This window comes from Thrips palmi, unplaced genomic scaffold, assembly GCF_012932325.1.
Source record: "Thrips palmi isolate BJ-2018 unplaced genomic scaffold, TpBJ-2018v1 HiC_scaffold_5, whole genome shotgun sequence".
In the NCBI taxonomy this organism is placed as follows: domain Eukaryota; kingdom Metazoa; phylum Arthropoda; class Insecta; order Thysanoptera; family Thripidae; genus Thrips; species Thrips palmi.
In genome coordinates, this window is record NW_023144632.1 from 3512461 (window position 1) to 3578676 (window position 66216).

At 50.3% G+C, this 66216-nt stretch overlaps 8 protein-coding genes and 1 long non-coding RNA gene across 14 annotated transcripts in view; 4 read left to right on the plus strand and 5 right to left on the minus strand.

Moving 5' to 3' along the window:
* Positions 1-1398: 1398 nt before the first annotated feature.
* Positions 1399-5264, minus strand: LOC117651419. Of its 2 annotated transcripts, XM_034395461.1 has the most exons (7): positions 5094-5240; positions 4293-4374; positions 3279-3328; positions 3160-3195; positions 2679-2736; positions 1629-1696; positions 1399-1560 (listed from the first exon to the last, which is right to left on the minus strand). In XM_034395461.1, exons 1-7 carry the CDS (start codon positions 5136-5138, stop codon positions 1516-1518), a joined length of 384 nt encoding a protein of 127 aa, XP_034251352.1. In that variant the 5' UTR covers positions 5139-5240; the 3' UTR covers positions 1399-1515. The 2 variants fall into 2 exon arrangements, with proteins under 2 accessions (XP_034251352.1, XP_034251354.1); XM_034395463.1 differs by lacking the exons at positions 1399-1560; positions 1629-1696 and adding an exon at positions 2178-2337 and having other exon boundaries at positions 5094-5264.
* A 206-nt stretch (positions 5265-5470) lies between these two features.
* Positions 5471-14448, plus strand: LOC117651411. The gene is made up of 8 exons (XM_034395448.1): positions 5471-5606; positions 8767-8962; positions 10894-10975; positions 12424-12473; positions 12557-12592; positions 13362-13455; positions 14152-14210; positions 14286-14448. The coding sequence occupies exons 1-8, from the start codon at positions 5488-5490 to the stop codon at positions 14328-14330; spliced, it is 681 nt and encodes a 226-aa protein (XP_034251339.1). The 5' UTR covers positions 5471-5487; the 3' UTR covers positions 14331-14448.
* A 1683-nt stretch (positions 14449-16131) lies between these two features.
* Positions 16132-20718, plus strand: LOC117651394 (NEDD4-binding protein 1-like). Of its 4 annotated transcripts, none has more exons than XM_034395407.1 (10): positions 16132-16333; positions 16841-17091; positions 17169-17314; positions 17457-17609; positions 17688-18097; positions 18182-18451; positions 18525-19341; positions 19420-19641; positions 19922-20029; positions 20106-20263. In XM_034395407.1, the coding sequence occupies exons 1-10, from the start codon at positions 16303-16305 to the stop codon at positions 20158-20160; spliced, it is 2463 nt and encodes an 820-aa protein (XP_034251298.1). In that variant the 5' UTR covers positions 16132-16302; the 3' UTR covers positions 20161-20263. The 4 variants fall into 4 exon arrangements, with proteins under 4 accessions (XP_034251298.1, XP_034251295.1, XP_034251296.1 ...); XM_034395404.1 differs by lacking the exon at positions 20106-20263 and adding an exon at positions 20284-20718 and having other exon boundaries at positions 16133-16333; XM_034395405.1 differs by lacking the exon at positions 20106-20263 and adding an exon at positions 20284-20718 and having other exon boundaries at positions 16134-16333; positions 18528-19341.
* LOC117651404 (reticulon-4-interacting protein 1 homolog, mitochondrial) lies at positions 20693-22923 on the minus strand. Its single transcript, XM_034395437.1, has 8 exons — positions 22561-22923; positions 22228-22453; positions 21915-22141; positions 21632-21829; positions 21448-21560; positions 21236-21371; positions 21002-21151; positions 20693-20924 (listed from the first exon to the last, which is right to left on the minus strand). Exons 1-8 carry the CDS (start codon positions 22660-22662, stop codon positions 20820-20822), a joined length of 1257 nt encoding a protein of 418 aa, XP_034251328.1. The 5' UTR covers positions 22663-22923; the 3' UTR covers positions 20693-20819.
* Positions 22906-28044, minus strand: LOC117651410 (hypodermin-B-like). Its single transcript, XM_034395447.1, has 5 exons — positions 27619-28044; positions 27032-27120; positions 26264-26531; positions 25655-25804; positions 22906-25070 (listed from the first exon to the last, which is right to left on the minus strand). Exons 1-5 carry the CDS (start codon positions 27730-27732, stop codon positions 24894-24896), a joined length of 798 nt encoding a protein of 265 aa, XP_034251338.1. The 5' UTR covers positions 27733-28044; the 3' UTR covers positions 22906-24893.
* A 1976-nt stretch (positions 28045-30020) lies between these two features.
* LOC117651409 (anamorsin homolog) lies at positions 30021-31589 on the plus strand. Its single transcript, XM_034395446.1, has 5 exons — positions 30021-30335; positions 30465-30751; positions 30901-31060; positions 31162-31283; positions 31367-31589. The coding sequence occupies exons 1-5, from the start codon at positions 30185-30187 to the stop codon at positions 31460-31462; spliced, it is 816 nt and encodes a 271-aa protein (XP_034251337.1). The 5' UTR covers positions 30021-30184; the 3' UTR covers positions 31463-31589.
* Positions 31590-32247: 658 nt separating this feature from the next.
* LOC117651397 (arginine--tRNA ligase, cytoplasmic) lies at positions 32248-36640 on the minus strand. The gene is made up of 13 exons (XM_034395416.1): positions 36440-36640; positions 36059-36235; positions 34797-35025; positions 34458-34710; positions 34184-34366; positions 33936-34066; positions 33750-33854; positions 33479-33657; positions 33218-33386; positions 32975-33135; positions 32729-32890; positions 32512-32653; positions 32248-32430 (listed from the first exon to the last, which is right to left on the minus strand). The coding sequence occupies exons 1-13, from the start codon at positions 36482-36484 to the stop codon at positions 32321-32323; spliced, it is 2046 nt and encodes a 681-aa protein (XP_034251307.1). The 5' UTR covers positions 36485-36640; the 3' UTR covers positions 32248-32320.
* Positions 36641-38688: 2048 nt separating this feature from the next.
* Positions 38689-66216, plus strand: part of LOC117651405 (2-oxoglutarate-dependent dioxygenase htyE-like) — a 41696-nt gene continuing 14168 nt past the window's right edge. For both annotated transcript variants that reach the window (XM_034395438.1, XM_034395439.1), the window contains exons 1-2: positions 38689-39210; positions 52177-52236. In XM_034395438.1, coding sequence (XP_034251329.1) covers positions 52182-52236 — 55 coding nt within the window. In that variant the 5' untranslated portion in view covers positions 38689-39210; positions 52177-52181. The remainder of the gene's footprint in view (positions 39211-52176; positions 52237-66216) is intronic.
* LOC117651429 lies at positions 44942-63054 on the minus strand. Its single transcript, XR_004588105.1, has 3 exons — positions 62880-63054; positions 53144-53145; positions 44942-44957 (listed from the first exon to the last, which is right to left on the minus strand). It is a non-coding gene; the product is annotated as an uncharacterized LOC117651429 (long non-coding RNA).

The following is a 66216-nucleotide window of genomic DNA, read 5'->3' on the forward strand; positions in this document are numbered from 1 at the left end:
TGCACCGTCTCGATCAGACCTACCGATAGGGCGCATAAAAATTTTCAGTCGATCGGTCCCCTTTTTCGAAGATTGAGTAGGTTTGCTCGAAAACGGTGAGGAATTTTAAACTTTTGGGATTTTTTCTCATTTTCCCATAAAATTTGGAATTGAATGGAGAAAACCGCAAGCCTCTACGACCACTCCTTGACCCCAAACAATTCTATGAGTGAGTGAGTGAGTCAGTCAGTCAGTCGGATTGGGGCTATATAGGTTCTTGAATTGATGATTGATTGATTGATGAATTGAATTGATTGAATTGATGATTGAATTGATGATGATGAATTCACTGTACCTTACCGATATTTTGACGAATTTCGTTGGTACAGTGCTCCCTTCCTCCAAGCTGAGGATTCGGGGGACAGGTCCAGGTTGGAGAGAACAGAAGAAACAGTTGAACACGTGTTGCAAGGGACGGCGAGGGTCGAGCTCGCGCACCGAGAGGCCAATAAAAGCGATCGCGTTGAGGCCCGATGCCGACCACGACTCTTGCCGGGCTCGCCGTGCTACCCGCTTCCCATTGTGGAGGCACCTTTCGGTCCATACGATGGTCCGACGTTTTGGTGACCGTCCGGGTTTATGGCTGCACTCGTCAAACCCCTGTCAGACGGCGAGCTCGCCGAGGGTCGAGGGTACACAGCGAAAATAAAAAAATCAGGCTGGAGGAAAAATCAGCTTAGAAGGAGGGAGCACTGTATTATGGACAAAATCTCCACTGTAATAAATATGTTGGTGCAGCCTTTCACCGTAAGACATTTACAAAGTAACATTTCGACGAATATTCTTTTTCTCCCAATGTAGGTTTAGCTCAGCTGACACCCGTGATCCTGCATTATGTGAATTTCGTACCATCATACATGTTTTGAAAACATGCAGTTTGACCTATGGCTGCATGTCTGGTGCATGTCTCATGGAAAGTCAATAACACTCTCATTCCAGGAACGTGACATCACGTTGAAACGAACGTGACAAAATGTCACGTTCGTTTGAGCATTGTGTCACATTCGTTTGGGTGTGAATTGGCCAAAAATCAGCTTGTTCACATTCAAACGAACGTGACACAATGCTCAAACGAACGTGACACTTTGTCACGTTCGTTTCAACGTGATGTCACGTTCCTGGAATGAGAGTGAAGTTACATTCGTTGGTGTCTACGAGAAAGTGATATTTTAATTGTGTCGTTCTGAAAAACCTTCGGAAGTTCCTAGAAGGTGTTATGTTCGAATCCTCTTGAATGTCCAAAACATTGAGTTTTTTTGCGTTGTTGCGTTTTTGCGTTGTGTGTATTGTGCACACAAATAGTTAATCCTTTGCTTTTTCTTGGTCTGAAGGAATACAACTAAATAGCAAAAGGAGGGGTTTTGGGGGTTCAGACAATAGTTTATTATAATGCACGGCCGCGGAGGTGGAGGTGGCTGTAGGGCATGAGGACTTGATTGGCGCTTGTCTTCGAAGGCAATCTGCATTTTCAGGTTTCTAAATCATCTCCAAAATGGACATCAGTTCCCTCTTGAATGACTCCTAAAAAAAAAATTGTCATGCATGTTGACCTCCTTCAGTTTCCTGGTCTAGTCACAGGTTGTACTCACGTCTTTGTCTGTCTTGACCAAGCAGGCTTCGTAATGGAACGCCACCTCACACAGGTCGTCGTTCTTTTCTGTAACGGAACGCACAATTGGTTTCGCTTACACTCTGTAATACAATGAAATTTGAAATATGTTATGTGGTGAACTTATTACAGTGAATTCAGCGCAAGCATAATGCGAAGCAATGTAGCACGAATCTGTTTTGTATTTTCATCGTAAAATGTAAAGAAAACCCCAAGAAAAACTACGTTTGTACTCTACAAATCGAAGAGTGTACATGGTATGCTCTAACTGGAGCATGCCTGCAAGCACGCTCTAACTAGCGCATGCCTACCAAGCATGCACTTACTAGCGCATACATGCCATGTACACGCTTCCTGATGCAGACAACTCCCTATCCCTTATGCACTAGATGCATGCTTCAGTTAGCGTGTACATGGCATGTATGCACTAGTTAGTGCATGCCTGGCAGGCATGCGCTAGCTAGAGCGTGCTTGCAGGCATGCTCCAGTTAGAGCATACCATGTACACTCTTCGATTTGTAGAGTATTATGCTCACGACATTGCCTTCACATTATGAGAAATTTCTTCTGAAGGCATTAGAGTGAAGCTGAAGGTGAGTTGGGCTCCGGAGTGGCATGCGATCATTTTCGGACCAGCCTTTCAAAGTTCAAGTCCATACTGCGATTGGGATAGAAGGCGGGTCGAACGCCTGAGGAAGTCCAGGTGCCTTACTTTCCGCCAATAGATGGGCACTCTAAATGTCTTACGAAGAAATTTCCCATAATACGAAGAAAATGGCGCAAGCATAATACGAAGGTGGTTTTTCTTCGTATTACGAAGGTTTTTCTTTGTATCTTACAATGAAAAAGCTTAAAAGATTCGTATTACGAAGCAATATTGCTTTGTATTATGCTTGCGCCGAATTCACTGTAACATACGAATAACATAGGTCAAATTTCATTGTAAGACATTTAGAGTGGGTGGAAAAGTGCATGCCTTGTTTCGTGGCCTCTGGTTCCCACTGCTGGAGTCAACCAAATTCAAACCTACCGTCCTTGAGGCACTCCATGATTGCTGGCTCGGCATAGATGGTGCCATCTTCCCTGAGCTGCAAGCGAAGAGGGGCGTGGTTACAGTGGGTTACGGGTGGCAGGAGGAAAACCAGTGGAAAACAGGTGGAAAAGCGTATGACGCTTTCCTTCAAGCGTAACCTCCGGCTCCACTGTGCAATCACGTTGGCACCATATGGCAGAGATGGGGGCTCTGTGAGCTACTCAGCACTTAAGATGGACACTGCAAACTCAATACGCGCAAGTGTGGAGAATTACGTCGCCGTATGTGGAGTTCCCCACACGTGCACTCAACAAAGGCGTTTCTTGAACCAGGATAATATCCTTGTCATAAGTTAATTATCTTTTATGTTCCAAGGAATTTCGCTTTATGGCAAATATCTTCCTTCAAGAAACGCCTTGCGTGGTTTCACAGCGTCCTGATGGTTTGAAAAAGAGCAATGGATAAGGTTAGTTCTTACCAAGTTGAAGGTCGTCATCATGCATTTAAAGAAGCACTGCAACAGAAAGGGTTTGTTCCGTCAATATATTGCAAGCTCTTAGTACGAACCGAGATATGATGTAAACAAATCATTCTCACTTTGGCATTTTTGGAAATTTCCTTCTCTTCAAAAAAGGGCCTGATATCATCTGAAACGACAAAGCGTTCTTGAAAATTACGGAAACAAGTGCACTGTTGGAGTATCTAGACCAAGATCTATACACTCTACCAATAACAGGAAAAGTAGCGATATACATCGGCAACTTTGGCCCGTCCCGTACATTAACAAATGTGTGAATTTCGCCTTTGTTTAGCCCTGACGGGTTTGAACCTGAGTCTGGGGTCAAAATGGATGTTATTTCCGTCATCAGCGCCCTCAAAAACATAAGAAACAATGCAAAAACTCGAATAAAAAGAATGTTCAAAATATACCCCACTGGGATTTGAACCCGGGTCCAAACTTCTTCGATTCGCTTGAAACTGGCACCATTGGTTTTGTCTCGTCGCCCCGATTCCAAAAATACCCCTACATGCCCTGCTAGCTGTATCCGTTGCCGAAATCCTCCTCGACCCCATGTAGACCATGATGCACCTGCAGCAGCGCCCCCGGGGCTCGGATCGGATTTGCTGCCACCGGGCGGTTCTTAGGGTCACCCAAGGAGGCTGCATACCAAATTTGGTCAAGATCGGACCACGGGAAGTCCTCGGACGAACGAACGGACGAACGAACGGACGAACGAACGGACGAACGAACGGACGAACGAACGGACGCACAGCATGCATCATACTATATGCCCGTCCCTCCGTCATTTTTTTACAAAAAAATAAACGGGACGGGCCAAAAATGTCCTGTCAATGCCGTTAATTTATTACCAGTTTTCACTGTAGGGCAATTCACAGCATTTACTGTGATCTGCTCACGCGATTTTTTAGACTGCCTACTTGGAAGATCAGAGTTTGTGGTCTCCACAGTCAAAGAGTGGAGTTCTTCTGTACGTTTGCGTCCAAAGCAGTAAGTGTGGAATTCTGCACACTTGCTTTGACAGTGTAGGACTAAGCACCTCCGATTTTTATTCAATGGATACCACGGGACGGCAGAGGCCACAAACACACCTGCTTTAATATTTTGCTCTTCGGCGCACTTTTTTACCTTCTGGATAGCCTCCTCGGAGGCGGAAGAATGGCACCTCTCAACCTGTGGATAGAAAGTACACGCATAAGCATGAACCACATGTGTTTCTTAAAACTACAGAGCAAATGTCAGTACACGTCTTGTATTACAAAACTTTTTTTTGTATCAGAAGAAAACCCAGTACACTCGAGTACACTGGTAATACGAAATTATTGCCTGGTTACTGAAAAGTCTAATTTGTAACAAAACTTTTCCAGGCAACACCACATTATAAGAGACTGTACAGTACAAAGACATCAGCAGAAACTATCGGAATATGTCAAGACGCGCTTTCTTTCATGTGCAAAGAAAGGTTTCGTGTAAGCACAGAGTTAGAAAACTAAAGATTGGTTTTGTAAAACAACTTCCATGTGTTTTATTGCAATACTGATGAAACTTTCGTAACAGAAGGCGTTGATGGTGAACGATTGAATGTGTGCCGCCTTCGGAGAGCTTTACCACCTTGAGGGCACCGAATTGATGGTAATATTTTGTACAACCTTTTTCGTACACGGTAAAAATGGTACCTGGTTTTCCCAGGAAGCCTATGGTAAAGACATTCGATTCTTAGGGGGTTCCTGGGAAAACCATACCGTTTTTACCGTGTATGATTTGTAGAGAGTGCTCCATATTTTCCGCCAGAATGGCGGTGTACAGATTTCACCGCCTATGCTATTCCGCGCGCGCGCGCGCGCGTGTGTGTGTGTGTGTGTGTGTGTGCCGTCAACGGCATTGCAGTGTACCTGCAGGGCGAGCAGCGCGCACACCACCATGCTGAGGGCCCTCATTGCGACCGCGGAGCTCGTGGTCTCGGGGATCTGGGAGTGCACGGCGGCGGGGCCTGGGGGACGTCGCGTGGGCTGTCCAGCTGAAGACTGGAGTGATGCTCTCCGTCCATCAGTATTTATACCCCGGCCAGCGTAGTGACCACCGTCATCGGCCACCCTTCGGACACAGCAGCATTCGCTGTCTCTCTCGGACCCCACCGGGACGCCGCACGAAAAAGGTGGAACAAGGGAAACACTTATTTTCGGAATCGCTGCTGATGCCCTCGACCTTGTCCAGTGTGACGGTTGTCCGAGCGCCGGCAGCGCGCAGCATCGGCCGAGGAGAAGGGGGACACGGAGAAAACAAACGATGCAACATTCGCACGTATGTTGCGGGCATGGACTAGGCCGCGTTGGGGGCGGGGAGGAGGTTGTCCTCACCAGGAACACTGGTAGAAATCAAGCGTACTTTTACGCCTTTCTTCAAGCGTAAGTACTACGTAGAACTACGCTCGGCTTCAAGCGTAGTTCTCTATTTCGCCCCTCTCCCGCCTATCTAAATGCATGGGAGGATTTCTTCTCTACGCTTGACGTCAAGCGTAAAGTCTTCAGGCGTAGTTGTATGCTTGAATGAAGCATGCAACTACGCTCCAGTTTTACCAGTGAAACCCCGTCTCTCTCGTCTCCGCGTTGCGAAACGCGGGATTCCAGCGATTGCTCTTAGAGGATATTGGACCTCGGAAAGCTCTGCCAGCGCACCCAAAAAACCTTGCAAAGTATTCTCCGGCATTGTATTGTAAACTCTCCTAGAACTATTTTCTTTGCAACTTGCAAAGAAAATGCTTTGCAACGTTACAAACAAATGCCTCGCAACGTTGCATACTTTTTCCTCCGCAACTTACGAACTATGCGAAGAAAAAAGTTCACAAGGGAGTTCGTATTACAAAGTCGGAGAATACTTTGTGCTGCAAAGAGCTTTTCTTTGCAAGCTTTTTAGAGTGCTCTAAAAATCGAAAAGCGTACATTGTTGCCTGTACCTGGAGCATGCCTGAAAGCACGATCTAGCTAGCGCATGCCTGCCGAGCATCCACACTGGTAAAACTAAAGCGTAGTATTACCGTCTGTTTTCAAGCGTAATCTGTTCACGCTTGAAATCAAGCGTAACAGGCTCATCGGCCAAGATTACCCCTATCTAAATGCATGGGGGAGTTTCCAGAGTATGCTTCATTTGAATCGTAACGTCTTAAGACGTAACGTTATGCTTGACTCAAGCATAGAGTTACGCTTTAGTTTTACCAGTGCAATTACTAGTGCATTCATGCCATGTTCACGCTAACTGAAGCATACATTTAGTGCATGAGGGATAGGGAGCTGTCTGCACCAGGAACATGGCATGTAGTAAGTGCATGCTTGGCAGGCGAGGGGGCCACCACCCCCGTAATCCTGTGTACAAGTTTGCTGGTAATCTGTGGTAATCCATGGCGTAATCACGTAATCCTTGACAAAATTCTGTCATTTTTCAACGTTTTTTAGTCATTTTCCAACGTTTTCGAGCTATTTTTCAACGTTTTCGAACCAATTTTCGAAAATTTCACGCGTAATCCCCGGTAAATATCCCGTAATCCCGTAATCTTGTGTACGCCTGAAATGAGAGTGGTGGCCCCCTCGTTGGCAGGCATACTCCAGGTAGAGCATTACGCTTTTCGATGTGTACAGTGTGGTCTCCGCAACGCCCTGCTCAAATTTTCGAGTGACTAAAGTGCCAAAAATAACGCAGGCTTTGAAGCTTTTTGGTGCTTTTTGGAGGCCCTAAAAGCCCGAAATGTACGTAACGCCTCAGTTTGCCCTTAAAAGTAGATAAAAAGCGAACGGTCACCCCCATACCACCAAAAAACTTCGACCGTGGTCCCGCCACCACTCTGCAAAGCGGTGACGACTAAACTTTAGGACTCCGATTTTGTCGACTCGTGCCGAAAGGTCACCGCGTTCTGGTTTGAACTGCGCGGCCCTAAATGCCTCTTCTTTCGGAAACGGCGCAGTCCGGCCTGTCCCGCGCGACTGTACTGACGTAGCGAGATGGGCGAAATCGCCGCGCGTAGCACGACAGGGACAAAAATAATCGCATGAATGGGATGGGTGCGCCTCAGCGCCTCTTTTCACTGTGACACCAACACTCTCATTCTTGGAACGTGACATCTCGTTCAAACGAATGTGACAACATGTCACGTTTATTTGAGCACTGTCACATTCGTTTGGAAGTGGATCAGCTAATTTATGGCTGATTTGCATCGAAACGAATGTGACACAATGCTCCAACGAACGTGACATTTTGTCACACTCGTTTGAACGTGGTGTCACGTTCCAGGAAAGAGAGTGAAGTGTGGAGAACTCCTCACTTCCTCGTGTGGAGTCATTCTCCACACTTAGGCGTGTGGAGTTGGCAGTCTTGACATAAGTGTGGAGTAGCTCACGGAGCCCCTGGGTATCTTTCTATAACAGGCCAGTCACGTAAATTTGACGATGCTGTAATTGCATTCCGAATCACAAACGGCAGCAGAGCTATCCGAGGTCCAATATCCTCTAACGTGGCGCAATCGCTGAAATCCCGCGTTTGGCAAGGCGGAGACGAGAGAGACGGGCACTCATAAAACCTTGCAAAGTATTCTCCGGCATTGTATTGCAAACTCTCTTACAAACTATTTTCTTTGCATTGCGAAGTATTTCTTTGCAAGTTGCAAAGAAAATGCTTTGCAACGTTACAAACCAATGCTTCGCAACGTTGCAAACTTTTTTCTTTGCAACTTACGAACTATTTCTTTGCAATGGGAAGAAAAAAGTTTGCAAGGGAGTTTGTAATACAATGCCGGAGAATACTTTGTACTGCAAAGTACTTTTCTTTGCAAGCTTTTCTGAGTGGGGTTTCCTGGTGAGGACAACCTCCTCCCCGCCCCCAACGCGGCCTAGTCCATGCCCGCAACATACGTGCGAATGTTGCATTGATTGTTTTCTCCGTGTCCCCCTTCTCCTCGGCCGATGCTGCGCGCTGCCGGCGCTCGGACAACCGTCACACTGGACAAGGTCGAGGGCATCAGCAGCGATTCCGAAAATAAGTGTTTCCCTTGTTCCACCTTTTTCGTGCGGCGTCCCGGGGGTCCGAGAGAGACAGCGAATGCTGCTGTGTCCGAAGGGTGGCCGATGACGGTGGTCACTACACTGTTAAAAAAAGTGCTGTAAATTAACAGCACTTATGCTGTTAAGTTTGATAGCAGCACGACTTGTTTTATTACAAGCATGTTGTAGCCCTCGGTGCTGTTTTCTGACAGTTCGATTGTAATAAAACAATACTTCTTTGGAGTCTTCGACGATGTCTTCCCAACATTTGTGTTGATTTCATCGTGCTGTTATTAAACAAGACACTTGTAACCTGACAACAATATATGTTTTAAGATTGCAAAAGGCTGTTTCTAAACATGAAACCTGTTCAACGACAACACAACTATTTTGAATGACGATTACATTGTTGTTACTTGACAAGGAAATTGTTATGAAACGAAAGTGCTGTTTCTGGATGGGTTTCCCGTTCAGACACAAAACAATACTGTTGTTTTATAACAGCATTACTGTAGGTGATTGTGTTGTAATATTACAGTGGATTTTTAACGGTGTACGCTGGCCGGGGTATAAATACTGATGGACGGAGAGCATCACTCCAGTCTTCAGCTGGACAGCCCACGCGACGTCCCCCAGGCCCCGCCGCCGTGCACTCACAGATCCCCGAGACCACGAGCTCCGCGGTCGCAATGAGGGCCCTCAGCATGGTGGTGTGCGCGCTGCTCGCCCTGCAGGTAAGGGAGAGTGGGGCACATAGTGACACGGGGCTAGTAGTGACAGTTCGTGTTTCGTACTGTTCCCGCGCGATTTCTGCCCTCAAAATTTTTCATAAGCTTCGTTTCAAGTCCAAAACGATGTTTTGAGAAGGTGGTGAAAGAGAGAGAAGTGGGAAGGGCGTCATTAAATTGTGAAATTTGACCCTCCGGAAACGAGGCATAACCTAAATTTTCTTTCCATATTTGAAGTCCTGTAGCATGTCTTTAATGATATTTGAAAGCTTATCATATGTTTCTCCGTTTGCTCTACATGTCAATACGTCATATCGACCAAATATTTAATGTATCAGTCCATCTGGATGAAGGAGGTTAAGTTGCAAAGTTTACTTTGTCTCATGGGGTAAATAGTGACAAAAATTCGGGGGTAAATAGTGACACTCGTCTACTGGCATTTTTGAATTAATATGCCAAATTTTTGACTTTTGTTTATGTTTTTTATTAGGCTGTTAATTTTTTGGTCTTTATGTTAGGTTTGGACCATTTTAGGTTTGAGGTGAAGCGTTACAAATTTTTTTGAGGTCTGGTCTCAATTCTTGTCGAAGAAACTTTGCGCTCAATATGAAATTTTAGCTTTTCTTAATTAACTGGAAAAGTGACTGTTCCATGTCCTCCAGGATCATTCTACCAGTACAAAGAAGTATTTTAAGTAACAAAATATGAATGTTAATACTCAAAACATTCAATCTTCTTGTGAAAAGAAATTAAACGGGTGTTTTATAAAATGATCAACCTGACCTAACCTAAACTAGATGTAGGGCCTTCAAGAATATTAGCCGTCAAACGTTGTGGAAGGGCTGTCTGTCAGTGAGAGTACACAAGAAGTGCAGCTGCTAACATATGGTAAACGGCAAAGCCGCTGCTCCTCACATTTGGAAACCCCTAAACATCTGTATCCTCTTTGACAGAAAAATATTGAGTTTTTCCTCTTAATTTAGATTTGGCACGGTTAACATTTCAGAAAACACTTAAAAACATTTTATAACTATTTTGTGATGTCAAGAAGGGAGGTTTATCAAAGGAAATTGATAGTGTCACTATGTACCCCCAAGCTGTCACTATTTACCCCAGGGTGGGGTAAATAGTGACAGTTGCAAGGTTTACCAGAAAAGCTTTTGGAAGGGATTTGTGTGACTCAGGCAACTCGAATGCTACCTTTTCTTACTCAAATAATACCATACTTCAGTTTTATTTTAAAAAAATGGGAAAATGTCCATTAAGACGCCTGTAGGACCGAAAAGAAATTATCTGTCACTATTTGCCCCCCTCTCCCTTACACTGCAATGCCGTTGACCACACACACACACACACACACACACACACACACAGAGTGTTGCATAGGCGGTGAAATCTGTACACCGCCATTCTATAGGCGATAAAATCTTGAGCACTCTCTACAAATCACACGGTAAAAACGGTATGGTTTTCCCAGGAACCCCCTAAGAACCACCTGTCTTTACCCTGAGAAAACCAGGTACCATTTTTACCGTGTACGAAAAAGGTTGTACAAAATATTACCGTCAATTCGGTGCCCTCAAGGTGGTAAGGCTCTCCGAAGGCGGCACACATTCAATCGTTCACCATCAACGCCTTCTGTATTACGAAAGTTTCATCAGTATTGCAATAAAACACATGGAAGTTGTTTTACAAAACCATTCTTCAGTTTTACAAAACTCTGCGTTTTAAAACACAAAACGTTTCTTTAACAATAGAAAGCGCGTCTTGATACATTCTGATAGTTTCTGCCGATACCGTTGCGCTGCAGAACATGTGCTGTGTCTGAAAACGATGTGTTGCCAGGGAAATATTTGTAACAAATCAGACGTTTTATAGTGACGAGGGGATAGTTTTGTAATACCAGTGTGTTCATGCTTTTGCGTGTCTATCCACAGTGTGCGTGGTGCCATTCTCCCGCCTCCGAGGAGGATATCCAGAAGTTGAAAAAGTGCGCCGAAGAGCAAAATGTTAAAGCAGGTGAGTTTGTGACCACCTTTCGACCCGTCCTTTAGTATCCATTGAATAAAAATCGGCGGGGCTTAGTCCTACACTGTAAAACCAAGTGTGCAGAACTTGACACTTACTGCTTTGGATGCAAACGTACAGAAGAACTTCACACTTCGACTGTGGAGACCACAATTGTGTAGTTAAAACTTTGATCTTCCAAGTAGGCAGTCTAAAAATTCTGCCTCTCCGCATATGGTGTGGAGTTCTCCTCCACACTTGGTTTCACAGTGTTCGTGTACTGTGCGTTTGTTGTCCGACATTTCCCGGTAGTAACCAGTGGTGAAGGATTCTCACACTCGTGTAAATCTTGTCAGAATGTCAGAAACCTGTCTGAAAACCTGATCAAAATTCGCGCACCTCTGAAAGCTGAAAACATCTCCTGACAGTCTGTAGTACTCAAACCATCAATATCAGATTAAGTTTTCAGAATTTCAGCTTTCAGAGGCGCGCGAATTTTGATTACGATTTCAGACATTTTTCTGACATTCTGACAAAATTTACACGAGTGGCAGTACTTTGTGACGAGTTCTACGAACAGAACGGGACTGTTTTCTCTTTTCACGGCTGTCCCGGTCGATTACTCGCATTAGGAAAACACGCCATACACTGCGAGAAAAAAACTACAGGGAATCCTGTTAATTTTCTCACAGCGTCGCTCTGTACCCAAAACCACAGTGATCTCCGTCTTTTAAAAGACGGAGATGGCTGTAAGTTTTTTGTGTTCATCTCTCTGTTGTCCGAGCGGCCAATGCCACATTGGGACGGCATGGTCAAAGCCTCATAGGTCACCGTTGGATCCCCGAGGACGTCGACGGGCACCTCACAGGGTCCCCGATAACGATGTGAGCATTTGGACCTAGGTTCCGACCATTCGTTGAAAAGGTCTCATCAAGGTCTACTCGAATCAGGAATAAAAAAAATTTCTTGATCAACCCCCTTTTTTTAAGATCCAGTTGACCAATCAGGAAATTTTTTTATTCTTGATTCGAGTAGATCTTGATGAGACCTTTTCAACGAATGGTCGGAACCTAGGTCTAAAATGCTCGCATCGCCATCGGGGACCCTGTGAGGTGCCCGTCGACGTCCTCGGGGACAACGGTGACCTGTGAGGCTTTGACCATGCCGTCCCGATGTGGCATTGGCCGCTCGGACAACAAAGAGATAAACACAAAAAAAACAGTGAGCTCCGTCTTTTAAAAGACGGAGATCACTGTGGTTTTGGGCACAGAGCGACGCTGTGAAAAAATTAACAGGTTTCCCTGTAGTTTTTTCTCGTAGTGTACTTTAGTGGCATCCAGAGACCAAAAGAATAGAAAGCTGATTGTGCGGCTGACCTAGTAGGGTTGCCTAGATCTTGGCCTAGATATTCCAACAGTGCACTTGTTTCCGTAATTTTCAAGAATGCTTTGTCGTTTCAGATGATTTGAGGCCATTCTTTGAAGAGAAGGAAATTTCCAAAGATGACAAAGTGAGAATGATTTGTTTACATCATAGCTCCATTCGAACTAAGTGCTTGCAATGTACTGACGCATCAAACCTATTCTGTTGCAGTGCTTCTTTAAATGCGCGATGATGGCCTACAACATGGTAAGAGCTAACCTAATCTTTTGCTCTTTTTTAAGCTTTCAGGACGCTGTGGAACCGTGGCCAACAAGGGAGTTTCTTGAACCAAGATAATATACTTGCCATAAAGCAAAATTCTTTGGAACATAAAAGAAAATTAACTTATGACAAGGATATTATCTTGGTTCAAGAAACGTCTTTGTTGAGTGCACGTGTGGAGAACTCCTCATGTCCTACGGCGAAATCTCCACACTTGCACGTATTGAGTTTGCAGTGTTCATTTCAAAGTACGGAGTAGCTCGCAGAGCCCCCACACTGCCAATCCAAGTGTGAGACAGTCTCGCACTATTGAATGCGAACCACTGTGTCTCACGCTCACTATCGTGAGGCACGTTTGTCCCACGCTTGCAAGTGTGAGACACCGGTTGTCTCACACCTACAAGTGTGCGACACGGCTTGTCTTACACTTGCAAGCGTGGGACCGGTGGCATCGAACCAAAGTAAACTACAGGCAGCAAGTGTGGGACAAACCATGTCTCACACATGTTAGTGTGAGACAAATGGTGTCTCAAATTTAAGCGTCGGACAAACGTGCCTCACGTTTGCAAGCGTCAGACACGGTGCTTCGCACTAAATAGTGTGAGACTGTCTCACACTTTAGTGGCATCTGTGGCATGGTGCAAACGTGATTGCACAGTGGAGCTGGAGGTTGCGCTTGAAGGAAAGAGTCGTACCACTGCTTTTCCTCTTGCTACCCGTTACCCATTGTAACCACGTCCCTCTTCGCTTGCAGCTCAAGGAAGATGGCACCATCGATGCGGAGACGTACATGAAGGAACACGGAGATGAAGCGTACCTCCCCGCAGTTAACGAGTGCATCAAGGACGGTAGGTTTGAATTGTGTTGTCTCCGGCAGTGGGAACCGGAGGCCACGGAACAACACACTAAATTACTATGTAGGTTTTTCTGCACGGCAATGCACGCAATTATACATGCACTTTGTAACGCACGAATTTGTGTGCGACAATGCACGATTTCGTGCGCGAGCATGCAGAAAATCGTGCATTGTTGCGTACAAATTTGTGCGCAGCGTAGTGTATGTTTAATTTCGCACGTTGCGCGTGCAGGAACCTCTCGAGGAACCTCTCGAGGAACCTACACAGTAATTTGAAGGCGTGCACTTTTCCGCCCATCTATTGGCGGAAAGCAAGGCGTGGCCTTCATCAGGCGTTCGACCCGCCTTCCATCCCGATCGCAACATGGACTTGAACTTTGAGAGGATGGTCTGAAAATGATCGCATGCCACTCCGGAGCCCAACTCACCTTCAGCTTCACTCTAAATGTCTTCAGAAGAAATTTCTCATAATGTGAAGCCAATATACTGGCGCGAGCATAATTCAATCGTAGTTTTTCTTGGGTTTTCCTTTACAATTTACGATGAAAATACAAAAAAGATTCGTGCTACATTGCTTCGCGTTATGCTTGCGCTGAATTCACTGTAATAAATTCACCATATTATAACATATCCCATAAATTTGATTGTATGGCAGAGTGTAAGCTACCAATTGTGCCTTCCGTTACAGAAAAGAACGATGACCTGTGTGAGGTGGCGTTCCAACACAACGCCTGCTTGATCAAGAACGTGAGTACAACCTGTGACTTGTGACTAGACCAAGAAACGGAAGGGAGTCAACATGCATGACAATTTCTTTTTCAGGAGTTCTTCAAGAAGGGAATGATGTCCAATTTTGAGAAGATTTAGAAACCTGAAAATGCAAATTGCCTTTGAGGAGGAGCGCCAATTAAGTGCTCTTGCCCTACAGCCACCTCCATCTCCGTGGCCGTGTATTACAATAAACTATTGTATAAACCCCCCAAAACCCGTGTTTTTGTATTATTTAAATGAGTCGTATTCCTCCAAACGCAGCCCAAGAAAGCACAATTTGAGGCCCCCATAGCGCCTGCGAGGTAGGCCAGCTACCCAGCCTTCAACACACCGGTGCGGAGACGGTAGCCTACCCCGCGCCTGTGAAGACAAGGGGCAAGGTAGGCCACCGTCTCCACAGCGGTGTGTCGCGGGCCGGGTGGCTGGCATACCTCGCAGGCGCTACAGGCCATAGAGAAAACGGTGCACTGTGAAAAATTCCGTACTTTTGTACGGAAATGGTAGACAAATATAGCGCGGAGGTACGGAGAAAAGTACGGAACGTCCGTACTTGCTCCATATGAACCTATGTACATGGGTACGGAAAAATGTACGGAAGTTCCGTAGTTGGCAAGTACGGACGGTCCAGGCAAATTATTGACCAGACATGTTCCGTACTTTTTCCGTAATTTTTTTCTCACAGAGTGCTTTTGGTGGAGTCTCGCTAGCAAATCGGCAGCAGGAAATAGTAGTGAGAGACGCAATAAGTCGTTTTTATGTGACGGTCCCCCGCTTACGCAGAGGGATTTGGCTTGCGATCCTCTCTTTGTTTGGCCACGGCGAGCTACTAGAACGTCGGGGGATGATTGACAGCAGCGGGCGGGGTCAAGCGCGGATCCAAAGGGGAGGCGACAGGCCTTTTGCCCCTCCCATAGCACCTAGATACCGCCTGAAAGGTAGGAGAGTAGCCATACTCTGTCCCTGTAAGTGGGCAAAAAGCTATGCTTTGTCCCTGTAAGTAGGCAAAAAGTGCTACTTTGCCCCTCCCAGGTTAGTGTTCCGGATTGGGTGGGCGGTCAAAACCCGATGACTCCAGAGCGACTCTAGAACTCGGCCGGTGAATGCAGTGCCGCCCGTAGGCACTGCCGACGGGCTAGCTCAGGTCCTACGCTAGCCTGCTGACAGTGTCTGTTGGCGGCACTGCATACACCGGCCGAGTTCTAGAGTCGCTCTGGAGTCATCGGGTTTTGACCGCCCACCCAATCCGGAACACTATCCCAGGTCGTATCTGGATCCGCCCCTGACAGGAGTCCTCCGTGCCACCATCCGCGGTTGCTGTGCCCTTACCGAGCCCCGCGGAGCCTTGCTGCGGAGCCACATGACCTGTTCTTTAGTCCAGTGTGCCAGCTCGGGCCCGCTGCCCGCACTCTTTGCTCTGCCTCCCACACCCTCTCACCCTTACGGCACCCTCCATGAGTGCGATAGAGACGGAGCGAGAAGTGCTGGCAGGAAGCGTGGACCCGCGGCCGGCGCCGCCGGATCGCCGGTCGACACCTTGAAGTTGGCCTTCTCTACGCTTCTCTACGCTTCTCTAGCTAGACTGCCGCAGCGGCCGCAGCGCGCGGAGCCTTGAGCCCGACCTTCGCAACATGTCGCAATACCGTAGTCCTTTCCAGGGTTTTGAATTCAGGCGGCAAGCGAGTTTGACCAGGTCTGCCAACTGAAGAACGGGAAAAACGCCTCGTGACTTCCAAATACTGTTTGAGTTTCTCACACAGTGATGATCCTTATTAGTTCCTTTTGGATTTGATTTCTGTTAAGATTTTAAAAATGATGTTTATTACGGACAATTTGATTTGTTCGGTGGCTATCAACCATGTGGTGTTGTGGTAACAGGTGACTCGAACTCGATAACTCTACCCCCTCTGCCCCCCTCCCCTCTTGCCGTGACGACGTGTTTTTCTTTTGGTGCTTGCTCTGTTGTTTGCAATTCGCATGCTTTTAACAAAAAACTATGTGACAAAATTCTTGAAGTATCTCCAGCGCGCAAGTTAGAGGGTCGCACGCGAAAATAACAGGGAATCAAGTGATGAAAAACAGGTCTCGCCCTACCTTCAAAGGTAAAACGTTTGTGAAAATTGCAGATCCCTTGTTTCTTCCTGTCGTTTTTCAATACCGATGATGACCGTTCGCCTTGCGACTCATTATCCTCATTATTAAGGTCTCTGTCTAGACAAAGTCATATTCGTTAATCATATTCATCTATCCTGTAATGTCATGTGACTTTGTTGTGGCTTCGTCATCTTATGGAGCACTTTAACCTCAAACCATGCACCTGGGCCCATGCTGGACAACATGTGGTTATTGTGATTCTCATTTCTTGCGCGATGCCCTGTGCCTCGCAGTTTCTTGAGCATTTTTCGCAATCTCTTCATCTGAAAGTGCTAACTTCTTTTTTTGGGTCGTTGAAAATGTACAACTTTGACCATATTGGAACTTAGATCCTGGAACTTAGTTAGTTTATGTTGTGATAGGCTGCAGAACCCAGTTGCCTGTACCAGATATATTTCCCCAGTATGTGAATGATACTTACTCTCGAACTTCACAATGTTGTTTTTCTGTTTCAGGTGGAAGCCCAGCAATGTTCACCATGAGGGACAGTCCTACTTCCAGACGTTTGCGGGACAGTAAAGGTCTATTTCACACTGGAATATTTCTTCGGCCACGTATTGCCACATCATTGCAAGGGTTAATACGCAACAAAACAATTCAAGATCGCGCCAAATTTACTGTGGCCAAGTCTCAGATACATCCCAATGGTCTTTGCGAGATTGTTGTGAAGAGGCAGGATCCAAATGTATCAACCAATGCTATCATGGTAAGAATGTTGATTGCCTTTGCCATAGCTCTCAATCTTTTAGTCTCTGTTTGCATTAAATGTTTATGTGGTTTTAGGAGCTTCTTGAACGCTGCCGTATGCTTGTTGAAGAACACATTTTACCAGAGGCTGGGGGAATGAATAATGATTTGAATAGCACTATTGATGTTTCCGATACTGATGATTCCATATGTATTGTCTCTCCATCACCCATTGGCGGAAGGTAGTTACTTCTTCCATAAGCACTATTTTTCATTTGTAATGTTTTAGCCTCTTTACTTTTGTCTAACTATGTTTAAGGGACAGTGACTTCTTGAAGAAATGATGTTTGTTTCTAATGCCAACTTTACTCCATTCAATTTCAGGAAGATATCATTCAAAAGAACACTTTCAGTTAGTTCTCCCATCAGCTCAAGAAATGTACCTGTGATCAATCAACCTGGTATAGAGCCTCTTGTCAAAAGATCAAATCTTATAATTAATGTCAACTCCCAACCTTCATCATCCATCCAAGATCGGTGTGCTTCCCGTATATTTTGATTTTAAGTGAATTTTTGCACCTTTCCCTGTATTAATGTCATTCAAATTACTTTCAGGCGAGTACTTTTACAGTCAAAAGACTGTGCAAGTGCTCAGCATTCACCTAACCGGAATGTTGCTGAAAGCTCCAAAGCGTCCATCGGTGGAGAAAACATTGTTGTTAAGGTCCTAAATGATATGCCATCCACATCATCACAGTGTGATGATGCCAATTCATCTGTCATGATACTAGATGTCTGTGAAGACGCAGCCCCAAGTGCTCCCACTTGGACAACTTCTCCAGGCTCAAGCTTCCCCTTGAGTAAAATAAGTCAAAATTTAGGTAAAAATCTTGCCATGGATGTACAAGCAACAACTTCTCAAGGCTCAAGCTTTCCCTTGGCTAGCATTAGTCAAAACCTAGGTAAAAATCTGGCAATGGATGTGCAAGTAAACTCATCTAAAACTCCATCAAGTGTCAAATCAGGTACTTTGGATGTTCGCTTTCTATTTAATTACAGTTGTAAAACTATTCTGTGAAGCTAAAACAATTTTTTCATCTCACTGCCAGATCAAGAAAAGATGACTCAAAGAAGTGATATTTGTAGCCCTGGAGATGATCTGATCCGTCGGTTTTCCGAAGTAGTGAAAGAGAACTGTAAACCAAAGGTCTTAACTTCTGTTGAACCTGTTCAAGATTTTGGTAATTCAACTGACCAGTCCCATAGTAGCCCAATTGGTGGTTTTACAAATCTTTTGCTTAAAGAAAAAGAGAGAGAAAGTGTGACTCATACCAAAATTCCAAATGTCTCAGAGCAAAATATTGAAGCCAAAGAGAAAGGTAATTTTTTGGGTCTGCAGATTTTTTTAGTGTTTGATCATGCTTAGTTTTACCATAGTATCTTTCTTGAAAGCAGGAGGAGAATTGGTCCAAGTCAACAGAGTAGCTCAAGTAACCGAAAAATCAGCCCCAAATGATGTTCAAACTACTGTGTCTAATCAGTTGGGAACAGAAATTGCTAATTGCCAAGTCGGTGAAAGAGGTGCTGATAGGGCAAGCAGCAGTGCAAGTGGTGAGCTGAGCTCTGATGATGACATTATAATCGAAAAGGAGATGAAGTCCAATAAGCCTCCTTCACTGCTTATTGAAGACAGTGATGATGATGATGACATTGCCGTGTGTAAAGTTGTTACCGCTGCAAAGGTGGTTAATGAACCTATGCTCAGCAAAAAACAGAAGAAGAAGCTAAAAAAGAGACAGAATATGGAGAAATTAGGAACTTCAATAGCATCTACATCATCAGGACCAGCCCCAGAGTACACACCTCTGTTTCCCCAAAGAACGAAGCCTAAAACTTCCAACCAGCCTCCAAATTGGAACAAAGGCCCAGCAGCATCTACATCGTCCGGACCAGCTCCAGATTATATACCGTTGTTTTCCTCTTCTCACTCAAGTATGAGGCCTTCCAGTCATTCAAACCGACATCAAAATTTGAGTAAAACCTCCAAGTTCCAGAAAATTCATGATAAAAAAGAGAAGAAAGCAAAAGCTCTTAGATCCAATGCTGTTCAATCAGGCAAAGTTGATTCTTCTTCGGAGCAGAAGCAGTCTTCACCCACTGACAGTAAGGAAAAGAAGGAGTTTGGTGGCAATATATTTAATCCCAATCCTGAAATCCCGAAGACAGGCTTGAGACCTGTGGTTATTGATGCCAGTAATGTTGCTATCGCGTACGTGTCAGTTCCTTACTGTGATCTGCTTTTATGAATCTCAACATGTGGACCTGACTTGTGTTGTTTTCTTTCCAGACATGGCAGAGGCCCCTTCTCTGTGCGTGGTCTACAAATATGCATTAAGTATTTCACGGACAGAGGTCACAAGGTTTTTGCATTTGCCCCCAAATATCGCCGTTTCCATGTTCCCCCTGAAGAAAGAAAAGCTATGGATGACCTTGAAAATCAAGGAATCCTTAGTTTTACTCCAAGCAGGACCATGGAAGATGGACGTAAAGTAGCTTCATACGATGACAGGCAAGTCTGATTCTCAAGCAATAAATGAGTTTGAATGTAGGGAACTGCCCAGAGCTGATCTGACTTGAGTGAAACCCCGGTGAAGGCCCGGTTTAGGTTTAGTACTCAATCTCTCGGTCTCAGTAGTGGCAGCAAATCGTCATTTTCATGACGCTGAAGGATTTCCATTGTGGAAAGTTGTTCTCTATGTAGTGTTTCACCATTCCTGTGGTAAGTGTAACATTCATCAGTGACAATTGCTAGAATTTATATTTCTTGCTTGCTGTCTCTGGCTTTCTAGATACATTGTGCAGCTTGCTGCTGAGCTTGGAGGAGTCATTATTTCAACTGACAATTATAGAGATCTTCTCTCTGAGAATGAAGCCTGGCGTGAGACTATTGAACAGAGGTGAGACTTTCTAAAATTTTAAATATTTAGCTTTCTAGATAGTGTCTTAATTTGGTTATTGCTATTCATGTTGTAGGTTGCTCATGTTTACATGGGTTGGAGATATTTTAAATATTTACCTTTCTAGATAGTGTCTTAATTTGGTTATTGCTATTCATGTTGTAGGTTGCTCATGTTTACATGGGTTGGAGATATTTTAAATATTTAGCTTTCTAGATAGTGTCTTAATTTGGTTATTGCTATTCATGTTGTAGGTTGCTCATGTTTACATGGGTTGGAGATATTATCCTTTTTCCAAATGATCCTCTTGGACGGAATGGTCCCCATCTTCAAGATTTTCTTCGTTTCCCTGACCCAACTCCTAAAAAGTGAGATTTAGACTTTCCTTATCCTTATGTTTTGTTTTTGGTGGAGACCAAGTCTACATCATCTCTCTTTTTCTGTTTCTTCTTCATGAGTCTGTTCTCAATTTGTGTTCAAGACTATGAATTGTATTAGGGAGGAATCTGAATCAAAGATGTGGCTGTGACTACTCCTGTTATAGTCTACCTATCTTGTTTTGTTTTTTTCTTTTGAGTCCTGGTGATGTGTCTAAGACTACAATAATTGATAATTTTATAAGCTTTGTTTTGCATCTTTCTAAAGTACAATATAAGGAGGCAGTTTTATATTTGCCATTATTTCTTTAATTTAATGCGTCATATTATTCTATAATTTCCTTGTTCCTCCCACATTTCATTATTCAGCAACAAATCCTCTCTGGATGTATAACATTTTAATATTTCTGTGACTAAAGTGACACTACAACTTTACCACGTAAGTGGCCGTCCAAAACCATCTGGTAAGCTTTAGGCAGATCAGCAAAGGGGAATACTTTCTGAATGCATGGAGATACCTGTAAGAGAAGAAGAAGGAACAAAAATTATTTTTCTTGCTGTCTATTCACTGTGAAATTGTAAATGCGTGGCGTACCTTTCCCGCCTCAACTAAAAGTTGTATTTCATCCAAGGCGGCATTGCATGGCATGAAGAAGCCCCATCTCATTGTGGCTCCTTGCGATAGAGCTCCAGTTGTAATATTTGGTTGAACTAGGTCGGCTGCACTTTTCAATGCCCCTAGGACCTGAAATCCAACAGGGTCAGTGAGTAAATCATAATATTAATAATAAAATGAGCTTCAATAATGTGAAAAATCTTATTAGCTCACCAATCCATGCTCATCGAAATTTTTAAGCAGAGGGCTGCGAAGTGTTATGTACTTGGCATTTGACCATTGCTTCAAACAAGACGCATATGGGCCAGCATCAGGGCCAAGACCAGCTGCATCCAATATTACATCAAACCTGAGAGAGAAATTGGTTTAATTATTTGGTTGTTTATTTATACCATTAAGTCATTTTGCAAGTGAGCAATACTTACTGTCCTTCTGACCTCAACCTGTCATTGCTATCAGGCAATGCATAATCAATGACAGCATCTGCTCCAAGAGATTGAACAAGGGGAACTGCATCTGAGCGGCATGTACCAACTACCTGTGTGACAGCAATTTCAAATCTGTAAGTTTACATCAGAGCTGCAAAGTGTAAGTGGGAAATGAACTTACCGCAGCACCCCATGCCTTTCCCATTTGAACAGCGACTGATCCAACACCACCAGCTGCACCCAACACAAGAATTCGTTTTCCCCTGGCTCCAGTGACCAGCAAATCGCCAGTTATTCGTAGAGCAGACCATGCAGTAACAGCTGCATATAGTATGGATGAAGCTTCTTCCATGGTTAAATTCTTTGGCTTGGGACGAATCTGACGCATTGAGCAATACCTCATCAATACTTCTGCCACAAATATCATCTAGCAAGAAGCCTAGGTTTTTAAGTCAGATACTTACATTACTTTGACTAAGTACAACTTTCTGTGCATGACAGCCTTGACTTGTCGGTGCGATCACACCCCACACATCGTCTCCTGGCTTGATATTTATGACATTATGACCAACTGCAATGACTTTACCAGCAAAGTCCCGTCCTAGAGTCAGGGGGAATTCAATGCTGGGTTCGCTAGATTTTGTTTGCATGGCCTGTCGTATTTTGTTAAAGAGTGTTGCTCCATATCCATCTGCAGCCATACATCAATTTATAATGTGTGATAAGAAGAAGATAAGAACCACCATCACCGGGCACAAAATGACAAGTGAAACATACTCATCATGGCAACATCAATGGGATTGACGGAGCTTGCAGATACGTTGACCAGCACATCATCTGGTTTGGAGATCACAGGTTCCCGAACTGAGCATGACAGTTGCAGCTCCTCCACACCCCCGTAGGCATGGACTTGCCAGGCACAAATCTTTCCTTCTTTCGGTTTCATGTCGACTTTCGGATCGGTAGTAGTAGTTGAGAAAGGCATGGAAACCCTCCACAAACCCTGCCAACAATGCCACAAGTGCTAAGTGAGTCCGCTACCAGTCAATGAAAATGCACAAAAATTGGAGCTATTCTCAGCTGGGGAGTAGCACACAAGCTGTTACTTACATTGCACTGAATTGTGTAATTTTCTTTGATACTGAGGGCACAAGTCTGCGATGACAGCTTGGTTATGTGCCTTAATAGTGGTGAACCCAGTACAAAAGCCATTTTTGTTGTTGAAAAACAGACAATTTATAACTAATGACAGATTAATTAAAGCAGGCGTAAACTGTTAAATGTCACTGATGTCCACTGAAGTCAAAGCCAGACGTTCATTTCAATGTTTTTGTTTTTCACTTTTGTAGTCTGCTGTTCCAGGGCTGCCACACAATCAATCATCAAACACCGCCCCAAACGCCTTCGTGCTGCGGGGCTTCTGCTCGTGGAGGAACGGACTCCGTCAGCAAGGTCTCTTTCTCAATCGGCCTTTAATGTGTCTTCAATCAGGGCAATACAAATCGATGCGAGACGCATACGTGGCACGCGAGTTGAGATTTGCCTGTGGCAGTTGGCAGGTCCTTGCCGACGAAGAAGAAGGAAGGGAGGGAGTCTTGGCCGCCGTGGCGCTAGGCAACCCATCGTACGCGGACGTCGCCTGGGCTGAGGAAGGGTCGGCGACTTGAACTTGAACTTAAGGACCGGCACTGCCAAGCTCGCAGCTTGCATGAGGAAGTTAACTGCCAAACTCGGCCACGGGTGGCGCCACCATCGCTTGGGCCGGGACTGCCTGGACCAGCCTGGGCTGTATGCTAGTGTTGTGCTTGCTTGTCAGCCAAAGCAAGACAATTGGGTCCTCTTTATGTTACATAAATTTTATAATATTCACACAAAATGATAGAATTCTGTGCATTTGATTGCGAACAAAGAAGAAAAATTTAGGATTCTGTTTCTGTTGTAAAGTAAGATTTTCATGTTCTTCATTTTTTTTGGTTTGTGATGTAGGGCTGATATGAAGGATGAAAATCCAACCACTAATAGATGAATTCAATCCCAAAGTTACAGGCCCCAACTCTGTATGGTTTTCGATTTATGGATGTTTACGTTAACTTTTAGTTGTTTCGCTCAGTTTTTTGCTTTCGACTGAGTAAAAGGTATTCAGCCTTCAAAAAGATAGCGTTGTCGCTCAGTTAAGGCTGTACACTAGTTCAAGCATCATTTTGGAGGAAAATTGTTGTACGGCAAATGTTATCAAAGTTGAGTTGTCGTTGTGAATTTTTACTTACTAAGGAATCCAAATGCAAGTTGATTTCCCATATGTACCTTCCATAAAATTCCAGGATCTTTATATGGTCAATACGCATGCCACATACCACAATCACAACGCTGGCATAATTTTTACAAACTTTCGAAAACCAAAATTCTCAAAAAGGGGTAAAAATTGGTCTTTTTAGCATTTAACTCTTTTAAAAATAGGATTTCAATCTAGTCAACTTTCTGTAAGTACTTTGTACCATTCATTTTGTCGAACAAAACATTTGAGTATTCTTTTGGACAGCAAAGGACATAATCTTTCAACGGAATTCTTCGACAAGCATAAATTTGGGACGACAACCCAAGTATGGTAATTTTTGCCGTAGAACAATATTTTTGTTTGCAAAATAAGGCTTTTACTTCAAGAAAATTAGATGCCAAAAGGAAAACAGAAAATGTTGTATAATGCAGCTATCTAAAGACCTAGGAACACACATGTGAGTATATTCACTAAGAAATAAGAGCATATTTCAATAGACTTTACCATGCAATACAGATGCTTGGTGGTCTTGGAATTCTCAACAAATATTATGCCACGTGTCAATGAAAAACACCAATAAAAGTTGGTACTTATTGAGACACTCAAAGTAACTAACTGCAGGTGGCTCACTGCCAGGGAAGCAGGGGAAGCAGTAACGTCGTCGAGAGCGTTAGCGGGGCTTAATGAAATGCATTCGTTACAGAATTACTGACTCGTTTGCCACAGAAAGTCAACTTAACGTCTTTATAGAGAGTTATTCATCAATACTCCGAGAAATACCGTGCCGACAGCCCGGCCAGACCCGGAGACCTCAGCCGAGGCCTGGCCCGGCGGCCCGCGCGGTGGTGGCGCCATCTGTCCCGAGCTTTGCCTTAACTTCCTCATTGCGCAGCGAGGAGGCCCTCCGAGCAAAGGGGGCTGACGACGCGACAGCCGGCAGGGGCGGCACGGGGCGGATCCAGACTAAGAAGGACGGGGGAGACGGAGCGCTTTTAGCCTATTTTCAGAGGCAAAGAGTGGGTTTTTGCCGATTCACAAGGGCAAAGTGTTGCTTTCTTTCTAACTTCCAGGCGCACTTCTGGGCCCGAAGGGGGGCAAACGGTCTGCTGCCCCCTCCCTTTAAACCCGCCCCCTCACGTCCCGGTCGGTCGGTCAGTCGGTCGGACCGTCAGAACGTGAAGCCCGTGACGCTGGTGATGAAGGCGCGCATGTCCGGGTGGCGCAGGTCCGTGTACAGCCCGGCGAAGTCCTTGCTGGCGCAGCCGATGCCCGACGAGACGATGCCCACCTGGCGGTCCAGCGTGTCGCCGGGGGGCCGGTAGATGAGCGGGCCGCCGCTGTCGCCCTGGGGAATGCCAAGCCCGGCCAAGCCGTGAGGAAGCCGCGCAGCAGCACAGCCAAACCAGGCCAAACCAAGTGCGGAGAACTCCCCACACTGGTAGAACTAAAGTGTATTATTACCCACAGTTTTCAAGCGTAACCAGTTGACGCTTGAAATCAAGCGTAACCGGCTCGTGCACGCCGATTCCCCCTATCTAAATGCATGGGGGAGTTTTCAAGTCTACGCTTCATTTCAAGCGTAACATCTTCAAGCGTAACTTTATGCTGGAGTCAAGCATAGTGTCACGCGTCAGTTTTACCAGTGCTCTCCCCATTGTGAGAAGTACTCCGCACTTGGACGTGTGGAGTTTGCAGTATCCACATTTGGACGTGGGGAGTTTGCACTCTCGACACTGTGTGGCTCACAGAATGGCTGATCACAGAGTCCCTATCTCTTGGCGTGGTGTAAACGTGGAGATCGCCACTTTTGAAATGCGGAAACTGCGAACTCTGCTCTTCCAAGTGCGGAGGCTGCAAAGTCCACACCTCCGCATTTCAAGTGTGGAGTTCCCCACTCTTGGTTTCACATAGTGGAGGCTGCTCGCTCACTTGACAGGCGTCCTTCCGGTCGGCCGACGCGCACATGAGTGTGTCCGGCAGCGCCCACGACGCCTCCAAGTACTTGCTCCTGCAGGCGTGGATGTCGTTGACGAACACCTTCACCTTCTGCAGGACGGGCGTGTGGTAGGACGAGAACTCCTGCGAAAGCGCGATACTACAATGCAGCGACAGCACCCTTCTTACTATCGAATCACGAGTGGGGAACTTCTCACCTCCCGGTGCGGATTAATTCTCCACACTTGGACGTGCGGAGCTTACAGTCTGCGCACTTTAAGTGTAGAGTAAGCGAACAGAGCCTCTATCTCTTGGCATGGCGCAAACGTGGAGAACTCCACACTTGAGGTGCGGAGACTTTTACCTCACCTCCACATCTCCACTCGTCCACACCTCCACTCGTCCACACCTCCACTCGTCCACTGCTCCACTCGTCCACACCTCCACTCCTCCACTCACCTTCACTCTTCCACACCTCCACTCCTCCACACCTCCACACCTCCGCATTTCAAGAATGGAGTTCTCCACACAACTTTGCTTAACAGCCGCCTACCCCCCCCCCACCTCCCGGGGGCCCCCTCACTTGAGCCACCCCCAGCGAACCTTAAGCAGGCCCCAGCCGGAGATGACGACTGGCTCGGAGGCGAAGGGCGGCCCGCTGAGGTCGATGATGGGGATGGAGTGCACCACGGCGTCGAAGACGAAGACGGGCGTGACGCGCAGCAGCGCGATGTCGTGCGTGTAGATGTGCACGTCGAAGCGCGGGTGCACGTGCATCTCGGCCAGCCCCACCGTCTGGCCGCGCGCGCGGCCCCGCGGCGTGATGAGCGCCGTGCCCGCGATCAGCTCGTGCTGCGGCGACGGCGACGCCCTGGCGGAGCATGGCGGCGCTTTCAAGCCGAGTGGGGAGAACTCCGCACTGCCTGGCACGAGGGGGCAACCACTCGCCAAGTCCTGTGTCCACTTGATTTGCCGAAATCTTGCGCGAAATCGGTGGAAATCTCGCGAAATCCCTTCGAAATCTGATGAAATCTCACGAAATCTCATCAAAATCTGGGGAAATCTCGCAAAATCCCACCAAAATCTCAAGAAATCTGGCATAACTTTGACGCGAAATCCAGTGAAATCATGAAGAAATCCCCACTTTTGAAGAATCCTGTGTACAAAAAAATTTCGAGTGGTTGCCGCCGCCGCCTCGGCCTGGTGCGGAGCAAGTCTCCACACTTGGACGGACGTGTGCAAGTTTGCAGTCTCCACTCGTCAGTGTGGAGTAGCTCACAGAGACCCTGTCTCTTGGCGTGGTGCAAACGTGGAGAATCCCACACTGGCAGTGTGGGGGACTGCAAACTCCGCGCGTGCAAGCGAACTCACCCGATGCAGCAGTGCGCCGCCGTGAGGACCCACTCGTTGGTGAAGATGGAGCCTCCGCAGCGGTGCGCGCCGTCGTAGAACCAGCTCACCTGGAGACAGGGGCTGTATCAATTCAAGGATTCTGAGCCATTCTGACTGATTCTGATTCTGAGTGTTGATGTGAGTGAGAAGCTTGAAGGGAACTGATTTGGAAACATTTAAATACTAAAATCATTCACGGGCCAAAATGAGAATTAGTCAGAATCCTTAACTCGATACAGCCAGGCAGCGCGCGGCCGGTGGCACTTCAAAGAGCACTGTGCATGCGGTGTGATGGCCACGTCCAAGTTCAGGGGAAGACCCAAGGCCGTCCCCAAGGCCGTCCCCAAGGCCGTCCCCAAGGCCGTCCCCAAGGCCGTCCCCAAGGCCGTCCCCAAGGCTGTCCCCAAGGCCGTCCCCAAGGCCGTCCCCAAGGCCGTCCCCAAGGCCGTCCCCAAGGCTGTCCCCAAGGCTGTCCCCAAGGCCGTCCCCAAGGCCGTCCCCAAGGCCGTCCCCAAGGCTGTCCCCAAGGCCGTCCCCAAGGCCAACCCCAAGGCCGTCCCACTCACCTGGTGGCCGAAGTCCTTGATGTCCGCCGCCGTGCCGCCGACGATCTGCATGCTCTTGTGGGGCAGCGCGGGCGGCGCGGCTCCGCGGGTGGCTGCGGTGGGGGATGCTGGCATCTGCCCGTCTGCGCACGACGCGGAACGAGGCGCGCCTCAGCCGAGCGACATCATCGCTCTGCCTCTCTCGCACCCTTGCGGGGAGCCATCCAGTGTGACAGAGGCGGAGTGGCGAAATGCCTCTTCACTCGGCAGTACCGACGGCTCTGGCACTGCCTCGCCGCGAGGTTCGCTAAGCCCGCGGCAGACTGAGAGTCGTTTTCGTCGCCCTGTAGTCTCTCTCGCACTCACGGGGCGTCCCGCAAAGGAGCGAGAGACACGGAGTGACGAAAATGACGCTCAGTCTGCAGTACGGCGAGTACGGCGCACTCACCGAGCGCCGGCACTGCAGGCACCAGCAGCAGCGCGCGGAGCAGGCGAAGCAGGCGGGCAGGCAGGCCCACGGCCCGGCTCGCGGAGCGGCTCGCGGCGCGCGCTCGCTGCATCTCGCGGCCGACGGCCGAGGCGCCGAGGCCCGGCGGCCCCACTGCCTGCCCGCCTGCCTGCCCGCCAGCTGGCGTGTCCCCGACGGGGACGTTCGGGGCTTGGGGACCTTATCGCGCACCCTCCCGAAAACCACCGCACTGCACCGCAGAAGACGAGGACCGAGGGTGTCCTGCACCTTATTCGAGTGGCCTAGTCTCGTCTGAGTTTCCGCCTGCCACCGCCGCCTGCGTGCGTGAGTTGGCGCGTGCGCGTGTCGCCCTATGTGGTGGTGGTTTCTGTAAAGAAGTGCCACTTTCTGCTGTACCAACCGCTGTTACTGTTCAGCTGCTCAGCGACAGTATGAATGGGACCGCCACGCTGTTCACATCGTGCCCGCCCGGGGCCGGCCCCCCCACCTCGAGGACACGCAGGACACGACACTGGCGACGCGACAGCGTGGAACACCTCCTCGGACTGTGCACCCTGCCGGCCACAGCAGACTGAGAGTCTTTTTTGTCACTCTGTCTCTCTCACTCTCACGGGGATGTCCCATTTAGGTGCGGGAGAGACAGAGCGACACACTGTGAAACCAAACGTGGACAAGTCCACACTTCCTGGTGTGGAGTAAGTCGCCACACTTGGAAGTGCAGAGTTTGCAGCCTCCACACTTCAAGTGTGGAGTAGCTCACAAAGCCCCTATCTCTTAGCATGGAGCAAACGTGGACAACTCCACGTTTGAAGTGTGGAGGCTGCAAACTCTGCACTTCCAAGTGTGGAGACTGAAAATTCCACACCTCTGCATTTCAAATGTGGAGTTGTCCACGTTTGGTTTTACAGTGAGCACGACTATCAGTCTGCATAACGTGGGGATGCCCGAATGCCCGGATGGCCCAGCGAATGGATCGTCGCGTACTGGTCTGCACATTGCGCTTGGGTGTATACGTGTACCACGATTTAAAATTTTTAAAAAAAATTCACGGTCATTTTTAGTGTCTTTTTCAACCGTGCAGTTTGATTCCAAAAATTCAATGTAGAACTGAGGGCTCAATTTATTTTTTGTCAGCGGAATGACCTATCTTTCTAAAACTCCCAACATGATGGTTCAGTGTAGTTTAGTTCGGAGGTCGCGGGTGTTCTTTTCTTACCCAAACCTCGATTGTACTTTTCTTACCCAACCTACCCCTACTACGAAGATGAGTACTAAGCACTCATTTGCAATGACTGTGACATGCATAATCTCCTGTCATTTCATTTGTTTTGTTTTTCTCACATCTCACCTTTGAATAATTCCCTCCAGTGTTGTCAAGTACATACATGAAATTCCTCACGATGCAGTTTCGCGAGGGTTGCCAACCCGCGCCTGCCTGCTGGGCAACTTGAGGCCTGGCCGCCTCCCCGGGTGATCCAACGGGGACGCGCATCTCGGGACGTTTAGACCTGTCGATTTGCGGTTTCATTCTGAAGTGAAGATTCCGCGGCCAATGCGTCCTTTAGCGCCTGCGAGGTAGGCCACGAGTGCGTCGGGCAACGCACCGGTGTGGAGACGGTGGCCTACCTCGCCCCCGTCGTCGTCAGGGGCGAGGTAGGCCACCGTCTCCACACCGGTGCGTTGCGGGGCGTGCCGACGGCCTACCTCGCAGGCGCTAAAGGGCGCGCAAGGCAGCACTCCAGAAAGCCGCACTGTAGGAGAACATGAGGGCAGTTCTGACTAACCCAGAAAATGAAACAGTTCTCACTGCTCTAGAAATGCCCTAGTTTTTGTTACTCACCGATCGGGAGTGTAAGACATATCCGGAACTCGAGTGTATTTGAATCTTGCCGCCGCCTACAGCAGCGCCATCGGCTGGCAAGGCGCTGAACTATCTTTCTCCTGTCTGCTGCGGCTGCGGCAGTTGCAGCAGCAGCAGCAGCAGCAGTGCTTCGGCAACAACATCGTTGCGTGTTTTGAACAGTCCGCTGACGTTCGCTCGTCGTATTTGCGTCAACAATATCGTCAAGTGCAACTGTCAGCAAGTCTTTAATTGTTTCCCTATAAACCTCGCTCAAGATGGAGTTCGTCAAGCCGGGGCTGAACGTCCTTATCGTGTGGGGCTCGTCCGCTCCCGGAGAGAGACTGCAATCCGTCGTGGAGGAGGCCAAGAAACTTGTCGGTGACAACGGACTGGTTGCAGTAGAAAATGTCGACAGACTTGCCATAGGTACGAAATTAAGATTGGGCCCGTTTGCATCCGTCGCGCAGCAAATCTTTGTTTTGCTAAGAGGTTATGTAAATGTGATGAGTCAAGCGTTGTGCAATGCCGGCTGCTACATTTTACTTTTGGTTCTAGGTGCTCACCCTGCGTCACATTTTGACCTAGTTCTGTCTGGTCTCGTCCAGCCGGGTGGTCTCTCACACTCAAACGACACTTTTGTGGAAATTCTACGTGTGCTGAAGCCCAACGGTCTCCTCGTTGTCAGAGAACCTACTGGAACTGCCACTGGCTTGCGTACTCCTGAAAAACTGTCCTCGACTCTGAAGATAAGTGGGTTTACATCACTGTCTCAGATTCCCCAGTCAGATGCTGAAGAGGGAGCTTCTGTAGTTCAATTTAAGTGCCAAAAACCAAACTTTGAGGTAAGTGAAGGTTCCACGGGAATCATTTATTAAAGGTCGATAGCTATGAGTTGACACTTGTGGACTCAATGCTACAGCGTTACCTAAACCTTCCAACCTTCCACAATTGCTTTTGTGTGACGCAATGGCTTATCATTCTGTTGTTCCAGGTGGGTTCATCTGCCGCCCTGTCTCTTCCCAAACCAGCTGATTCGGTGGCAGCTGTATGGAAGATTGATGATGTAGAGGACGATACCGTTGATTTGATTGACTCAGATCAATTGCTAGATGAGGAAGATCTGAAGAAGCCTGACGCTGCCTCCTTAAAAGGTAAACAAAATGTTTTTTTTTATTTACTTAATTTTGTTTTCTTAATTATTGTTTTGTTGTTGTTTTGCACTGAGCTTCATGCCAAATTTACTTTGCTTCAGTATGTGGCACAACTGGTGTGAGGAAAGCCTGCAAGAACTGCAGTTGTGGTCTTGCAGAGGAACTTGCCGCTGAAGGGGGAAAGAAAGAAGAAACCACGACTAAAACCTCATCTTGTGGCAGTGTAAGCATGCACCTTTCATTGCCAGTACTCTATACATGATTCCATTTTGCCCTGTTTTTAATCAATCTTGATTTGTCTTGCAGTGCTACCTTGGTGATGCATTCAGATGTGCAAGTTGCCCTTACTTAGGTATGCCAGCATTTAAACCAGGTGAAAAAGTCCAGCTGGCCAATGTTTGATTGGGATCTGTGTTGCAGCCCAGGTACTCTTATGCGTGTAAATATTACATTTTCCATGAACCATAGCTTTAGGACAACTTAACTCTTATTGTTAGTTGTTGATTTGATTATAGATTTTCAAATAGCAGTTTCATGTATTTCTTAATTTAACTCAAACAGCCCAGCCTCTCCTTTCCTCTCACTCCTTGCCAAGTGTATCTAGTAGAGGGGAAACATAGTGGTGAAATCCAGTTATTTAAATGTATTCACAACTCCCAAGAGTGGTTTGTGTGCTAAAAGTAATAGTAGATATCATGACACTTTTGGCAAGAAAATCAAATTAGAAACACCATTTCTTTTCTACCAGATAGATATTGGCATATTTTAACTAAATTTTTAAATTAAAATTTTCTTTTGTTATGTCTTGACTTTCGTACTGCAGGGGAGTGGGAAAAATGCTCAGTGATTTTTAGAAGGAACTGATAGTAGTTCAAAAGTAGAAAAAAAACCTAGATCCAGATGCCATCATTAATATCGTTCTAATAATGTCAGCGCTACAGTGTTCTCAATAGGTGAGCAATAGACCAATCAGACCGTGATCGGTAGTCTGAGTGATCTTTCATTTCCCCCAAAGTTAAATCCATGATTGATGAGTAATTGACATTTACCTTTAGCTCCTAAGTGACACAACAGTTAACAAATATTTCTCTCAATTCGTGTTAGAAGTTAATTTTTATGCAGCTGCTGGGCAGTTATAATTGAAAATTATGTCCCATGGAATATTGTCAAAATGAAATACAAATGAGTAAATTAGTTTAGACCTCTTTATTGCTATTATTATTATTCATCATAAATTAGTTCTAAGAATCACAGCTGATTTCACATCTTTGAGACAGTTCGAATGCCAAGAATTTGGAAGCACTTTTCCATCACCGATGCTGTTACTTCACAAAGCAATAGTCTACCAACGTTCACCGAGATAATTTCACCTAAAAACAAAACAAAAGAGCAACAGTTACCACAAGCTGCATTTTGTTACAAGAACTAGCACAAATAAGAGCTGTACATACCCTTGGGATTCTTTTCCACACAGTAGCAGTTGTCATAGAATTCTGAGAAAGCAGTTGATACATCATACAAATATTCACAAAGATGATGGAGCAGAAGATCCCGCATGATTTTTTCAAGTGTTTCAGGGAACCTGAGAATTACCTGATAAGAGAAAGGGAGTGTGAGAAACATTTGTGCTAACCATAGAAAAAAAGCAAACCTCTGAAAAACACTTACTTTAGCTAAATTCCATTCTTTTTCATGATCAAGTGAGACAGGAGTGTTTTTGGCAGATTCCTTCAGAGCCTCAGGAGTGAAGCCAGCCAAGCGTCCAATGGATCTTATCCTTGTCAACATGTAAAGGAGATAGACGGCTGTGTTTCCCTTGTCCTCCAACATCTGTTGAACACAAGGTACATGATATTAATGTCAGTCTTAAACCCAAATTCTTTTCCCAAATACTGCAGGTTTGAAGAAATTCACCTTGTCAAATGAGAAAATATATTCATGGGTCCGATTGTGAGAAAGGTCGGCATACTTGATACATCCATAGGCTACTGCTTCTTGAGCAACCCTCAACTCCTCTGGTGTTAGAACTTGGTCTCGACCTTTCTCTTTCAGTTTATCACCAGCACGTTTTAGTCCTGTCAGCAGCAAAGATAAACCAATAATTCATCACGGAAACATTCTACACAACTCACAAAAATTTAGCATGTTGTTTCATACCTTCATCGAGCAATGCTGCAAGTTTCACAGTCTCTCCAGATCGAGTTTTGAATTTCTTTTTGTCTTCTCCAAGAACTACACCAAATTGTACATGGTCCATTCGGACTTTTTTCGGGTCCAGTATACCAGCCTTTACAGCACAGGCTTCCAATACTTCGAAGTGCGTCGACTAAATTATGGATTGGATAAAATGATGGTACATTACTGTAGTGAGTAAGTTAATTGAAATCAAACAATTTGTATTTAGTTTTCGGTACTCACTTGACCAGCATCCACAACATAGATGATCCAATCAGCCTTCTGTTCATGGATTCGGTACTTAATTGTTGCCATGTCTGAAGTGTCATAAGTGAAGCCTCCGTCCGACTTCACTATGGTAAAGGGAATTCGATCTGAGCGCCCAAACATAACTTTTCGGCCTTCATCTTCTTCCAGCAGTCCTAGAAGTAACAACCAGAATAGTGATGAGTTTCTTAAAGCAAACAGAATGATCCACAATTTGGCAGCAGGTGTAAAGTAGAGTTACAAGTACCCTTTTCTTCAAGCTCCTTCACAACCTGTTCCATTCGACTTTGGTAGAAGGATTCTCCTATCTCAGTTGATGTTAGGTCCAACCGGTCATAAATCTTTTGGAACTCTGTGGAAAAAATAATGAGAGAAATTATAGCTGGTGACACAATGAAAGATCAAATCCATACTTCAATTCATTGTACACTACCTTTGCGAGAAACGTCACAAATTAGCTGCCAAGCTTTGTTGTATACAGGGTCAAAACTTTGGAGTTTCACCACAGATTCATAAGATCTCTTTTTAAACTCAGCATCTTCATCAAACCTCTTTTTTGATTCCCTAAAATTCCAAAATTTAATCTATCATTGCAAAAAGCTCAGCAAAACTAAGTGGCACTCCCACTTGGACTTAGTTTCACATGACCCATTAAAATCTGTGTCTACAGAGAAAACTTACTTGTAGAATGTCTGAAGGTCACTGATGGGTGGAGATTTTGTTTGATAATCCGGATAAATGTCCTGAAGATGAGTGATCAGCATTCCAAATTGTGTGCCCCAGTCTCCAAGATGATTGACTCGCAACACTTTGTGACCCACAAATTCAAATAAGCGACTCACACTTTCTCCAATAATTGCAGCCCTGAAAAAAGAGACAATTTTGCAATTAAAATGTATTTAACAGTTTTCATAATTCCAAACAACTAATTTACCTACTAAGAAATCATACAAACCTGAGATGACCCACATGCATATCCTTGGCAATATTTGGAGAGGGAAAGTCGACAAGCACAGTGATTTTGCGATCAACAGGTGGCGGATGAACACCGTTCTCAAGGAGATCCTTCAAGGCACGATGTCCCACAGAGCGGCTCAATGAAATGTTAATGAAGCCTGGCCCAGCAATTTCAAGTTTCTCAACCCAAGAGAAAGGTGGAACTGAATCCATCAGCTTCTGTGCCACCTCGCGAGGATTTGCCTTTTCACCTACACATATTTACCAAAAATTAAATGGCGATGGTAGACAACAATTATCTAGAGGTATGAGATAACAATGAAGTTTAGAAATCAACCTTTGGCCTTCAACAGTTGGGTGATAGGCATTGCAGAGTTGCATTGGTAATCTCCAAATTTGGAATTGCCTGAGAGAGAGATGATAACAGGGGCATCAGGAAGTTCAGGGTATGCTCGTTGCACTGCCACCGCAAAATATTTCTCAAGCGCATTCAAAATGCTGGATCCCACAACAGGTTCACGCATCTCCGGTTTTCTTTTGCCTGACTTTTCTTCTTCCTCTATGGCCTGAAATAAGAATCATACAAGTAAATAAATCATTAGAACACATTACTAGATGTACAGACACACTTGGCATTTGAGGCTTGCATGATGCAATTTTTGCGACTTGCATGATGCAATTCTGACGGGACCTGGGAAGAAGTGAGAGAAGAAAAGAAAACAAGTTAGAGAAGCAATTTATCAATTTTGCTAAGTGGTACTCGTTCTTTGCCTTCAGGTGACACAAATGTAATCTCAGTATTTCAGTCAATATAAGGCGTAAACCATTTAACTGATGTCTTCTGAATAGTTCAAGGTTTTGGTAACAACATTACTTCAGAGAAAAATAATGCTTGTATAGTACAATCTATGGGCATTGAACTTGGGTTTAGAGATCGGGGGAGCAGGGCTGTATCCATTGGTCTACATCACGTTACATGGCTGGGGTGTGCTAACAATGCCCCTAGAGGGACGGGGCTTCCCTGAGACCTAGCGGCGAGAGGGCGCATGCGCCGGCACCGTTGTTGAGGTTAAAACCGTGGGACTTAGAACATTTTGGCTGGCAACAGCACAACATCTAGTAATCTCAAAAAATCATGTAATAAACGGGTAAAATTCATAAGAGGAGAATTTTAGGACTCATTGTTGGCTTTCTAATGAGTCACAACACTTGGTCCTAAATGTTTAACTTTGCAAAATATCCTATTCCATCATTCAGTCCAGAACTTGCACTTCGCTCCTATTGATTTTAAGGTAAAAAGTGCTTCATGGTAACAGAAAAAAGCTTCTAACATTAGTTTCTCACCAAAACCATACCTATTCAAAAAATATTACATTACAATTGTGTGTTAAGTATTTACTGAGTTAAACATGTGTCACCAAGTTGTGTCTTACCAAACACAATACTCGTCTTTACCTTTGTATGGATATAGAAAGTAGGTAAAGAACGAGTAAAAACAGTGGTGCGGAGAGTTCTTTAAGGGTGAACAATGGGGTGAGAAATGTCTTTTTCTTCCTTGCGCTCTTCTCCTCAAGCCTTATCGGAATCCACAAAACTTACCCGTTTCAAGACAGCTGAGCGCATCTTCAGTTTGATGTTGTCCGTGATAAGTTGAGCTAATTCGTCAGGCAGCCCTGCTACGGCAGTGTGGGCAGGAAGCTCCAAGTCACTCACATTTTTGTTCAATTCCGTCCTCAGATACTGTAATTTATCTTCCAAGTTTTTTATTTCATGCTCCTGCAACAGAAATGTTGTTTTAAGCACTGCGATGTAGATGAAAAGATGAAGACAGGCATGTCTCAAAGAGAAAAACAAGACTCTGCATGTCAATGGTGTATTTCTAATTGAAATAACCATCGAGATTGATTTTGTTGCCCCCAAAGTAAAAACAACATGCAGTACAGATGCTGACACAATGGTACATGTGGCACAGCAACTAACCGCAACTTCCGCGCGGTGCTGGAGTTTCTGGTACTCGAAGCTCATCACGACAGCCGTCGATTAAATCGTTGCGACTGATGGAAACGACTTTCAGAATGTTCAACCAGTAAAAACTGTCAAAAAGTCCGAAATAGGTAAACAAAGCCACCGCTCTGCTGCCGCATGGAGCTCGCCGACAGGACTGCGGATAGTGAGGAGGGACTCGCTTGTTCGCAGGACGAAAACGGCGGTCTATTGCCAACTGTCGCAAAATTATCGAAGAATTTGTAACACTTTTCAGGTGCCGCAGTACGTTTAAACAGTGAGGTAATTGCAAATTTCTACATGAAATTTATATTTGAAAATATTTAAACCTTCGAAAAAAATTGCGTAAATTGGAATCTGTGAATCGATTTAAAGCCGCTTGTTTGCCATCCTGGGTGGACTGGGTGGGGGAAAGCGCGGCCGTTCGAAGCGTTGCGCGAAAGCTGCTCCCAACTCGGCAGAAGGATTCGAATCGTCGTTTTCGTCGCTCTGTCTCCTTCGCACTCATGGGCGTCCTGTATAAGTGCGAGAGAGACCGAGCGACGAAGATGACTCTCCGAATCAGTCTGGCGGTCACGGTGCACAGTGGGCCAGAAGACCGGTGGAAGGCGGACAAAACTCTAGACGCGTTTTGGGCTCCAGAGTCGCTAAGCAGGACTCGAACCGAACGTGTGACCCCACCAATGGATTCCTCTTTCGGAGAGCAATCCATTGGTGGGGTCACACGTTCGGTTCGAGTCCCATTTAGCGACTCTGGAGCTCAAAACGCGTCTAGAGTTTTGGCCGCCTCCACCGGCTTCTGGCCCACTGTGCGGTGGGGGACCAGGGACGAGGGCCGGCGAGTTGGAGGGCAGCACCCATCGTCATCGTCTGTTCCTCGCAATTTACCGCCGTCCTAAGCTCCCTGCACCCAGCGGAAGCTTGACAGGGACTCACAGCACCGACTGACTTATTTTCGTCGACCTCGTAGCTCGTTGCGATGCGTTGCGATGCGTTGCGATGCGACGGCGCTCTCATGGCGGCAGCGCGACAGTCCGGCGCATGGCAAGCTTGCCCGTTTTCCTGCCTCGGACGGGTCTTTTCCGATTAGCCGCTCTCCCCAGGCTGCCTGGTGACCTGGCCCGGCCTGGCCCGGCAGGACGATTCCGAGAGTAGTTTTGGTCGCTCTGTCTCTCTCGCACTCATGGGCGTCCCCTATACGTGCGAGCGACGTCTCCCCCCGACTGCCCCCCATCGATACCCCACGCACGACGGGCGGGTGGCGGGCTGGTATCAAGAGTCTCTCGCGCGCGGAGTATCCCCGGGGTGTTTCTTTCGTTCCAGCGCCAGCGTCCCTCTATTAGTATGGAGCCGATGCAGAGCGTCGTGTCTCGGCCTCGGCAGCCTCGGCCGTGCGAAGCTAATCCAATTTCTAACTGTGGCAGTGGTGCGGCAGACCGATTCCGACAGTCATTTTCGTCGCCGTGTCTCCCTCGCACTCGTGGGGCGTACCGCTTCGGCGCGAGAGAGACAGAGCGACGAGACCGTTTGCCGGAATCAGTCTGCAGGTGCTGTTTGCGCCCAAGGCTTGTGTGTTTGGCCGTATCGGTCGGGCCTCTCGCTTGTGGCATGCAGGAGAGGTGGCGAGGAGCGTGGCGACGGTGACGACCATGGCGACGACGACCATGGCGACGACGACCATGGCGATGGTGGCAAGAATGGCGACGACTATGGTGACGGTGCCGAGCATGGCGACGAGCATGGCGACGACGACGTCTATGTCAATGGTGACAAACATGGCGACGATCATGGCGACCGTCACGAGCAGGGCGACGGTGACGACCATGGCGACGACCATGGCGATGACGACGTGCTTGGCGATGGGGGCGAGCATAGCGACGAGCATGGCGACTATGACGAGCGTGTCGACGAGCATGGCGACGAGCATGGCGACGAGCATGGCCAGCCCCAGCCCGCCGCCCCGCTGTGCCGGCTGTGCTCATGGCAGCCCCAACCAGTCGTCCTCTTGGACTCCGCTCCTCGCCCCCGCCTCCCCTCCCGCCGCGCCCCGCGACGACGGGCCGCGCCAGGCGGGGCAGTGCGGGGCGGTGGCGGTGCGGCGCGGCGCGGCGGGGCCCAACGGCCCGGCCCGCGTTGCGGCACCCGCCCCGCCTCGGCGCTGGCCGGCCTGGCTGGCGCTGGCAGTGGAGTGGCGTGGCGCTGGCTGGCACTCGCCGTGTATCCGCGGACCGGTCGAGTCGACGAGTGGGCCGCCGTCGCCGTCGTCGCCGCCGTGCGTGTCGTCCGTTGGCAGTCTCGTCGTCTCGCGCGTCGAGTCCGTGGAGTCGGTGGAGTCCCGGCAAGCCGTCGCGTCCGCGTCGTCCTCGTCGTCCGCGTCCTCGGCAGGCCGCGCTCGCCGCCAGCACGCCGCCGTGCCGGCCGGAAGGTAGTCCGCAGTGTCCAGAGGCGCGGAGTGCAGGCCGCGAGGGAGGGAGACAGAGAGAAGCCGCCCCCGAAGAGGACGTCCTATGAGTGTTCGTCGCCGTCCACGGACAGACGCCGCCGCCGGGTCGCGCCCGTCGCGCCGCCACCCCTCCAGACACCACCCCCACCCCCGGTTCCAGTGGTTCCAGTGCGCCGGGAACAGTGCCATGTTCGGAACAGAAATTGGGTTTCTCTGACGGGAGTGCAGTGAGCAGTGTAGTGCCGTCAAGTGCCTTGGCGATTTCTCTTGGATTTTGAGTGCGCCTCTGCGGTCGCTGGTCGAGGTGAGTTTACCGAGTCGTCGAGACGGACGCCGGTCCACTGTGAAACCGAGTGTGGAGAACTGACCAGACTCGACACTTCCTCACGCGGAGTAATTCTCCACGCTGGGACGTGTGGAGTTTGCAGTCTCCACACTGGGACGTGTGGAGTTTGCAGTCTCCACGCTGGGACGTGTGGAGTTTGCAGTCTCCACACTGGGACGTGTGGAGTTTGCAGTCTCCACGCTGGGACGTGTGGAGTTTGCAGTCTCCACACTGGGACGTGTGGAGTTTGCAGTCTCCACGCTGGGACGCGCTGGGACGTGTGGAGTTTGCAGCCTCCACACTTCAAGTGTGGAGTAGCTCACAGAGCCCCTACCTCTTGGCATGGTGCAAACGAGGAGAACTCCACCTGAAGTGTGGACACTGTAAACTCTGCACTCCCAAGAACTCCTCACTCCACTGGTAGAACTCAAGCGTACTTTAACGCCCAGTTAACGCCTTTCTTCAAGCGTAGTAGGACTGCGCTCGGCTTCAAGCGTAGTTCTCCATTTCGCCCCACTCCCGCCTATCTAAATGTATGGGAGGATTTCTTCTCCACGTTTGACGTCAAGCGTAAAGTCTTCAAGCGTACACTCTTAAAACCTTACGAAGTATTTTGAGCATACATATAACAAACTAAAATACTTTGTTATACGAAGAAATAGTTCGTAAATTACGAAGTATTTTCTTTGTAAGCTTACGTATGCTCAAAATACTTTGTTATACAAACTACTTTTCTTTGTAAGGCCCAAAATAGTTCGTAAGGTTTTCTCAGTGTAGTTGTATGCTTGAATGAAGCATACAACTACGCTCCCGTTTTACCTGTGTCGCTGCATTTCAAGTGTGGAGTTCTCCACACTTGGTTTCACCGTGTCCCGCCCGAAGCCTTTCTTCCCCCTTTGTGGCTGCGATGCCTGAGATTGGAGCCAGCGCGACACGAGTAGTATTAATAAATTTGGCTCGCGAGAGGCGTCCTAAGTCCCGAGAAGCCGGACGCCCATCGCCCATGTGCCTTCCCGGCGGTTGACGTTCCGTGTTCCGCCTCGTGGGCCGAGGGCTCCCCTCCCCCTCCCCCTTTCCCCTCCCTGTCCCCACCCTTCCCCTCCATTCCCCTTCCCCTCCGCCCTCCCCTCCCCTCCCCGCCCGGTCTGGCGCGAAGCGAAACCCACGTGTGTTTAGTGTCGTGACGGGAAAGTTAAAATTACCCGCGCCACTCCGAGGCGAAGCGCGAAGCATCACCGCGCGCGCGAATTTGCAACGCCTTTGGCCGAATCAGAGCATCAAAGTATCAAAGCACAGTGGATTTGCAAGAGGCGGCAAAAACCCTAGATGCGTTTTGAGCTCCAGAGTCGCTAACTGGGGCTCGAACCGAACGTGTGACCCCACCAATGGATTGCTCTCCGAACGAGGAATCCATTGGTGGGGTCACGCGCTCGGTTCGAGTCCCGCTTGGCGACTCTGGACCTTAAAACGCATCTAGAGTTTTGGCCGCCGGCGCCGGTCTTCTGGCAAATCCACTGTGCAAAGCTTCAAAGCACCAAAGCACCAAAGCGCCGCGGCAGTCCGCTTCCGTGTTTGCAGACCACCCGAGCACTGCCTTCGTCGCTCTGTCTCTCTCGCACTCTTGGGGCACCCCGTATGGGTGCGAGAGAGACGGACAGCAGTAAATGAGTCTGCAGTGCAGTCCTGCAATGGGAATCGATTCAGCGAATCGAGCACAGATTCGGCTCGTTCGAAGGGCAAGGGCATTTCATTGGTGCCATGGGCGCCTTCGTGGCTTTGATTGGCACAACAGTCGCTGGATTCGGGTCTTCTCCGACGCCAGCCGGCTGTGCTGCACTGTGCTACACTGCGAGAAAAAAGTACGGAAAAAGTACGGAACATGTCTGGTCAATAATTTGCCTGGACCGTCCGTACCTGTCCTACTACGGAACTTCTGCACTTTTTTCCGTACCCGATTACATGGGTTCTTATGGGACTTATGGGACTTATGGGACTAGTACTTCCGTACCAATTTCGTCTGTACACTATCCGTACAAAACTACGGAATTTTTTTTCACAGTGTAGCGGCAGCCGAACGATTCCGAAAGAGTCGTTTTGTCGCTCTGTCTCTGTCGCGCTCATGGGGCTCTCCGTGAGGGTGCGAGAGAGACAGAGCGACCGGCCGGGACGGCCGGCACCGCGGCAGCGAAACCAGCCCAGCCGGGTAATGAGCAGCCGAGCGATTCAGAAAATCGGTTTGTCGCTCTGTCTCTCTCGCACCCATTCGAAGACCCTCGGGAGTGCGACAGAGGCAGAGCGACGAATCACTCGGCAGCAGACTGATTTTCAGAGCGCTGCTCCCGTCGCTCTGTCTCTCTCGCACTCACGGGGCGTCCCGTAAGGGTGCGAGAGAGACAGACTGCCGCCAGGGCCGCCGCGACTCCGAGTTGGCGCGAAACGGGGCATGGCGAAGGACGAGGCTGGCCGCCTCGCGCGCGTGTTTTGGGCGCGACGTCTGCACGACCACGGACTCATTCCGAGAGTCGTTTTCGTCGCGCTGTCTCTCTCGCACTCATGGGGCGTCCCGTGTGGGTGCGAGAGAGACAGAGCGACGAAAACGACTCTCGGAATCAGTCTGCTGGCTGCCTGGGGGGGACGGAACAGTGGGCCAGAAGACCGGTGGAGGCGGCCAAAACTCTAGACGCGTTTTGGGCTGCATAGTCGCTAAATGGGACTCGAACCCTAACGTGTGACCCCACCAATGGATTCCTCGTTCGGAGAGCAATCCATTGGTGGGGTCACATGTTCGGCTCGAGTCCCATTTAGCGACTCTGGAGCTCAAAACGCGTCTAGAATTTTGGCCGCCTCCACCGGTCTTCTGGCCCACTGTGGGACGGGAGCACAGCATCGAGCTCCGGCGGCGTGCGCGAACGCCGCGGAGGTAGGCCAGCCCGCGAGGCACCGCTGCGCTGCAGCTCAGCCGGTTGCCTACCTGCATTGCCATTACCACTACGGGCTAGACCACACATGAGCGCGGCAGTAGGTACAACGGTACAACGGTATGTGTGAGGTTCGCGCTGCGCGTCGGCGCGCGGCGGAAGCGCGACCAGGGCGTGACCAAGGCCGGGCGCCAGCGCGCCGGCACACTGATTCCGAGAGTCGTTTTCGTCGCTGCGTCTCCCTCGCACCCACACGGGACGCCCCATGAGTGCGAGAGAGACAGCGCGACGAGAGCGACTCCGGGAATCAGTCTGCATGCTAACGGCACGACCGGCGTTACGCGAGTGGGCGCAAACTGGACCCGGGGGGGGGGGGGGTAGCATAGGTAACGCATTGGCCGCGGGGCGCCAGGCTGCAGGGTGATTCCGCGCGTCCGGCGCTCTGTCTCTGTCGCACTCACGGGACGTCCTGTGCAGGGGCGAGAGAGACAGAGCGACGGCGCGGAGTCACCGCCGGGCCGGGCCGCGCCGGGGGAAAACGGCGGAGTGGAGGTGACTCGGACATAATGTCCCCGGTGCCGCGGTGCCGCGCGCGCCGTGGAGGTGAGCCGTGCGTCGGAGTGCCGAGACGTCGCTCTGTCTCTGTCGCACTCGTGGGGCTCTCCGTAAGGGTGCGAGAGAGACAGAGCGACGAACCGCACGCGCTTCTGAATAGCGCGCCTGGTCGTCCTGGCCGGTCCGCAGCCTGCATCGTCGCTCTGCGCTGTCGCTCTGTCTCTCTCGCACTCATGGGGCGGCCTTATGGGTGCGAGAGAGACAGGGCGACGGAGACGACTCTCGGAATGAGTCTGCAGGTACAGGGAGAGGGGCTGGCCGGCCGCCAGCCCTACAATGTTGGCATGCATACCTGATTCCCTGATGCATTCTGAGCGGCGGCAGCCCCGCAGCACGGCAGCACGGCAGCACTGCTGGCCAGCCGTCTGATTCCGAGCACTGCTTTCGTCGCTCTGTCTCTCTCGCACTCATGGGGCGGTCCGTAGGGGTGCGAGAGAGACAGAGCGACGAAGCAGTGTTCGGAATCAGACGGCTGATGTCACCAAACGGGCGGAGGCGAGGCGGCGGGCAGGAAGGGTGGGGCACCACACCGATTCCGAGGGTCGTTTTCGTCGCTCTGTCCCTCTCGCACTCGTAGGGCTTCCTGAGTAGGTGCGAGAGAGACAGAGCGACCAATGCGGCTCTCGGAATCGGTCTGCGGCTCAGGGTGGGGCAGGGCGCAGGGGATGGCGGGCGGGTGGCGGGGGATTTATTTAGAGCAGAAATTAATGAAGCGGAGAGGAAGGCGAGGGAAGACCACTCTGCACTGCGCGGCGCTGCTCGTTGCCGCTCCTACACCATAAAAATTTGAGTCGTCATTTGATGACAATTCCAAGGCTAATTTTCCTTACAACAATGTCATTGAAACAATTTATGACATTGTTGTCACGCCCATGCAATAAGTATAGGAGTTTTGATGAAAATGTCGGCAATTTTTTGATGAGACTATCATCATTTCAAAGTGATGAAAGTATCATCCACGTTTTTGTCATAAAGTGACAACAAATTTTCATAGTGTAGCGGGCCAGCGGGCTAATCCCGTCGCCTGTCTCTCTCGCACTCACGGCGTGCCCCGTGTATGGGTGCGAGCCAGTCTGTGTGTTCCGGCTCCATCCGGCTCCCTCTGGCTCCGTGTGGAATGGCTAGGCGCAACCGAGGGCGCAACAACGCCCATGTTCATTGATTGATGTCCTGAGCTCCCATCCGAGAAAGCTCGATGTCTACAGAGCTCCCAGTTCGCGTAGGTCAAAGTTCGATATGTCTTAACAGTACCGCTGACAATACAGGCAGTCGGCATCCTTTATTCAGTTTTACCAATGCTGTCAAATTGGATGTCTGTGCGTCTTGTCGCCTTGTGCATTTGGCTTGTGAACCTCACTCGCTTTGGCGTTCCCCCTCCCATCCCCCTTCCCTCCAGACCCCGGGCTGACTCACGGTCTGGAGGCCTGGAGGCTGAGGCTGGCGGAGGCGCCGCCGCAGCACCGCGTCGGCAGTGGGTCAGGGGAATGGGTCAGCGCGGGGCACGACGGCACCGGGACGGCGACGGCCACCGGGACGCCGGCGCCGGCCTCCCCGCTGCCAGAACGGCTCCGAACGGCGTGCTCTCTCTCTCTCTCTCTCTCTCTCTCTCTCTCTCTCTCTCTCTCTCTCTCTCTCTCTCTCTCTCTCTCTCTTTTTTTTTCTCTCTCTCTCTCTCTCTCTCTCTCTCTCTCTCTCTCTCTCTCTCTCTCATTGCGCGACAGAAGCTGCTGGGCGGTTTTGTTTGGACGCAGAACATGGATGGACAACGAGGTTGGGTGCCTTGCGGTGCTTACGGCACTCCCAGTGGCGTGCGCAGAAATTTTGAAAAAAAAAGGGGGGGAGGGGTCAGGCCATGCTTTTTGCCTACTTACAGGGGGAACGTGACGCAATTTGCCTACCTCCCAGGCGGCTGTCTAGTGGCCAAAGCGGGGGGGGGGGTCATAACACACACACACACACACACACACACACACACACACACACACACACACACACACACACACACACTCCCGCGGCGCACGCCACTGGGCACTCCAGTCCAGGCGGCCTGGCCGAGCCCAGCCCAGCCGACTCGGACTCCGGCGAAAGATCTGGACGATCTGGAGCCTGGCGGAGGACAGCGTGGGCGTGGTGGCGGAGGCGCGCCCAGCAGCCCAGCAGGCTGCACTGTGAAACCGAGTGCACTGTAAATGTCTTGCGGTGAAAGGCTGCGCCAACATAATATGGTGGAGATTTTCCCCTAAAATACCAACGAAATTCGTCAAAAATATCTAGAAGGCACAGTGAATTCTCAATGGTGCGTTATGAAGTCAGCTGCACCGCCTTAACATGGAACATTTTCACCGTAATATGGAGAATCTTCCCTGTACAACATTTGGAGTGTGTGGAGAACTCCACACCACACTTCCTGGTGCTGAGTAAATTCTCCACACTTGGACGTGTGGAGTTTGCAGTCTGCACACCTCAAGTGTGGAGTACCTGACAGAGCGTTGGCGTGGCGCAAACATGGAGAACTCCACACTCGAAGTGTGGAGACTGCTTCACTTCCAAAGTGCGGAGACTGGAAATTGCACACCTCCACACCCCAAGTGTGGAGTTGTCCACACTTGGTTCCACAGTGCAGCGCGTCGCTACGCGGCGCCGGTCACGCAGGCACAAAGGCCAGGACGCAGCCGTCTGATTCCGAACACTGCTTCGTCGCTCTGTCTCTCTCGCACCGCTACGGACCGCCCCATGAGTGCGAGAGAGACAGAGCGACGAAAGCAGTGCTCGGAATCAGACGGCAGGGCTGCGCAGGGCGGCATGCAGGCGGAGCGGACTGGCGCTTTCTCACTCCCACTCGGCGTGGAGGTCCGGACCGTCCGGACGCGACAGCAGTTCGAGAAGGAGAAAACGGGAAAACTTGGCCGCGGAACTGGGAGGAGGGTGTAGGAGGCTGCGGCAGGGTCATGCAGCAGGCTCATTCCGACAGCCGTTCTCGTCGCTCTGCCTCTCTCGCACCTATGTGGGACGCCCCATGAGTGCGAGAGAGGCAGAGCGACGAGAACGACTCTCGGAATCAGTCTGCAGCAGTGGCAACGTCGATGCGGCAACGCTCTACATCGAAAGGCGCTCATAACTCTACCCTTTTATTGGCGGTAATTTTGCATTGGCGGCGAGACCTCGGGACATTCGAGACCTTCCCAAACCTACTCCAGCGTTTCCAGTCGGTCCCCCTCCCTGCCTAGCAGTGCACCACCGACCATGCTTTTATCACCGCTCGGGCTCAGGTGCTTCGTCACCCTGTCTCTCTCGCACCCACACCCATCCGCGTCATGCGCCATGATAGTGTGAGAGAGAGAGAGAGAGAGAGAGAGAGAGAGAGAAGACAGACAGACAGACAGACAGACAGACAGACAGACAGACAGACAGACAGACAGACAGACAGACAGACAGAGAGAGGCACTCTTCGGATGCAGCCTGCAGCTGAGTGTAGTGCGCCAACAAAGTACGTACTCGACCGACCGCAGCAGTGTCGCAGTTTGGCTCGTTATGCCTCTCTTACGCTCTTGCGTGCCGCCCCGGCAAAAAACAAGGAGGGAAGGCTGTCTGGGCCGAGACAGCCAAGTCACTTTGGCGTGACACAAAGAGTCGCTCACACGTTTTTTATGGGGGGGGGGTGCCCCTAAATGTGATTATTGCTCTGCCTGTAGAACGTTGGTACATTGTACGTTGTATACACGGTAAAAATGGTTCCTAGTTTTCCCGGGAACTTCCTGGAAATCGCTCATGTCATATCAGGAACCGTCTTCACAGTGTATACGTTTCCTGTGAAAATAGTAACACTAGAACTAACTGTATGCTGCGACTGAGTCAAAGTGACCGACAAAGCAAAGTGCAAAGTCGGTGATTCGCCCAGTCGATGCAAGACTGACGTGCACGTGCCTGCCATTGGGGCCGGTACGGAACCTCCGCGACCTCCTCAGCGCGACGGGCGACCCCCTTCCCCCCTCCGCCTGATTGTGTTTGGGGAAAGTGAGGCCCGGGGCGGCCGCGGCCCCACGCAGTCAAGAAACTAACCCGCCAGCGGGTGATAACGCTGTCAAGCCAAGTGTCGAGAACTCCACGCGGAGGTGTGGGCCCCCGCACTTGGAACGCAGTCTAGAGTCTCCACACTCCAAGTGTGGAGTTCTCCAGGTTTGCACCATGGCAAGAGGTAGGGGCGCTGTGAGCTACTCCACGCCCGACCCCAAGTGTGTTGGCTGCAAACTCCACGGCCCAGCGTGGAGTATGACTCCGCGCCAGGAAGTGTGCAGTTCTCCACGACATGTGGTCTGACAGAACGGCGGTAGGCGATACACTGTGGGCCAGAGAAGACCGGTGGAGGCGACCAAAACTCTAGACGCGTTTTGAGCTCCAGAGTCGCTAAATACCACACAAACCCAACGTGTGACCCCACCAATGGATTCCTCGTGCGGAGAGCAATCCATTGGTGGGGTCACACGTTCCATTCGAGTCCCACTTAGCGACTCTGGAGCTCAAAACGCGTCCGGGATTTTGGCCGCCTCCACCGGTCTTCTGGCCCACTGTGAGGTAGGCGATAGGCGGTGCGAGGGGCCTAGGCGCCGAAGGCCGAGCGAAGAGCGCCGCCGCCAGTCCGCGCGCCAAACAATTGGGGGCACTGTGTCGACGCGGCGCTGGCGGCGCCTCGGCCCCCCCCCCCTCCTTCCTGATGGCGGGCCGCGGCGGTAACGCGGCGACTTTGGGTACCACTCATACTAGAGTAGAGTCCTAGGGCCTAGGATATCCAGGAACAGTGAATACTGCACTGTCAAACCAAGGGTGGAGAGCTCCATACTTCCTGTTGCGGAGTGATTCTCCACACTGTAGGCCGTGTGGAGTTTGCAGTGTCCACACTTCAAGTGAAGAGTTCTACACCTTTGCCCCACATGCCGAGAGATAGGGGCTCGAGCTCCTTCTCACTTGACGCGTGGAGACTCTAAACTCTGCACTTCCAAGTGGGGAGACTGCAAATTCCACACCTCCGCATTTCAAGTGTGAGGAGTTCTCCGCACTTGGTTTCACGGTGTTGCACCTCAAGTAGGCAAAAAGTGCTCCTTGACCCCCCCCCCCTTTCCCCCCTCTCTCCGACCACCTCGGCCGCCGCTGCGCCTTGGATGCACTGATTGATAGATTGGCTGCTCGATTGCTCGCTTCATTGGCCCGTTCAGTGCCATTGGCTGCCATTGGCTGCGTCGCTGCGCTGCGCCACTGCATGCTCCGCTCGGCAGACTGATTCCGAGGGTCGCCGCTCTGTCTGTCTCTCTCGCACTCGTGGGGCGTCCCGTATAGGTTCGAGAGAGACAGAGCGACGAAGACGACGCTCTCGGAATCAGTCTGCTGTGCAGTCCAGCGGGCGCGCCGCTCCTGCACTGCCCAACGCGCGCCGCGGTGCCAGAGGTCGGGGACTGGGCGGGGCACGGCGCGGCACGCGGAGGTGGGCGGCGAAGCGCGGCCGGACTCATTCCGAGAGTCGTCTTCTTCGCTCTGTCTCTCTCGCACCTTAAGGGGACGCCGCATGAGTGCGAGAGAGACGGAGCGACGACTCTCGGAATGAGTCTCTTCCGGCGGCGGTGGTGCCGCTCCCCGCGGCGGTGGCCGGCACTTCCGAGGAAGGGAACTCCAGCAGCAGCACCTGCCCGCACCGCAAGCTGTACCAGTGTACCCACACACCGTCCGAATTCCCGTTCCTAGCCCGCTTTGGCGCGCTGCGGGACGGAACTTCTCGCGGCGTGCCATGCGATCGCGGCAGCCGAGACCGGCGAGACTATGTACCTTCAAACCAAGTGTGGGGAACTTCGCACTTGAAATGCGGAGGTGTGGAATTTGCAGTCTCCGCACTTGGAAGTGCAGAGTTTAGAGTCTCCACGCTCCAAGGGGAGGAGCTCGAGCCCCTATCTCTCGGCATATGGGGCAAAGGTGGAGAACTCCCAAGAGAACTCCTCACTTTAAGTGTGGACACTGCAAACTCCACACGACTTACAGTGTGGAGAATCACTCCGCACCAGGAAGTCTCTGCAGTTGGAAGTGCAGCGTTTGCAGTCTCCGCACTTAGGGTGTAGAGTTCTCCACGTCTGCACCGTGCCAAGAGACCGGGGCTCTGTGAGCTTACTCGCCACACTTGAAGAGCGTGGAGACTGCGAACTTTACTCGTCCCAGTCAGTGTGGAGGACTCATCCGCACCAGGAAGCCTGGAGTTCTCCACGCTGGGTTCCAGAGAGTAGCCTCGCGCAGGGTGCCTGCAGTGGAAACCGGCCGCCCTCTAGTCGATGGCGGCCGTCATGCCTTTGATAGTGGCGCCGCCACTGTGAAATACGACGCCTTGCCTCACCGCCGTTCGAGCCGTGGCGCGTGCGACGCCAAGGAGTGCGGCGCACAGTGGGCCAGAAGACCGGTGGAGGCGGCCAAAATTCTAGACGCGTTTTGAGCTCCAGAGTCGCTAAATGGGACTCGAACCGAACGTGTGACCCACCAATGGATTCCTCGTTCAGAGAGCAATCCATTGGTGGGGTCACACGTTCGGTTCGAGCCCCATTTAGTGACTCTGAAGCTCAAAACGTGTCCGGGATTTTGGCCGCCTCCACCGGTCTTCTGGCCCACTGTGCGGCGTCGTGACGGTGCATCTGAAGGCGGGCGGCACGCCGCGACACGCGGCCTTGTGACGTCGGTGACGTCACCGGGGCCTTCGAGCACCGCGTCCGCGAGTCGGCGTGCGCCGTCATAATCAGAACACCCCCTCCCCCTCCCCTTCTCTTCCCCCTCCCCTCCCCTCCCCTCCCCTCGCCGCGTGGTGGCAGGGAAAGCCGAGGGAAGTCCCAAGCGGCGGCTGAAATGAAATGGGCGAAGGTGACGCGGGCGGGCGACGACGCTGCGCCACCCTCGCGAGCAGTGGCGGACCCAGAGTTGGCTTGACGAAGGGGAGCACAGGGAGGGGAACGCAGTTCTAGGTATACAGGGTTCGCTGTCCTCTCTTCTTTCACCAGTCCGTTCCGCACAGAAAGTAACAATTTTCCCCTGGTCGAACGAAGAGTGTCAGCGCGTGGCGGAAATGACGGACTGCTGTTGGCAGCGGGAGGGAATCCTTCGGACACTACCGCACCGCGCAGGGAATCCCTTCGCCCAGTGGCGTGGCAACACTGCGCGCAAATCGTGTTCGCGCCAAATGGGGCTCGTCTGAAATTCTAAGATGGCGCGCTTGCCCGGTGTGGTGGTCGAGGGGGAGGGGGGCGGTGGCACTCGGCCTATCGGGCCGGGCCGGGGCAGGGCCGGGGCACACCTGTGTTTGAAGTTTGAAGGGGTGCTGTACACTGTGCGAGCGGCGCGCCAAAGTCATACGCCAAGTCATACCGCGCGTCTGTGACGCCCCAGTGACGCGGCGGTGGCAGCTGCGGTGCAGTCACGGGAGTTTGACGCGGGTGCACTGTCAAACCGAGTAGTGTGGAGAACTCCACACTTCCCTGGTGCGGGTGCGGGGTGAATCCGCCACACTTGGACGTGTGGAGTTTGCAGTGTGCACACTTCCAAGGTGTGGAGTACTAGCTCACAGAACCCCATCTCTTGGTATGACGAAAACGTGGAGAACTCCACTCTTGAAGTGTGGATGAGACTGCAAATTCCACAACTCCGCATTTCATGTGGAGTTCTCTCTCGAGTTCTCTACACGAGTCTCCACACTTGGTTTTACGTTGGCTGTGGCTGGGGGATCTTGCGTCCGATGATGGCGCGTCTGCTCGGCTCGCTTTCCCCCGCGATGCTGCACGCCCCGCCCCGCCCCACCCCGCCCGCCCCGCCCCGCCCCACCACACCCCGCCGCGCCACCGGCAGGACAATGAACACGAGTCAGCCAGCAGCCCGCAGCAGACGCGTTTCCCCGGCGTCCTGAACGGACATCCCCGGCCGAGACCCCGAAATGAGGATATCCCCGCTGCTTGACGTCAAGCGTTGGCCGTTTGTTGGTTTCGGGCGGACCGCCCGCTCCTCTGTCCAGCAGACACTTCCCGCCAGTCGCTCCGTCTCTCTCGCACTCCACAGACATCCCGCACAGGTGCGAGGGAGACAGAGCGACGACTCTCTCAGAGCGTCTCGACTCGCGGGGAAGTCCCTCAAGTCGGCGCGCGACGCGCGTCGCTTTTACGCTGTCTCGGCGCACGCGCCAAAAGGCCCGCGGTCTTCCCCGACGAGCGGCGCGCGACGTCATAGGCGGCTCGACGAGGGGAGGGGAGGGAGAAGAGGAGGGGAGGGGCAGGACGGGACTCGAGGGACGCGTTTCGGTCGCGCGGACGCGAAAGGCGCCGCGGCGGGCCGCCAGCAGACTGATTCCGAGAGTCGTTTTCGTCGCTCTGTCTCTCTCGCACTCACAGCGCGTCCCGTACAAGGTGCGGGAGAGACAGAGCGACGAAAACGACTCTCGGAATCGGCCTGCAGATCGGCCAATCCGCGAATTGGTCTCCAAGTAGTGGCGGCAGGCGCCCGCCGCGTGAAGTCTGAAGGTCTCGGAGAACGGCGGGGAGGGGAGGGGAGGGGAAACATTAATGAGACGGACCCGAGGAGTCCCGATTGGAACGCGGCCAGCAGTGCCGTACTTACTATCTGCAGGCCGTCCATTCAAATGGCACACGGCCCCTCCACTGTAGAAGGCGGTACAATGTAAGCGCCGCCGGAAAGGCCGGAAGGGTCAGCGCAGCCGGCCGCCTCGGCTGCGTCCGCACTCTAAGTCGGCCTGCACTTTTTGCCTACTTACAGGGGCAAAGTAGCACTTTTTGCCTACCTTCCAGGCGGCTATCTACGGGCTATGGGGGGGGGGGGGGCAAAACCCCATCCCCCCCTCCCCGTATCCGCGCCTGAGAGTCGGAAGGCGGTGATTCCAACCCTACACTGGCTGAGTGCGTGACCCATTGTAAGATTTTGTGTACAATGACTTCCGTACGCTTGAAGACTTTACGTTTGAAGTGAAGCGTAGAGAAGAAATTCTGCCATTCTTTTGGATAGCCGGGAGAGGGGCGGGACACAGTAGTCCAGAAGACCGGTGGATGCGGCCAAAACTCTAGACGCGTTTTGAGCTCCAGAGTCGCTAAACAGGCCTCGAACCGAACGTGTGACCCCATCAATGGATGCCTCGTTCGGAGAGCAATCCATTGGTGAGGTCACACGTTCGGTTCGAGTCCCATTTAGCGACTCTGGAGCTCAAAACGCGTCTAGAGTTTCGGCCGCCTCCACCGGTCTTCTGGCCCACTGTGCGGGACGGAGAACTACGCTTGAGCGTAGTACGTTTTAGCAGCGCACTATCGCAACCGTCGCGGTGCTACCGTGTGACGCGTTGCCACGCCGCGACGCTGCGACGTCAGAGAGCTAACATTTGCCTTGCCTGTTTCAGGAGCCATGGACACCCTGCTATCTCGCGCTGAGATCCCCATCATAGACCTGGGGCTGGTCGGTGAGTGCTCCACGCCACTGGGAAGGCGGTGCGCGGCGCACAGTGGGCCAGAAGACCGGTGGAGGCGGCAAAAACTCTAGATGCGTTTTGAGCTCCGGGTGGCTAAACAGGACTCGAACCGAACGTGTGACCCCACCAATGGGTTCCTCGCACGGAGAGCAATCCATTGGTGGGGTCACACGTTTGGTTCGAGTCCCATTTAGCGACTCTGGAGCTCAAAACATGTCCAGAACTGTGGCCGCCTCCACCGGTTTTCCGGCCCACTGTATAGTGCCCCAGTTCGCACTGTGCACCAGAAAAGCTGAGAGTAGTTCGTCTTGATGCAGGTGTCGGTCTCGTCCCTGTCGTCGAGGTATTCACATGCACCGCGGTTTCCATCGCCACAGTTGTGGAAAATATCTCGCGCCTGCTTCTCCTACGAATGTGACGTCAATTTCGTTCGCGTTCGTTAGAACGTGAATTGTGTCACTGTTTTGAATTTTATGTCAAATTCGTGTTTACTTCTAATGAGGATGTCACGTTCGTTTGATTGTGGATCGACATTCGAATGCCTGTGGCATATCAAACGAACGTGACTCAATTCGCACTCCAACGAATTTGACGTCAACTTCATATTCGTGAAGACGGTGCAAGTCATGAGCCAAAGAATGATCTGAACAGTACATCCATCCTGCGTTACACTCTAAATGTTCTAACATTACGACGGCGTTTCCGTCTGTTTGACTTATTGAACTGCCAGCATTCGTTGCCCCATCGGACTGCCCAAGTAAATTATGGGTGGTCGTACAAATGAGCGATGGATGCAGTTCAAAACTAATTTCAATTGCCGACAAAACGGTTCCGATTCGCGTCGGTGCTCGATGACATGTTTGCAGATAAGAGCATCCGCAATCAAGTTCGGTGCGACTCCTGCACTGGCAACTTGAGATTAATGAAAGGCGTAATCGCTGCTGAGAATAGCACTGTGACGCGTTCGGAGTATTAGGCACACTGCGATACAGCGGGAGAGCACGCAAGAAGGTAAAGTTTAAACAAAGTGTAGAGAACTCCACGCTCCACGCTTAGAATGCTGAGGCACAGAATTTGCTGTCTCCGCACTTGGAAGTGCAGTTTGCAGTCTCCACACTTCAAGTCGAGGGGTCTTATTCAAAAGATCTTATCTGGGCGCTCCTGTTCAAAGAATCTTATCTGCAACGCAAGCGAATTTCACGAAGTTCGACCATTTGGGACGGATAAGAGGGTAAGCGGAACATATTTTTACACGCCCCATTGGTTTCTTTGATCTTTGATCTCCACGTTTGTAGGACTAAAATCACAAATTATTTTGATTTGTAGCTGTCTCAAATGATCAAACTTTGTGAAATTCGCTTGCGTCGCAGACAAGATTCTTTGAACAGGAGCGCCCAGACAAGATCTTCCGAAAAGGACCCCTCGAAGAGTGGAGTTCGCCACGTTTGCGCCATGCCAAACACTGGTGAAACTAAAGCGTAACTCTATGCTTGAGTCAAGCATAAAGTTACGCTTGAAGACGTTACACTTGAAATCAAGCCTAGACTAGAAATTCCCCCATGCATTTAGATAGGGGGAATCTTGGCAGATGAGCCTGTAACGCTTGATTTCAAGCGTAACCAGATTACGCTTGAAAACAGAGGGTAATACTACGCTTTAGTTTTACCAGTGAACATGCCAAGAGCACGGAGCTCTGTGTTCTACTCCACAATTCACGTGTGGAGACTGCAAACTCCACACGTCCAAGTGTGTGGAGAATTACTCCGCACCAGGAAGTGTTGAGTTCTCCTAATACTCGTGTAGCTCTTCTCAGAATGTCAGAAACCTGTCTGAAAACCTCATCGAAATTCGCGCACCTCTGAAAGCTGAAAACATTTCCTGACGGTAACTCAAACCGTCAATATCAGAGTAAGTTTTCAGAATTTCAGCTCTCAGAGGTGCGCGAAGTTTGATCAGGATTTCAGACATGTTTCTGACGTTCTGATAAAATTTACACGAGTGCACTTGATTGTTCACAGTGCAGGCAAGGCAGGGAGATGAGATGTTAAGGATGCAGTGAAACCAGACGCCGCCGCCAAACGCGTCTTGTCTAATCCAGTTGCAGGCCGGCTGGCAAGCAGACAGGTAGGCGGGCAGGCAGACGCACAGACAGACGGACATTCGTACAGACGGGCAGACGGGCAGACAGACAGACAAGCTGGCTGGCAGGCTAAGGAGAGGCCTTCGTGGTCTGTGGTCGTGACCGTGGCATCCAGACTGCAAAAAAAAAAAAAAGATCTCCGTCCTCGCCCCTCTGCCCCTAGCTTTGTTACACTCACACTCAATTAAAATGGAAAACAAGAACAGAATCTCTCATTCTTTTTCCCCACTCGCAGTGTGCTTGGCGCATCGCGCGGTAGGCCTGCCCACGTGGTGCAGTGCAGTCACTGACCCGGGCAAGGTCGCCGAGGTCGCCGTCAAGGCCGTTTCCGCCGGCCCCGCAACGCCGCCACGCCCGCCAAGACCTCGCGTTTCGCTGTTTCAGTGAAATCAACGGAAATTCTTAGGCCTCCTCCGCAAGTTACACTGCAGGAAATAACCACAACAAAAGTACACAAATTTCTGGCAATTTTTTTTATCAGGAATTTAGTGTACTTCTCAAGTACAACAATTGTTGTACAAAGTACAATGGAACCGGCATGAGGAGTGCTGCGCAGTCCAGGGCTCGTTGTGGTTTGTACAATTCTCGTTGTACACACTCAACTTCTTATGCTCGTTTTTATGCGTATTACGATGGCTTTTCATCGTAAGGTACGCATAAATTTGCACATACGTAATATGCATAATTTTTCATCGTATTACGCATGAATTTCAGCGTATTACGCATGTATATCATCGTATTACGCATGAATTTGATCGTATTACGCATGAATTTGATTGTAGTACGTATGTTCTCATTTCAACGTATGTTACGATGGCCCTATCATAAGAATCTGAGGGTGTACTTTCTACAATCCCTGTTGTACTTTTATTGTACAGTTTCTGTTGTACTTTTGTTGTACTATCTACACTTTTTCTTGCAGTGTTGACTCAGGGTCTATGACTGTGGGCCTATAGTGCGTTTTTAATTCAACCACGATTCAACTTACATCAACTCAAACTGAGTTTTTTTTTTTTTTTTTCAAATGGACTGTGTCGCATAGTTTAGCTGAATGTTCTGAAATATTTTGTTTTGGTGGTTTGAGGACGAGACACGAGACGAATGGTTTGAACGCAATTCAACCACGTTTTTAGCGGGCAGTGTCGTGCATCACCTTTTCAACCGTTCGAGTTGACCCAAATCCAGTAACATTCTAAATTGCGTTACACTCGTGGAAATGTTGTCAGAGTCAGAATGCCAGAAACATGTCTGAAATCCTGAGCAAAATATGCTCACCTCTAAAAGCTCCCGGGTGGAAGGATCTGCAGTTTAAACTACATTGAAAAAATATAGATTTTTTGTAATGTTAAACTTAATTTTCAAATACTTTTTTTCATACTTTAAATTACTTTAATGTATTGTATAATTGTAGGTAAAGTGTAGTTCAACTACAGTTGAAGTGTAGTAAACTACAATTAAACTGCAAAAAAAGTACCAGTTATTTCGGACAACTATAGTTTTTGACCCAGGTTGTCCTAGTCTTCAGATCAGTTAACTATAGTTCAAAGTACAGTTATACTGTAGTTTAGTTACACAGCCAGAGTTAGTTCAAAGGAGAAGACAATCTGCAGTTTGAAATTTTGGTTCAAAATTCAAAATTTTTAATTTTTGAACCCTGATTTGAGGGTACTTTTCCTCCCTCTGACCCCTTAGGTGGTTGACTTTGTGTTAATTGTGTTTTGTGATTGGATGTTGCCGGGAGTTGAACCTCGGACCCATGACTTGTGAAGCAGAGGCCTTGACCACTGCTCCACTGAGCTTCCTTGTGGGTAGGGGCTTGGCTACTCGACCACATGGAAAGGCCGGCTTTCCTCAGGAACTAGAATTTAACTGCTAGAAAACTACAGTTTAACTGTAAGCCACTCTGTACTAGGAGTGAAATTCACTTGTCCTAAATGTAATTTATAATGAATTTGTCTCAGAAACCAAGACACCATGGAGTGATTTAATTCAGAGAGCCTTCAAGGTCTTAATTTTCAACGACTGGAGTCGTTCCCTTTTTAACTTCTGAGACGCACTGTCCTATAATGCTTTCTAGTTTTATTTGTCTGACATTTTATCATCCAGTCATAATGAATTTGATGCCACTTAGTTTGACCTTGTTTGGCGACAAGCTGGCTAAATTTTGTGGCTTGTTGATTTCCACGATACTTTGTCACATGCTACCTGACCAATACGGAACATTATAAAATAAGCAAACAGATAACCAGATAGTATTTTAAGAATTGGTTACATCCAGCCATATGAAAGTTTAGTCGTGTCTTCTAAAAGTCTGCAACGTCAAGTATTTCAACGTAAACCTTTAAAAGAAATAACTGAAACTTCTAAGAGATATTTCCTTTTCAATCCTTATATTATTTTAATCACTCAATGTAATTGTTTTTGTTTCTTCATTTCAAGTTGCAGTGCTTGACATCTTAAACTATGCCTTAATCGAAAAATTACTACAAATTGTAGTAAACATTCAACTAGTTTGTCATTGTGTAAAAAGGTATGAGCAGAAACTTTATTTCCTTTGTAGATCCTGCTGCAGATATAAGTGTAGGCAGATCTTCAGTAGTGGACTATTAAAGTAGAGTAGTATTAAAAAACTTTTAACTTCACTTTTTAACTACAGATAGTACTTAATACCTGGTTAATAAATAGCAGTTCAGTTAGAAAGCAGTTTGCATACACAGCAAACTACAGATCCATAAGCAAACTGAAACTGGACTTATTCTGCACTTTGTTCTTACCAAAAACTGCAGTTCAGGAACTGTAGTTTTGCCACTATAGTTTAAACTGCAGTTTCACTACAGATCCTTCCACCCGGGCTGAAATTCTGAAAACTCACTCTGGTATTGATGGTTTGAGTTCTAGACAGAATGCCAGGGAATAATATCAGCAAGAGGTGCGCGAATTTTGATCAAGTTTACAGGTTTCTGACACTCTGCTGACAAGATTTACACGAGTGCACTCCCAAACCGACAGAAGCTAACCGCATTTCTTTGTGGACTCAGAAAACTTTGAGGCAATAACTATAACAGGAGAGTGGAGGCCTTTTTTCAGTTTGGCGTTGACTGACTGAAAGAGTGAAAGGTGCAATTTCAGTAACATTTCGTCATGTAAGCGATCACCGCTGCAATGGCCCCCAAAGAAAAGAAAGGAACTTCTATCTTAAGTGGGGAAGGGGGGCGTAGAAGCCCGACGGATTATCGCGCTTCGCGGAGGTCTCGCCCCGCAACACAGTGGTGAGGTCAAGCTTGCCGATTGCTTGCCGCGGCGCCCCACCCCCTCCTCTCTCTCTCTCTCTCTCTCTCTCTCTCTCTCTCTCTCTCTCTCTCTCTCTCTCTCTCTCTCTCTCTCTCTCTCTCTCTGAAGTGGCTCACAGAGCCCCTGTCTCGCTTGGCGGTGCGGAGAAGAGACTGCGCCACAGTTTGGGCACGGTGTAGATGTCCGTCATCATGCACATGACCTTCCTCGGCTTGGCCTCCGTGCCCAACATGAAGCCGACCTCGGTGCGCCAGGTGCCGTACTGGAAGATGGGTAGCTTGGGAACGGTGAAGTTGACGGGGGTGTCGTCCACCGTGTAGACTCCCTGGGAATCAAGCCAGCAGTGGGCCAGAAGAAGACCGGTGGAGGCTGCCAAAATCCCGGACGGATTTTGAGCTCCAGAGTCGCTAAATGGGACTCGAACCGAACATGTGACCCCCCAATGGATTGCTCTCCGTTGGTGTGGGGTCACACGGTCGGTTCGAGTCCTGTTTAGCGACTCTGGAGCTCAAAACGCGTCCAGGTTTTCTGGCCCACAGGGCAGGGGAGTCTGAGTAATCCGCTAAAGCCTGGAGACGCACTGTGTGTGAAACCAAGTGTGAAGAACTCCACACTTCCTGGTGTGAAGTTTCACTCGGACGAGTGGAGTTTGCAGTCTCCACACTGCTAGTGTGGAGTTAGCTCACAGAGCCCCTGTCTCTTGGCGTGGTGCGAACGTGGAGAGCTCCATTCAAGTGCGGGGACTGCAAACTCTGCACTTCCAAGTGCGGAGGGAGACTGAAAATTCCACCCTTCCGCATTCCGAGTTTGGTTTCACAGTGGTGTGCTCTGTGGCGTGGCACAGTGGTCCAGGAGATCAGTGGAGGTGGCCGAAACTCTAGACGCGTTTTGAGCCCCAGAGTCGCTAACTGGGACTCGAACCGAACGTGTGACCTCACCAATGGATTGCTCTCCGAACGAGGAATCCATTGATGGAGTCACACGTTCGGTTCGATGCCTGTTTAGCGACTCTGGAGCTCAAAACGCGTCTCGAGTTTTGGCCGCCTCCACCGGTCTTCTGGACCACTGTGCGTGGGGGAGGCGCGGTGAAGTTACCGGCGGGATGACGCAGGGCGAGTGGCGCACGCTGTCCGGCTCCACCTTGTAGATCTGCCGCAGGAAGTCCGGCAGGTTCTCCGCTAACCCCTTGCAGATGCCGTTGCCGAACTTGAACACGTGGGCGTTGTCCTTCCACTGGTTGTTGCTCCGGGACGCCGCCTTCATGTACATCTGCGGGCCAGAGGACAACACACTAGACGAGTCGTTTTCATGCGAAGAGCGGCGCAGGCGGCCGAAACTGTAGACGCGTTTTGAGCTCCAGAGTCGCGAAACAGGGCTCGAACCGATCGTGTGACCCCATCAATGGATTCGTCGTTCGGAGAGCAATCCATTGGTGGGGTCACACGTGCGGTTCGAGGCCTGTTTAGCGACTCTGGAGCTCAAAACGCGTCTACAGTTTCGGCCGCCTGCGCCGGTCTCCTGGCCCACTGTGCGACGAGGCTCTGCGGTCCTTACCCAGCCCTTGCTGGCGAGGGTCACGTTGACGGTGACGTTGCCCGTCACCCTCTGCAGCTGGGTCTGCGATTCAATCTGGCGGTTGCGGTACTGGGACACCATGAGGCGCAGCTTCACCTGTTCATCGGGCGGGGGGTTGGGGCAGTCCGTGAACGGACCCATCACGGCGATGAATGGGCCCTGCCAGCACACTGTCAAGTTGCACAATTTTTCACTTCCTTGCGGAGTAGCCCTCCACACTGGAAGTGTGCAGAGCAGACTGCACCTGTAGGGTCCACACCCTCCTCCCATTTCAAGTGTGGAGTCCTCCACACTCGGTTTCTCTCTTGTGTCGCCCGCACACAGTGGGCCAGAAAACTGGCGGAGCGGTCAAAATCTCGGACGCGTTTTGAGCTCCAGAGTCGCTAAACAGGACTCGAACCTAATGTGCGACCCCACCAATGGATTCCTCGTTCGGAGAGCAATCCATTGGTGGGATCACACGTTCGGTCCGAGTCCTATGTAGCGACTCTGGAGCTCAAAACGCGTCTCGAAGTTTGTCCGCCTCCACCGGCCGTCTGGCCCACTGTGGGGCGTCTTTCGGCGGCACCTCACCGCGAAGGAGTTGATCCACTTCTTGGCGGCGGACGCCTCGTGGCGGCCGTGGCGGTGGCCCGGGGGGCCGCTCCACAGCAGCACCAGCAGCAACAGAGCTCTCAGCATGGTGACGCGTCCACCGTAACTGGCGCCCCGCTGGTCGACACTCCAGGTCACCGAGTGGGTCACGGGGCCTACATTGTTTTGAGGCAGCTCGTGAGCTGTCTGTCAACGACGCCACGCACTCGCTGTCATCACCGAATCAAAACTCACTGTTTGAAATGGCAGGCGGGGCAGATTTGCGCCTGATTAACACGTTGACTGCGACGGGTCCGCATGACTGGCCGGCCCCACCCCATAGTTTTGTTGACCTCTTCGTACACGCAGGCTGACGTCTGCTCACGTCAAATGAGCCGGGGGTTACCCACTCGGCACTTGTGGTGTGGACATGACTCCCACACTACTGTGTTCTAAATGTCTTTACCAGTGCTATAGGCGCCTCCTGGTGAGGCGCCAACAAAAGGCGCAACAAAACTAAGGCATGGACTGACGGGCGCTAACTTTCAAGGCACCCCCGAATGACAATGTAGAAAATCGCCGGAAAGAAAGGGGCATAAATATTGGCAAAAATTGCCACGCACACCCTTTCAGAAGGCCACCTCTGGATCCGCCACTGCCGACGGGCGCAGTGAGCGCCGAGGCGTGAGGCACCGTGAGGCATTGGCACTCCCCCCACTACAGTGGCGTCACGCGCTCTTATCAATTCGCTCACTTTCCCCTGAGCGTGACGCCACGCAGCGCAAGGCGAAGCAAGCCGTGTCCCTGCCAACGCACTCCGTTCGTCCGTCTGTCTGTCTGTCTGTCTGTCTGTCTGTCTGTCTGTCCGTCCGTCCGTCCGTCTGTCCGTCCGTCCGTCCGTCTGTCTGTCTGTCTGTCTGTCCGTCTGTCGAGGGGTGACCCACTGTAAAATTTGGTGTACAATGATTGTGTGAATGTGCAAGAATGTGCAAGATTTCTGGCGTTTTTGCCACACATGTTGCCTACTTACAGGCGTTTTTGCCACCTGAATGTGGAATGTGGTCAAATTTTGTACAACGAATGTGGGAAGCTGTTCCCCCCTCGCCGTCTGTCCATCGGTATGTCCGTCCGTCCGTCCGTCCGTCCGTCTGTCTGTCTGTCTGTCTGTCTGTCTGTCTGTCTGTCTGTCTGTCTGTCCGTCTGTCTGTCTGTCCGTCTGTCTGTCTGTCTGTCCGTCTGTCTGTCTGTCCGTCTGTCTGCCTGTCTGTCTGTCTGTCTGTCTGTCCGTCCGTCCGTCCGTCTGTCTGTCCGTCTGTCTGTCCGTCTGTCTGTCCGTCTGTCCGTCTGTCTGTCTGTCCGTCTGTCTGTCTGTCTGTCTGTCTGTCTGTCCGTCTGTCTGTCTGTCTGTCTGTCTGTCTGTCTGTCTGTCTGTCTGTCTGTCTGTCTGTCTGTGTGTATGCGTCTGGCCGACTGCCCCTACTGCCCCTTTCCTCTCAAGGTTGCCGCCACTGCAAATGCAGAGTGCGCACAGTGCAGTGCACAGTGCGAGCGGACGTCCGTGCCTCGTCGCCGTTGCCAACATGTCGCAAGGACGGACCGCGATGGCTCGACAAACGATCATGCGCGACGGCGGTCCGGCCTATCGAGCCAGTGATCGGCTGAGTCTGAACTGCAGGCTCATTCCGAGAGTCGTTTTCGTCCCTCCGTCTCTCTCGCACTAATAGAACCTCCCGTGTGAGTGCGAGAGAGACAGAGCGACGAAAACGACTCTCGGAATCAGTCTGCCGCCACCTGGTTCCGAAAGACTCATTTCGTCGCTCGGTCCCTCTCGCACTCATGGGGTGTCCCGCAGTGGCGCGACAGAGACAGAGCGACGAGACCGAGGGGGTAAACACTTCAAGAAATCGTGTACAGACTACTCGGTATTACGCTGTATTACGGGTGTATTACACGTGTATTACGGCCCTAAAATGCCCAAATTTGGCACATTTGACCCAAAAATGGTATTACGATCACGTGTATTACGCGTATTACACGTTTTTTGTGTACAGGGTATTACGCGAGTGGTTAGCCCCTCGGACGAGACCTTGCTTCGAAGCCAGACGGCCGCCGACGCGTGCGCGTGCCGGCGGGCCGAACGAGGCACAACACTGTAACAACACGGGGCGTGCTGCATCACGGCGGTGATTCAGTCCAGAATAGATCGCCGTGCCGTCCGTCTGGCCGGCAGGCCGCACAGTGGGCCAGAAGAACGGTGGAGGCGGCCACCTCGCCGCGGCCAGGCTCGCACCTAAACGGGACGCCCCATGAGTGCGAGAGAGACAGGCTCTCGGAATTGGGCTGCTGGGAGGCACCGCGACGTCCGCTTACATACGGCCTGAAGCGGCCTGGACCGGAGCGAGGCGGCTGTTTTGATGAGCCTTGATGCATGCCTTATGTGCTCCACGCGGGCGGCACGCGCGGGTGCCATGCCGGCATGCTCTGCAGACTGATTCCGAGAGTCGTTTTCGTCGCTCTGTCTCTCTCGCACTCATGGGCCGTCCCGTATGGATGCGAGAGGGACAGAGCGACGAAGACGACTCTCGGAATCAGTTTGCTTTGCCAGCAATACACGATGTCCCGCCCGACACAACACCCTGAAAAGTGGGTTCTTGTCGTTAGAGTCACTAGCACCAAATACTCTTGAGCTCAGCGAATATCCATTGTGGCAATGAAATACTCTTGCTGCCGGCCAGAGTATCTCTATGGGCAAGATCACCATTTTCAGGCTGAACGCTGCACGGTCCTGTGCTTCCGAATGACGGATCCTCCTCGCTCTGTCTCTCTCTCGCACCCGGACGGAACGTCACCCATACAAGCATGCGAGGGTTGTGCATGTCTTTGGACAGAGAGGAGCGCGAATGGCGCACAGATTGAAGTGGCTATGGCGCACTGTTAAACCGTGCACCTTAAAGGCGGAGGTGTGGAATTTTCAGTCTTCTCGCTTGGATGTGCAGTGCTTGCAGTTTCCACAGTGCAAGTGTGGAGTCTTCCACGTTTGCACCGTACGAATAACCCGTGTAAAAACGAATTGTTCCGAAATCTTGCCGCCAGCCGTCCGAAAGAGCCCCCGCCACCTCGGGCTGTCCCCAGAAGCGTCCGAATGCCTTCGGGTGATTCCGTAGTTAGTCCGCGAAGGAACCGCTGTTCGGACGGGCCAGACCGATATGTGCCCGGGACTCCCTGGAAAGTCCGGGTCGGTCCGCCGGGAGTCCGGAGCAGCGGACTTACCCGGAATACGTCCGAGGAAAGTCTCCCCTCCGGACTGTTTTCGGAACTCTGTACCGTTTCCCCCTCGCTTTGGGACTTAGACAAATGTTCCTCTAGCGGAGCTACAGTTGAGGTGTGTCGAAGTGATTCAGCAATGTTCAATCTCAAACATTCGCCTTTCGTAAGGAAATTTAGAATAAAAAACTTATTGGAAATACAGCAATTTTTTGTCGTTACTGAGTATGTGCCGAAACAAATGCCGTGGTTTAAATAGCAAGAATGCATTCAGTCAATTAATTTAAATTGTTTCGTACAACCGGAGAAACATGAAACTTTAAATACAGGTATGCATAAGAAAACGTGTTGAACGTAAAATATTTTAAATTCGAGGTCCCCTTGAGAAATCCCCACTCTTCTATCTTGAAAATCGCGCCTCCCAGCGCCCAGAGGAAGGAGCGGAGCGGAGAGCGCAGCGCAGAGTCGGTGAAGAGGCTGGCTGGAGGCCTCAGTCCTCATCTGTCGGGTTAGCTCAGTTGGCTCCGACGTCAGCACTGGTGTGCAAAGAAAGAGAGGAAGGTAGGAAGCGAGGGTTCGAATACGGCTAGCCTCTGGCTTACCGCCGTCGGATTTTTTTCGGAACCGAGACTCGGACAGTCCGAAACCAGCCCGCATTTCGGTTCTCGGACACATCCGTAAAGTTGCCGATTTGGGAACATTCTGGAGCTTCGTCGGACTAGCCCGACGGACCTCTTTCGGGCTGGAACCCCGCTCGGACGGATCTCGGAGCAAATAATTTTTATAAGGGAAGCGATAGGGGTTCTGTGAGCTACTCCACAATTGGAGGGTGGAGACAGCAAACTCCACATATCCAATTGTGGTTGGGGAATTCGGAAGAATATCTCAGCATCAGGAAGTGCACTGGTAAAACCGGGTAAAACTGAAGCGTAGTATTACCCATCGTTTTCAAGCGTAATCAGTGTATGCTTGAAATCAAGCGTAACAGGCTCATCGGCCAAGATTCTCCCTATCTAAATGCATGGGGGAATTTCCCAAGTATGCTTCATTTCAAGCGTAACGTCTTCAAGCGTAACTTTATGCTTGGCTCAGGCATAGAGATACGCTTTAGTTTTACCAGTGTGAGGGATCGATCGAGTTGTCCGCATTTGGTTTGACAGTGTGGGTCTGCATCTGCCCTGCATGTGCACTGCGTGGCATTGCATCTGCACCGATGTCCACGAGCTGCACCACCTGTCCAGCCCCGCCCCGCGGGCTCGCCGCGTGTCTAATCGCATCGAGTATCGAGTGCACAGTGTGCCGGCAGGGCCCTACCTGCCGCTGCCATCGCCTTATCTCCTGTGGGATAAGCGGGCCACGCCACGTGGGACGTCACTCCCCACGCCCCCCTCCAGCTCAGGGGCGGATCTAGGAGGGGGAAGTGGGGGTGATTAGTGATTACCCGCCCTGGGTACACTGTTAAAACTAAGGCGTACTATTACGCCCTTCGTGAAGCGTACAGCCAGTACGCCCTTCTTCAAGCGTACAAGAGTTCATGCGCTCCTTTCTTCCTATCTAAATGCATGGGGGGATTGCCTTGAAGCGTAGTTGTACGCTTCAAGAAGGGCGTACAGTCTTGAAGCGTAGTTGTACGCTTGAATGAAGCGTACAACTACGCTTTAGTTTTACCAGTGTACCTACTAGGAAAGCCACGTGGAGGGTAGGCGAAAATCATTGCTTTGCCGCTGTAAGTGGGCAAAAAGCATTCGGGAAAGTCCTAGATCCACGCCTTGTCCGTCCCCTCACTCCCTCAGCCATCTGCCCCTCGAGTCGCCTGTTTTAAAAACCACGCGCGGTTTAAAGGGGAGGGGGTGAAGAGGCAACCCCCCCCCCTCCCTGTGAGATTCCCTAAGCACCTGATAATAGGCAACCACCATCGCATGCCTCTGCAGATAGGTAAAACATACACAATCGCCCCCTCTGTCGGGGGCTTTCTAGGCCGCGCCTGTTTTAAACGCGCCGTGTATCGTTTAGTTCCTTTTATAAATCGTAAGGTCGTTGTGGCAACCATGGAGAGAATGCGTCATGTGTGCCATTCGATGGAGCAGCTATAGCCGAGCGCGCGCACTCGGTCACACACGCATACAGACACCCGCACAGACACACTCCCACACACACACACACACACACACACACACACATACGTACTCACAGGCGATTCGATAAAGAATAAAAAGCACATAGACGTTGATAAGGCGTTCTAATAATGGGACAGTCTGTTACTCTGATTTCCGATAAGCAGCGTTCGACGAAGTTCTGATTAGGACATACCCCTTTCCCCTCCCCCACGTCACCTCCCCCCCCCTCCTCTCTCTCTCTCTCTCTCTCTCTCTCTCTCTCTCTCTCTCTCTCTCTCTCTCTCTCTCTCTCTCTCTCTCTTTCCTGTTCGAACATCAACGAGGCTGCGTCCGTCGGCTTGGCCTCACACTGCTAAATGCTGTTGGCTGCCTCCACGCCATCATGCAAGGCCTGCAAGGCGCTGCAACGTTTAACGTGCTTTTCCAGCAGCTGCAGGCTGATTCCGAACGAAGTGCTCTCGTCGCTCTGTCTCTCTCGCACTCACGGGGCGTTCCGAGACGGTGTGAGAGAGACAGAGCGGCGAAGGGCACTGTTTGGAGTCGATCTTCTGCCGGAGGTCGGCTGCAGCGTCGGCGTCCGCGACCTGTCGAGCCATAAGCAGGCGGCAGACTGATTCCGAGAGCCGTTTTTCGTCGCTCTGTCTCTCTCACACCCATGCGGAACGCCCCACGGGTGCGAGAGAGACAGAGCGACGAAAAACGACTCTCGGAATCAGTGTGCAGGGCAAGGCAGGCCTACGTGCCTTCGGCGCCGTCTTCCCAGACCGCCGCCCCGTTGCCGCGCAGCCCCATCGCCCCAGCGTCGTTCGTATGGCTGCCCTGCAGACTGATTCCCAGAGTCGCTTTCGTCGCTCTGTCTCTCTCGCACCTACAAGCGACGCCCCGGGAGTGCGAGAGAGTCCAGAACGACGACAACGACTCTCGGAGTCAGTCTGCTGTCCGTTGTCGGGTCTCGCCCCCACGCCGCCACACACACTGCCCTGCTCGCAACCCGGGAACAAGAGGACGAAG

What these genes read in the sequence shown, in the direction of transcription:
- LOC117651419 (XM_034395461.1), bottom strand. Translation starts at nt 5,138, where the DNA reads ATGAGGGCCCTCAGCATGGTGGTGTGCGCGCTGCTCGCCCTGCAG. An exon ending in CATGGAGTGCCTCAAGGACG is followed by an intron (nt 1,697 to 2,678) that starts GTAGGTTTGAAT and finishes GTTCCGTTACAG; the next exon opens with AAAAGAACGACGACCTGTGT. An exon ending in TGGTCAAGACAGACAAAGAC is followed by an intron (nt 1,561 to 1,628) that starts GTGAGTACAACC and finishes TTTTTTTTTTAG; the next exon opens with GAGTCATTCAAGAGGGAACT.
- LOC117651411 (XM_034395448.1), top strand. Translation starts at nt 5,488, where the DNA reads ATGCAACATTCGCACGTATGTTGCGGGCATGGACTAGGCCGCGTTGGG. An exon ending in AAATTTCCAAAGATGACAAA is followed by an intron (nt 12,474 to 12,556) that starts GTGAGAATGATT and finishes ATTCTGTTGCAG; the next exon opens with TGCTTCTTTAAATGCGCGAT. An exon ending in ACGCCTGCTTGATCAAGAAC is followed by an intron (nt 14,211 to 14,285) that starts GTGAGTACAACC and finishes TTTCTTTTTCAG; the next exon opens with GAGTTCTTCAAGAAGGGAAT.
- LOC117651394 (XM_034395404.1), top strand. Translation starts at nt 16,303, where the DNA reads ATGAAAAACAGGTCTCGCCCTACCTTCAAAG. An exon ending in TCATCATCCATCCAAGATCG is followed by an intron (nt 17,610 to 17,687) that starts GTGTGCTTCCCG and finishes AATTACTTTCAG; the next exon opens with GCGAGTACTTTTACAGTCAA. An exon ending in GTAGCTTCATACGATGACAG is followed by an intron (nt 19,642 to 19,921) that starts GCAAGTCTGATT and finishes CTGGCTTTCTAG; the next exon opens with ATACATTGTGCAGCTTGCTG.
- LOC117651404 (XM_034395437.1), bottom strand. Translation starts at nt 22,662, where the DNA reads ATGGCTTTTGTACTGGGTTCACCACTATTAAGGCACATAACCAAGCTG. An exon ending in ATTACACAATTCAGTGCAAT is followed by an intron (nt 22,454 to 22,560) that starts GTAAGTAACAGC and finishes CATTGTTGGCAG; the next exon opens with GGTTTGTGGAGGGTTTCCAT. An exon ending in TTGTACTTAGTCAAAGTAAT is followed by an intron (nt 21,830 to 21,914) that starts GTAAGTATCTGA and finishes TCAATGCGTCAG; the next exon opens with ATTCGTCCCAAGCCAAAGAA.
- LOC117651410 (XM_034395447.1), bottom strand. Translation starts at nt 27,732, where the DNA reads ATGCCAGCATCCCCCACCGCAGCCACCCGCGGAGCCGCGCCGCCCGCG. An exon ending in TCAAGGACTTCGGCCACCAG is followed by an intron (nt 27,121 to 27,618) that starts GTGAGTGGGACG and finishes CCCTGTCTCCAG; the next exon opens with GTGAGCTGGTTCTACGACGG. An exon ending in ACCGGAAGGACGCCTGTCAA is followed by an intron (nt 25,071 to 25,654) that starts GTGAGCGAGCAG and finishes GGCATTCCCCAG; the next exon opens with GGCGACAGCGGCGGCCCGCT.
- LOC117651409 (XM_034395446.1), top strand. Translation starts at nt 30,185, where the DNA reads ATGGAGTTCGTCAAGCCGGGGCTGAACGTCCTTATCGTGTGGGGCTCG. An exon ending in TGTCGACAGACTTGCCATAG is followed by an intron (nt 30,336 to 30,464) that starts GTACGAAATTAA and finishes TTTTGGTTCTAG; the next exon opens with GTGCTCACCCTGCGTCACAT. An exon ending in TGACGCTGCCTCCTTAAAAG is followed by an intron (nt 31,061 to 31,161) that starts GTAAACAAAATG and finishes ACTTTGCTTCAG; the next exon opens with TATGTGGCACAACTGGTGTG.
- LOC117651397 (XM_034395416.1), bottom strand. Translation starts at nt 36,484, where the DNA reads ATGAGCTTCGAGTACCAGAAACTCCAGCACCGCGCGGAAGTTGCG. An exon ending in AGCACCGCGCGGAAGTTGCG is followed by an intron (nt 36,236 to 36,439) that starts GTTAGTTGCTGT and finishes TTTCTGTTGCAG; the next exon opens with GAGCATGAAATAAAAAACTT. An exon ending in TGTGGAAAAGAATCCCAAGG is followed by an intron (nt 32,431 to 32,511) that starts GTATGTACAGCT and finishes TTTTGTTTTTAG; the next exon opens with GTGAAATTATCTCGGTGAAC.